The sequence below is a fragment of the Strongylocentrotus purpuratus genome, unplaced genomic scaffold (assembly GCF_000002235.5).
Source record: "Strongylocentrotus purpuratus isolate Spur 01 unplaced genomic scaffold, Spur_5.0 spur5_scaffold_15, whole genome shotgun sequence".
NCBI classification, from domain to species: domain Eukaryota; kingdom Metazoa; phylum Echinodermata; class Echinoidea; order Camarodonta; family Strongylocentrotidae; genus Strongylocentrotus; species Strongylocentrotus purpuratus.
The window spans coordinates 33,368,433-33,440,521 of NW_022145600.1; the positions used below are offsets into that span (position 1 = coordinate 33,368,433).

Here is a 72,089-nt window from a genome sequence, read left to right on the forward strand (position 1 = left end):
ACAACCTAGTAATAGATCATGATCGGTGGATTTGCAAGTACTGCAGGGAAAGTCGAGGCTTGTTTGTAAATTGGAGAGAGGGCTAGAGACAGAATAGGGGCGGTGACTGGTGAAATGAGGATGGCCAAAGATACCCAAATTAAATGTGGTTGTTCTCATATTCACATTGCCTGCAGGTTGTAGCCTAAAAGGAGATAATATAGTGTATACCGAATGCTTAATTAGTTGTAATAATATTAAACCGCAAATATAATAAATTGAAGAAAATGATATCGTTAATAATAATATGATTCAGTACGTGAATCAATATTAGACATCCCCTGAGAAACCTTAAAGTTTCGAAATAAACTTTTAAACACAAAATAATTTCTCTACCTTACACAAAGATGAGGTCTTTATTGATTAATATGGAATAAGACTGCAGGTTGCGGCGTATCCGGAAATTGATAAACAGAGGGCGGATTACTCTCCAGACGGGGGGGGGGGGGGGCTTCCTGCATTCCCTCAAACCCCTTTGTTGTACATTAATTTCAAGTGGAATTAATCCGAAGCTATTCGGGAGCTCATGAGATTTTGATAGATATTTAATATCCATTATTTATGGTTATATATATATTCAAAAACTGAGTTTTACTATAGATAATTAATACCCTCTTTCCTGGGCTTTCGAATGGGGGCGTGCTAATATGCCTCTGCTCAGGTGTGTTCCGTACTGCTATAAAATCTACGTCGCTCTTGAGTGATGTTTATTCAGGTTTCTTTAAAAATGTCATCACTGACCTGAATGGAATTGATTTTTCCAGTGATGATTTCATAAGCTCTGCGTTTCAAATCGACATGGAGGAAGAGGGTAACCTTTGAATGGGTTGCTAATGGTTCCTAATCAAGAATTTATGCACAGATGAACGGTGATGAAGGGTTTATCGATTGGACGGAAAGGCATGTGCCAAGCAGAAGGTCGTTAGCGCAGATATTCCTTAGTTTTGAGGCTACTATGGACTCCATACATTTTGAGAACATTTGCCAGTTGGTTCATTTAAACTTAAATTCATCTCAATTCGTTCACACACCATTATGATGTTTATACTTTTAAATTTTGTTAAACTGAAGACCAAATTGATAAAATATCCCAATCATCTGTGATTTCTCATTTTCATTTCCCCCCGTATATTTCGTTCTGCTCCTGAAATGATGTAAGGTTTGCTTAAGCACATTGTTTCTGTCTAGAGCCAGAAGGCCGTTAACTCTGTATAAAATGTTATAAAGCTAAGGACCTTCCGGCTCCAAACAGACGATTGCACCTCCTGCACAACCAAAGAAGAGTATTAACCACTGAATAGAATGATATTTTAGGTTTGAAGAATTATGGAACACTTTTAATTACACTATAAATAATTTGCAGCTCTCAGACGTTTCTTTTTCCTGCAAATATACATTACTTTATTTATTTTAAAATCTTCTGTAATGCTTTTTTTTTTAACGAAAACAATTTGCTTTCTCGCAATTTTTTCAATTACAAAAAATAGCCTGAGCCTTGTACCCTGGTGTACCTTTTAAATAAGGATTAAGTGTGCAGTAAAAACAAGATGAAATCTAGAATTTGCCATTTACCTGCCAGATTATGAAAGTTATATTAAATATAACATGTCTTTGCATATAACTATTGTTATTTCCTGATCGGTATTGTGTTGAAAGGACCGTTCCTTGTGTACACAGTATGTATTTTGCGACATGCCATGATCTCTGTTGATGTTTAAGACAGATTTTGCTATAATAGTAAATCATATTCAACAAAAGAAGAATAAGGAAGGGATGATATAGACAAAAAAAAAACAATGGGGAGAAGAGAAAAGGAAAAGAAAAAGGAAAATGTAAGATATGGGTTGGGTTATTGACAGAAAACGAACAATGGATGACACAAAGAGAAAAATCAACAGACAAATGAAAGTACTATTATATTATTGGCAGAGAGTTCACGTAATGATGAATGATATAAAGTCGAAAACTATCTCGAACTAAATTGGGAAAGGAATGAAGAGAGTGGAGTCTTATGTCTGTAATTGCACGCAAATGCGCCCAGTTTGGGGCTTGATGAATATGATTTATTACCTGAACAATGGGCTAGACGAAGATGGAAAATTAATCGCCAAATTCGTCTTCGTAGAGAATAGAATTGCTCCCTGAAGAACGTGGATTTAAAATTATCTTCAGTATTATGGAAAGATTACTGAAACGGATATTGAACGAAATGTAAATGAGCAACAATACAGAAGAGTTTGAAGAAAGGCAAAATGAAACGGAATTGGTAATAATCGTTTTTGTGACATTTTTTGTGATGCAAACATTTCTGAAAGCATTTCATATGAACGTCTGAATAATTGGCAAGAGTTTTCCTCATCAAAATAAATGCTTTTAGAATTAGGCCTATTGGGATTTTGTTCCCCTTTGATCTCAAACTTTTCTTTTCGAATCCGTTAATTCTATTATTCAAGTGATAGTATTTGCGTGTTGATATTTCAAAAATTCATGTTTAAAAGATAAAATTCTTTACATGAAGTTAAAGAAAAAATAAAGTAAAGGATTTGATTGAACTCGTTTGTAGATCTGTCAAACAAAAATAATTAACTTCAATTCAATTCATCACAGACAAATATTTTATGCGCATTGTATTTTATTCCTTATGATATTTAAAACATTCGGGATTTGGGGAAAATATGATGTCTCTTTCATTCTTTCTCTCGTTTCATATTCTTGCACATTTGCTTCTAGTCTAAATGTATTGATCCCTCTTTGCGCAATCTCCAAAACGTTTTATCTGTCAATAAATTTGAATTGTGCTCCATTTTGTCATTAGTTTCTTTCTTCCCATTTTGTCTTATTCCGTCTCCCCGCATATTCATTCTTATGTATTCCTTAGCATCACCCGATTGAGCAAAGCTCAAATTCGACTGGAGATCCTAAAGCACTATTACGAGGTGTTATCAATCTTTCTCGCTGGTACCTCTCTAGCCAGCTCATAAACAAATCAGTGTATAAATACACCCAAATGCACTTTTAAGAAAACATAAACATCAAAGAAAATGGGAATAAAGGGGAGTGTATAAGCGATGACTGAAGCTTGCGATTGATCTCCGATGCGATGGGATGGTACACCATATGGTCCACGACGGAGAGGGATGAACAAACCCTTGCAATTTCTTTATTGGATAACTAGAAACGCTACATCTTCTATTCCTGTCACTTTAGGCTTCCATTAATATCCATTAATCTCAAAAACCGGCTTGGTAAAAACACCGATTCATCTTCAAACAGAGTGCAAGCAAGTGGACCTGACTGATTTTTTGTGCGATGCGCCTGAAGATGGTGAGACGTCGATCTGTTTATTTGTTCTGATATTTCTAGGTTTTCGAAGAGGGGAGTGGTTGGTGGGTAGGTATTTTAAGATATATATTTGGAGTAAGATTAGATCGACACTATTTGTGTTGTCAATGCAATATAACACGAATGTTTGATTAACCATTTTTCAACCACGAAGAAGGGCTTCAAATTAATTCTTGTCAGGCAAAGAAAGAGGCGTGTTAAAAAATTCATTCACATTAGTTCATTCATTTTTAAAACGTTCCCCTTTTCTATCATAAAGTACATCTCAATCATCACCTTGAATTGAAAGGAGACTTTTTCTTATTTTTCGACTTTTCATCTAAAATTTATATTCATACATTGAATGGAGGATTCAATTGAACGATGTTTTTTTGTTTACACGAAATTTCCTGAGCATACTTCAACGAATCACTACTTCCTACGCATTTCATTCTTCCAAATGTCACCTTATACCTTCCTATCGTATTATAGGTCAACCCGACAAAACTAGTTGTAAGAAATAGCGACAAGTTCTAGATATGGCAGGGGAAATACAATAGGCGCTAATAATGCGTTTGACGAAACACATCCACCTCAAAATTCAAGTTTGTTTCGCATTCCTCCCCCGATACCAAAAATTCGACTCGACTCGCTTGCCACGGGAGAAATAATTGAGCGTGCCTCGGAGAGTTATCATTTTCCAAAGTTTGGCTTGAGTTTTCTTTCCTCAAGTTACCCATCAAAACATGTAATTATGACGATCACCAGGGTGATGTTTCCTACGGTGTAATTTCAAGTGACAAGCGCTCTTGTAACTTCATCTTTGGAAGAGGTTTTGTTTACAGAGCAAGCCTTCTGTTTGGTGAAGGAAACTAATCAAGACTACATGTCGCGAAACATCATGCAATTCGATTCGACAGCTTAGACATTTCAAGCTTTTTTAATTACAATAAAAAAAAATGTCTACTCGTCTGTTGCTGATCGTATTCTAATATCTTTGTTTAGCAATAAATCTGCTTTTGTTTGGTGCTCACATCACTCAATGCTTTTCTTCAGTCGAAATACAGGACCTGGTACACCTGGGTGGAGAGTGGCAAACAGACATTAGTTTCTTACGAAACAACAATAGTGCCATGACTATTACATTGCCAGTACAGCGTAAAAAACACTCGATTACGACATATCCACGTATTTTGTATTAGACGAGATATCATAATCGTCTACTGCTTTATGTTGAGTTCATGAGAAAAAAAACAAATCTTTCACAGTTCCTTTTAAAGGTTTAGTTTAGTTTTTAGTTTATACAATTTGGTGCAGGCTTTCCAATATTTAGGTTCTGCGAGTATTCTGTTAATTCAGACTCTCCTGATAAACATGAGCTATCGAGTTCGAATTAGATTATTTTGTCGAAATTTTTTCATTATGTACCACTTTTGTGTAAGCCTAAGATTTGTTAGGCTATGTGGTAATTTTATTTTCTGTAGTTTCCAGATCTGAAGATTACCTTTAAATGCAGGGCCAGCAGGCTGGTCTAGTCGCGGTTGGTCTACCCTAATTTGCAACCGATGAGCGCCTTTCTCGTCACCTCATTGATTACCCCTCTCAACCGTCATTCATCGTTGTGACCCCGCATCAGCCGGGCCGTGCGGGCCTCTCCCTTAGCCCTCCCCCCGTTCGACGGCCAAACCTCCCCAAACGGTATCAGTTTAAACCCCACAAGCTCACGTGCGCGAACAAAGTATCAACACAAAGAAAGAAACTATTTCTCTAATCTTTTATCTAAAGACTGTGTTCGATTATGTTATAGCGTAAACTATGTCAAATAATAAAGGGTGATGAGAGAAGCAAACGGAAAATAGAGTTGGAAGACTTGATTTCTTTTCAGGATGCTGTGTCACTGGAAGTTCAGTTTACAAATAAAAAGATATCGAGGTACTCCAGTCATTCCAGTTTCCTCTAGCGAAGACTAAAATGGGACGAACGCATAAAGATTATCAATTTCCCGAGGCGTCTGCTTTCATGATTACACATCTTGAAAAAGTTGGCAAAGTCATAGAAAGACATTACTAGGTGTTTTTTCATGTAAGATTAAATGTATTTGATCTTGGTTTTAAATAAAATTTCATTCTTATTCTTATCATGTCTTATTCAAAAGAAGTCCATGGTTAAAAGTCATTCTTCCTTCTTATCATTTTTATTCTTCTTCTTCTCAACTATTTTAAGCGATCCTGCTTTTATGAATAAAGGCCATATAGTTTTAACGTCCTCAATGACGAAATGCTACCAACACGCTCATACACACATACGCACACGCATAGTCACAGGCGCACCCGCACCCACAGAGCCACACTCGCACATCACAACCACGCACACTAGATGACAGTGCATGCTCTCCCAACGGTCTCACCGTGCCTAATGGTCCGTAGCAACTGTTTGTGATCTTAGTCAGATAGTAAAACATCGCGGGCCAGGATGGATCTTGGACAAGGCCAAGGTTTTATGGCGAAGTAGGTGAAAGTTCCTTTTACTCGAAGAGATCTGATATAATCTCAGTTAGAGGTGTTGATAGCGATGGGAGATAAGGGAGAGAATCGGACCACACATTTTCTACACCCATCTTTACTTAACACAGCATATTCGTATTGGGGACGCCTTAGACATTGTATTAATTTGTTAATATATTGAATGAGAATTGAGGATTCTATGACAAAGACAAAGTCCCTTAGAATATCACCCCCAAGACAATTGGTACATCCATAGGAAACTATTCGAAGGAAAATCTCCCCGGCTATATTATTAACCCCTAGGTAAACTACGCTCCATAGACAAAATATTCACGGATGGCTACTCCGCAATATATGGTAACACTCTACAGAGAACATTAAAAATTGATTGCAATGATTTCCCCCCAAACTTTGATGATAACATAAATACACCTCATTAAGTAAATAATATTTCTATGCAAAGGATAATGCATTTCCTCCGCTGTTTTACAAACCAAGGGTTAGACAGAAGAACATGGAGAGAATATTTAAAACACTGGCTCATGAACACTTACTATGAATGATTCAGAAGATCCACGTAAACAAGTTGGCAACATAATTTAGCACGTTCCCAATTCCCGTGTACCTCGTTTTTGTGTCATCCTGTTTATTTGCTCCGCCATCTGAATTGGATCAACTTAAACTAAATCGACAAGAAGTGACTCACTAAAAGAAAACGAGCTCTAACAAATTGATTACGATCGCAGCTTTTATTAAATACCGACTCTTTATAGCCTAAGCCTCGGATGATGAGTCAAACATCTTTATTAATGGGTGGGACTACACAGTGACGTGCGCCTCAATATGGCAGAAGGAAAATAAAAAGCCGCTAAAGTTAAAGGGAAAAGGGGGAGAAAGTCCTATTATTTATGCAATTTATCAATCTTTTTCGCACTTCCGATCGTTTCCTGATCGCTGGGGACGGTCACTTTATTATTTGGATGATTTTCGGCAAGTGAGAAAATGATTATCTTTGAGGTGTTATTGGGCGGTAAAACAGTGTTTGTTTGACGTAGTGAGGGACTTCGTAGGATACTGTCAACCCAAATTGGGCAGAGCGGAAGGAGCTTCAACAATTACTTATATTTTTGTTATCCAAGAGATTCGTATAAAGAGACATAATATGTCTCTTTATATCTATTCAATAAAGTAAATTATCATGGGTCCAAGTATAGGAGTAGCATAGCTTTACAACATCGAGCATTCAGACTGTAGAATGCTAACGAGAACCCCCGTGTAACATTTTCTAACCTTATGTTTTGTGTTCTATCATTTGATTACATTTTGATAGTATCATTACCGATATTCAAAGAATAAATAGAGTTAAATCTGTCGTACAGACCACCTCTCTGTGAAGGGCTTCTCTCTATTGTGGTCACCCATATTGACTCACTCTAAATGGAAGTTTGTAATGAGGAATCTGTCTAAAAAGGGAATATGCCTATATTGTCCACTTTTGCGTTTCCCTTGGTTGGCCTTAAAAGGCATGTTTGAATGTATTTATTTAAAAAAAAAAAAAAAATTGTAAAGTGAACTAGCAAAATAAATAATCCAATTTAGCCGGCAATACCAGACCACCAGTATCATTATCACTCAATGTCACCGTGACAAAAAAACTTGACTTCTACTTCTATATCTACTACTACTACTACTACTACTCCTAATACTACTACTACTACTACTACTACTACTACTACTACTACTACTACTTCTACTACTTCTACTACTACTACTACTACTACTACTACTACTACTACTAATAATAATAATAATAATACTTCTACTAATGATAGTTATAATACTGATACTATCATACTACTACTAATGTTAGTAATATCAATAATGATAATTATAATAATAATAATGATAACGATGATTTGTTATGCATGTTTCCATCTAAAACTAAATGCACACACATTCTCACCATCATGTTAGTTGATTGGACTGATGCTAGATCATTAAACTGCCACCTGACTATAAACAAAGACTATCAACAGGATTACAAATGTTTTTTGACACTTCAGTCGCAATCAAATCACAACTACAGATTTCAAAGGACTTCTGAAGACCCATCAATTCAAACGTTTAGAATTTACTTTCGGTTCCTCGCAATCATCATGTCCAGGGGTGAGGAGTATGTGTGTGTGTGTGTGGGGGGGGGGGGGGGCTCAAGACTTGTATTTTTGCCCTCAAGAATAACTCAGTCAACATGTTCTGCTAAATGATGTATCAATACTGTTTTCGATAGTATCGCATCACATTTAATGGGGGGGGGGGGTCTATAATTATCAATATACCGCCCCATTCCCCGGCCCATCCCTCACCCATTCCCCTTCCTTTCAATATTACTCGCATCTACGTTCAGAGGCGTAGCGTAAACCCAGCTATTGCGGGAGGGGGCTCGGTATCATGTAGGGCATTCATCTTAAGAGTGTATGTTGATATGAATTTACAAGCTCACCGATTATAGTGATGGTGTAAGAGGGGTCCTTTAATAGTCTTTTCAAAATGTATATTTCTTTTTTCCCTTTATTTTCGGTTCGATGGGACGGGGACACGTGCCCCTGTACCCCACGGAGCTACGCCACTGTTTGGCTTCCGTTGAAAGGTTAAGGGCAACCGACATCACCAGAGAGTACACGGCTCGACAAAAATTTACAGCCAGCACACCACTTTTCATCACCGGCCTCCAGTCGGACTATTATGCTCCGGTCATTAGGGATAACTTCAGCGCCTTGATCTTGTACGCCCCTTTGCACATTACCCTTTTAAAAGGATTACCTGTCCCACGTCCGTAACACACACTGTAAATTAAACGCCAGCTATTAATGTCAACTCTAAATAAAGTATTTGAGCAGATACATCAACGCTAGGGGTACGGGAGTCGAAGGAACTCGAGGCCGCTCCGCGCGGGTCGCTGGATCGCCTCCTGAGACCATTTCTGTAACTTTGCTGGTCCTCCAATATCGGACAGTGGTATGCGGGAGTAAAATTCTGCTATAGGTTTACTTTTCTTTAAATAAAGTTCCGTTCATCTTAATAATATAAATAGATATTGGTTCTCATGAAACTCTTGGTATATGACTGTAAGCAGCCATTATAAAATAAATTCCTTTTTCTTTGTGTTGCTCAAAATGTTTATCATCATTATGTTTCCTCATTATTTTCCTAATGATTGAAGTAAATTCTTTGTACATTTCTCTCAATAATGATTGCTTTCTATAATATGAAGAAGGCATAACAAATTGAACTATAATTTTATGAGAGTATTTATTCTACAGAAGAGAACACATTTTATATTCATGTTGTTTGTAAAGCTTCTTTTTTTTTAATGAGAAAACGAACAAAAACTGAAATGTTGACATAATTTAAGATTTCACTGGTTTGGGAGGCATGTTAAAACAAACTTTCTTTCATTCCCCGATTTTCTTATTACCATGACTCTTCTAAACATAATCATAAACATAAGTTTTCCATCGTTTGTAGTTTGCACAGCTTTGAAAACACTTAAAAGTATAGTAGTGAACAGAGACGTATTTAGAATAAAACAAAGTATGCTGTCTGAACGCATGTATTTTCTCAGAGACCCATCAAAATAATAGTCAACAAAAGAACTCGACACTTATTTAAAGAGATTTCCCCTTCTTTAAAATGTCTGTGATAAAAATAAAAAGGGTATGTTGTAGAATACCCAGCTCAAATAAATCACTTTAATAGTCCAATGTTCGACAAAGATCAACAAAAGTAAATTGCCTGAAAATATTGGTGTCTCATCTAAACACACTGTCCCAAACCAAACCCCATCCTCACATCACGAAACTCGACACAAGTTTGAAAGAGATTTCTGTCGCCACCACTCTATAATAGCAGTCATTTTCATTGTCATTCCCGGTGCTGTATGACGTGAGAACAAGACGCGTAGATGAGTGGATGGAACTACATGCCGATGATAATGCGACAGTTTTCCCCCATGGCATCCGAACCCAATACGTGGGGCTGAGTGAGAAGTGCCAACCGTTCAAGGGGACTATAGGTCGTCTTACAAGACAAGTTATTGCTCGGTATCACTTCCAGAACAAACTTTGTGTTTCTTGCGACTGGTTTATGATAACAGGATAATAGAAGATTAAGTAAGGCGAAGAGCAATGTTGTATCTTGAGAGTGAAACAAAACAATAGATTAAAATATTGCGAGGGGAAATCATTCATGATTTTGGTCCAACCAATAAAAACCAAATAAGAATTTTAGCTCATTGTTGTTTGTTTTCTTCTCTCTTTTTCTCTTTGTTTTTCTTGGTTTGGGGGTCATTTCGCATGACATGACATAAAATCAATCTCATATGGAATGAATTGATATGAATATCATGTTAAATATGAATGGTATCTGGAGCCATGATGGCCATCTATATACATGTACCATCAGTGACAGATTTCGGGGAAGATATTCTTTTTAAATCAGTGGTACCTCCTGAGACGGACATAATATGATTTTTGTTTTCTTACTGAGGATTCAGAGATACATTCTGAAGCACTTTTGTGCTGCATTATTTTGAGGATTCGGGAATAAAAGTTATATATTATAATGGCGCCTTGTAAAAAAAAGCTTTTCTAATGTTGTTGATTTCAACCGTGGAGAGTGCATGGCGTCAAAATCTATAACATTTTCATACACAATTATATGATACAGTTTACATGGCACACGACTGTGTATAATGTTAACTTATTTTTATTCTTCTCTATGGATAGCCAAAACGATGGCAACCTTATTTTCTTGTGACGTGGATGTGGTATTTTATAATTTTGATCAGTTATCATCAACAAAAAAGACTTTGACTGTAATTATCAATTATTTTTAGACCGAAATTTAAAGTTTGCTAAGATGATATGATGTGATTTTTGCAACATCACAAGATATAGGCTTTTATGACCACATAATCAGAGAAAATTTGGTTGTAATTGTTTGATAAATTTAAATAAAGTAGAAATTGTTGGAAAGGAAGCCTTCGGAGGGGGGGGGGGATTATGACACTTTTAAAATCTTTTACAGTAAATAATCATCTTTATCTTGAATTATGGTCGTGAAACATAGGCCTATAAAAATGTTTCTGAGAATAAGAATTCGTGGTTATAGTAAACAGAGGTCTGTTATTATGACATGAAATGAAAGGAAACAAACTATATACGATCCATAGTGACAAATGATTTTTAATAAATTGTTTTTATTCGGTTTTGGGTAATTAACTGTACTAGGAAATCCGTTTCTCTTTTCTTTTCCGTTTCTCTTTTCTTTTCCGTTTCTTTTGAAGAAAAAAAGACCAGCCTATTTAGACAATTCTGTCTCGTTTGTGAAAAAAGGAAGGCATATCAATTTCTCTCAGGAAAAAATGCAACGGATAACCAAAGTTGCATTCCACGACAGTGTGCTAATGTTGATTACACACAGCGGCGCTGAGTCGGAACGCCAGACGTGACTTAGCGATGACATACGCCAGAGACCCGGCGTGGACGCAAGGCAGAGTATCGATGACTGCCCGACTAGCTACTCGTAGCATTTGATGACATAGGCTCATGCATAAGAATGGACATAAGAGTCATTTGGGGTCGAAAGGTTGAAAAGCTGGAAGTATCGAATATTTATTATCGTCATTACTTATCTCTTTATCCATCTTTTTGCGGCTCTACAGAATACTGTTTTCTAGATGTGTATTTTATACTACGACTTGCAGCTGCAGCAAAACCAAAGTATCATTGATGCCCTTAATAATCAAAAGTTTATGTCGCCCAAAAAGGCCTGATCGGTGTTTTAGAGTTTGTCCATTTGATGTTTAGGCCTACAAGAATCAATATATTCTTCAATGAAATAACGAAAAACCCTACTAGTAACTGCAAGGCTATAAAAATCATTTAAGGGAAGAAATACAGTGACATGCATAAGCCTTAATGACCATTTTTTATTGACGAAGTTAGTCAAAACAGTTGATCGCATTAATGTTCCAGGACTTGATTTATCCGGGTAATAATGGGCGTCGATTAGTTTCTTTTGTTTTGTATAGAAATTGTAAGTATTTAAATACAAGTCACAAAAGTCGGTTCCCCCTGAAGTACAAGAATGGGCCTAGTTTATACTCTATAAACTGTATATCTGTTTACAAAGACATAATAAAAGTAGGTAATTATCATGATGATTCAAATAGATCCGATGATATTGCCTATATAATTTATAGCCCAATCATAATACATTTCAATACATCATGTTCATTGCATTTTTGTAATAGCACAAATCTTATACATGCCTCAAGAAATAAGGATCTGCCTCTTGTGGGAAAAAAAAATCTATGATTAACAATTTTGTAGAGCTGGTATTGAATTGTGAACACTCACCACTATTCAATTCTGATCGATCATACTAAAATCCATGAAAATAACTAGGCGGGGACGGGAACGGGGCTGGGGGTTATAGACCTCGGGATATTTTTATATTTCTAATTTCGAGCAGCCGCCGCCTCATGTTCGGGCAGCGACGTTGGTCTTTTTGTAGTTTTCATATTTTGTATAACGATTACGAAATTAGAGGTTGCCACTACATGACTGATTAAAGTAAGTGTCAAAAGTTTGCTCGTTCGTTTCGTTCACCCGCTCACAAAATACACATGTATATTCTAGAAAGATGATCTTTAGGCAAGAAACGTCAGTTCTTGCTAAAAAAAAGTGCCCTTTTCTGGAGGGGGTGGGGCTTATGTATACTGGAAGTATGCATAATATGTGTCCCATATCATGAAAATTCGATCGCAACGAATGACATTAAAAAGAGAACTATTATGAGTATAAAAGGGGGTACCTTGACCTTACCCTTCTATCAAGTGTTGCTGCGGCGTTGCTGCGGGTCGCATTCTAGATGGCGCTCTTCAATGTGTTAGGATGAGCTCTGAGAGGTTATTTCTCAGTTACAAAAAAGACTCTTGCTGATAGTGATACAGTCGAAGAGGTATTTATGTCCCCGTCAATCCCCCCCCCCCCCCTTCAATGTTTTTTTCTTGAGGGTTAAGGTCATCTTACTTCTGTGGCATAGCTGATTTTTTTTTATTATTTATTAGGCCAAACAATGATAGGTTCTATTTGCAGCACGGACAAATACAAAAGGATAGCACTAGTAATTTAGGAAAGCACCTGGAAAATCCTGTAAATATCTCACTCTCACTCTCTCTCTCTCTCTCTCTCTCTCTCTCTCTCTCTCACCTCTCTCTCGCTCTCCCTCCCCCCTTCCCTCCGACAAAAAAAATCCTATATTTAGAGGATCCTACCTTATTTCATATTTTTGCGAAATGGATATGGCGCTTTACAAAATAATATTTTAATTTCATACGTCCGATGCAGCCAATTGATGAATTTCTGCAGTTCTTGTTTGTCGCCCTCTGATGATAAGTTTAGCCCTCCATTTCGGTAAGCAGTAGCTGTAGTCAGTAGAGGCATATTCAATCCAAATTTTAGAGAAAATCCCTAAACCTTACCCTACCTGATGCATAGAGTGTGTTTGCAAATTAAACAAATTAGCTACCGTAGCTAAATACGTTGTTGCTATTTTTAGAAATATGCCTCTATTACAGATCAAAATAATGACTACTCAATATTTCTGCCATAATTATGATCGAGCACCAATATTGTACACCACTTCACTAATTGTATGTATATAAACAATTAATGTTGGAGATATCGAGACAGATTCCTCTATGAATCATATTTAAAGCAAAAAGCAAGTACATGTACACAAACTACACATGGTTCCAAATGACAGACACATCAAAAAAAAATTGAATTAATTAATATCTGTATTCTTTCATGATTATAAAATTCTCAATATAACATGATCGCATAAACTTGAAAACAAAAAAGACTTTTGTTTGCTTCTTTCATAACTTCATAAGTTTATCAAAAGTAATGGCAATTTCACATTGTGGTATATACATGGACAGTACCAATATAAAATTAGTGAAATGTTAAACATTAAATATACATATTTTAATTATCATATAAACAGTTCTTTAAATGAAATATACTACATGATATATATGCATTTAGTGATTCTGTTTACCATAATAATTTATTCATACATGAATTGGAATAATATCTCATCATAATTATACATTCATAAATATATGTATTTTTCTAAAGATTAATAAATATCTAAGTTGGAAGCACACAATAAATTGTTTTTCATTAGAAGTGTACAAGAAAATAATTCATCTCTACACAATTACCAAGCTTAGTTTTGTGCAAGTTGTGACTTTGGTCTTCAAAATTACATGATTCTTTTCAAGCTATTCCTGTTTTAGGAGTATTTCTTTTAAAAATTTCACATTCATCTAAGTTAAGTTGTAAGAAGCATTTCTCAAATTGCTTTGCAACATCATACATTTAAATGTACATATCTGTACATGTATAAAACTATGCAATTACAGGTCCATAGGTTTGAACACTTGACTTGACTGGAATGGATAAAACTGTGGTTTCAAACCTTGTCAAGGTAACACTGTCCTTTAGAAAGACTTTTATCTCGACCCATTAAAGTAAATGTATAAAGGTACTGGTGGGGGAAATAATTGTTGAATTCTAAAGCACCCTAATAACAGCCATGCTAAAACTATGGTAATACTGGAGCATTGCAAGTGCTCAGAACTACATTTTGTACAGAAACCTCCTATTATCACCACTAGAATCACAACCTACTATTAAAATATATTTATTTTCTTTAAAAATAATTAAAAAACAACCCTTCCTATTTTTTCCAAAACATGCCTGTTTCGTACCTCTGGAAGACATCACATTAAAATATATAGACTATACACATTTTTTTCTTTCAAATTCTTCATGTCATGATCATGCCAATGTACTAAAAAGTCTAGTTTTCTGAGTCCCCAATTCACGATTTTTTATTTTCATTTTATAAGACAGGTTCTAGAATCTAAGCAATCCGGTTGGTCAATTGACATCACATGGGCGTGCATTTATTTTCCCACCATACAAAACATCTTCCATCAAAAATTGATAACGGATGCTCAATATCTGCTAATATCACTTTCAAGTTTGCATAATTCAGCCAAATTTAATTTGTGCCTAATTTTCAACTGTTAGCCTACGTCTTTGTGCACATATGAAGTGTTCAGCAAGTTTAAATTTAACAGCCTAACATTAGAACTAACTTGGAAGGATAAAGGATTACTGTAATTGGTCGAAATGGTGAGTAAAAATCATCTGTATAATGTCCAACTTCTCCATCTTTCTAATATTCAATCAGTCCTACTCTTTCTCTTCTTTTTTCCTTTGGTTGGTTAACTTTGATGAGATTCTATTTTTTTAAATATTAATCATTGTTTACAGAGTCACTGAATATGGCAGTCTTACAAACAAAGGCATATTCATAATCAAATAGTATTATTATAACACATAATAAACAATGATAATATTAACGATTCACCTAGCACATAAATGTTATCGTGATGCATACATTCAAGAGGTATATTGATTTGGTTAGCAAGGCACTTAGAATACGTCCACCAAAATCAAAATAAAAATCTGAGGTATTTCTGTAGAAATCATGTAAAAGCCAATGCTTTACAAAAATCTTTCAAAAATGCTGTTATTTCAACTCCCTACATCTCTGATTACATATCATTACATCTGTTTGATATCAAAGGCAACCCATCTCTAGTCAGTAGCACCATGTCTATAATGGCCACATGTCATGTCTTCCCGGCATAAGAGGGCTGTAAATGCAGGTTTGGCAGTAGACATCATGGCCAATGCCATTTCACATAAATATGAATATAATAAGTGTAATGGATTCTCTGGTTCTTGGAAGGTCTGGGGTACCGAATGACAGACCCTGCATTTTCTTTACTCCAACGATCCTTCACAGACCTTTGATGTATGCCACTGCTGGTTGTCTGCACACTTCAGACAACTCTAGAATATTTGAGGGGTATCAGTCAGACATTCTGAAGATATTCTCTCACACACCTTTGTTTGGTATGCCACTGTTGGTTCTTTGCAAACTTCATGGAACTCTGGAATGTTTTGAGGGTATAAATATAGACTGTATAGATCCATCGTATGACAGACTTCTTTCTAGGAACATCTCTCGCAGAACTCTTTGGTATATCATTGTCGGTTCGTATCAAACTTCATAAAATCTCTGGAATGTTTGAGGGTAAGGACAGACTTCCTTCTAAATTGACCTCTCACAGACCTTTGTTGTATGTCACGGTCGCTTCCTTGCAAAGTTCCTGTATCTCAGGCTCAAGTTTAGAGGTAGATATCTGTTTGAAAATGACATAGGAAAAAAATATTACATAAATAGTCCTTGCAAAAGGTTCACCATACAATATCAACAGTGCACGCACCGACAAGTTCTGGATTTCTCAAATAAGTTTCCTGAATCGATATGCATTTGAAGATGAATACAAATTTCAAGATAACTTGTAGGCCTTCCCATTTAATGTATTATCAAGCAAATGTCATTTGAAAATAGCAAGTTTTCAAGTGACCATTACAAAATGGATAAAACATTACAAAATCTGGAATAAATATTATAAATTATAAAAGAAATAGACACTACTTTACTCTCATTTTTACTCTATATTTATTCTACTTTTTAAAATCTATTTCTATATACAAATTATTGGTATAACAATTGGCAATAAAAAGTTTAATTTTCTCTTTTTTATTAGAAAACAGTAATGCCAATTTGATGATGAAGAGGTGATTCAGTAGCCTTCCAAATTCCCTGCAAGCTACATGTTGTTTGACTTACATGGCTGGTCTGAGGGAAGATGCTGATGGCGAGTGGTAAGGCAAAGGCAAAGGCAGCGGTTGCAACAAAGGCCTGGACGGGAAGATTCAGACGGGGGTAGCGCTTCAGAAGGGAAGTCCTAGAAGAAAGCAGAGAGAAGAATAAACAGATGCAAGAGTGTGAAAATCAGACCGGAGATAGGCATCCTGACAGCTGTTCACATTCATGAAAAAGGAAAAATGAAGAGGTTGGCTGTCACTTCTGGGCCCCATTCCATAGAGTTTGTAAGGAGTAACAACTGCAAGACTTATGATACAACCTATTTCATTCTCAAACAATTTGTATTTAATGTTTCACATATTCAAGTTCATTTTTATATGTACATTGTAAATGTTATAACCTGTTTTTGTTTTTACTGAATTTGAAATAAAATCAATCAATCAATCAATCAATCAATCAAAAAACAATATGCTCACAGCCAATCAAATGCTAGGATATGATCGTGTTTTGTTATTATCAATACAAGTTTTATGAAATAGGGCCCATGGTCCCATCTTATAATGAGTAATGACTGATTTAAACTGATCTGAACTTGAAATCGATGCAACTGTGCATTTATAATACATGAGATTGTACATTTAGTTTGATTGTAGGACTTATGATTATCAATTCAGATCAATCGCAACTCTTTATAAGACAGGGACTGGAATGACAAGTGAAAAGATTAAGGTCAGCTTCGAGAGAGAGAAATACTGAAGGGAGATTCTTCCTTAAACAGGTTATAGATTGAGTAGGTAATATATATCATATCAACTTGCCAAAATATGCTGGTTCTCTAATAAACCAACACCCCCTCTTGCCCCCAAAATTGGCAAATAGATTAACACAAACAGAATCAACAAAACTGGTGCTTTTTCCATTCAAAGTGTTTTTTACAAGCATTTAATTTTTGTGAATTTAAAGAAATATAAAGCAGAAAAGTTATTGGGGTACTTACTTGTTTTCAATGAGCGTCATCACAATGGGAGGTATTAACAGCAGTGGAGCAGGAAGAAAAGCTCTTGTCATCGCTGTCTCTAAAAGTGCCTGAGAAGTTGAAAGAAAAGTGCATGAAAACTAATAGTTTGCCTCGTATTCATGTTGTGGACTTCACTGAGTTCTTTGAAGAAATTGGCAAAACAACCAGCAAATAGGCTATGACTACATTTATTTAAAAAAAAACACATCTGAAATATTTAACTATTCATTGAAGGGTATTTTTTCAGCTGAGAGAACATATCTCTAGAGGGTGTATACATGTTACAATTTAGAATGATCCTTGCCGCCCCTTTTGTAGTTTTATGATATGATTGGTCTGTGTTCTTAATCTATTGCGCCAGATTTCGCAGCAAGTCCATTTGCGATTGGATCAAAGAATTATATAATAATTGAGTGTCTCAATATCTACAAACGGACAAATTCGTTTCAACATTGCCAAACCGGCAAACACTTTTTTGCATATTTGTATTGGTCGATAACTTCTCCAACTTTAGAGGGGCTTTAACACATAGCCAAAGCCCTTCCAGCCCTGAACGGATGACATGATCTTACCTTTTTGGCAGCCACCTTGGATGTTCCAACGACCTGATTGTTATGATCCATGACCTCTATACCAGTCCGAAGCTCACTGAATCTCATGAGAGTCACGTTACATACACTAGCTGTGGCTGTATCAAAACAGAAATAAAAGGGATGCCATCACCTGAAAGATTCACAGTTACAATAACCCATAAATGTAGAACAAATCAGATCATCGGGGCTCTGTCTTATTAAGAATTGGGCTCAATCTGGACCAATGGCAATTCTTCTAATCGATTGTAAAAATCAAAACTCCAATCTCTTTAGTGCAGAATAGCAATTGATATCAAGTTGGTTTGACAATGTCAACTGACCAAGAAATGAATCAAATTATTAGTATGATTATCACATGTTCTCTACAGGAAACATTGATCAGAGATTGCACAAAATGAGAAAATCTTCCTTATCCATCCCAGGCTATTATTCTTCCCATGTTCTACATTTATACTTCCACTTGTATTTCCTAATCCCAAAACTGTTCTACATTTGAATGTTGTCATTCATTATTCATACTTTGCTACCACTTCTTAATGGATTCTTAAGACCTGGTGGAACCAACTGGACGATAAAAATGTATTCCACAGGAAGAGATGAACTATTAGTTTTTGTCACTGACAGGTGGTTATCTCATCAAATCAGCTCTTAATTAATTAATTAATTAATTAAGTAGCTACACGTTGTGCAGTCCCGCTTTGAGTCATAGATGAGTATTACCTACCAACAGCAGGAAAGGCACAAATCTTTGGATGATCATCCGTTTCGCTGGACTGACGTTTGCGCCCCTCTTGACAAGCAAATTTAACCAACCTTTGATGAAAGAGTAAAATAAAAACAGTTACATGATTTGATAATCCACTTAAAAACAAAGCAACAGCTAAATAAAATGACTTATGCATAGTGCACCTCAGGGGTGGATCTAGGAGTTTGTAGAAAAACAGGGTGCACATTATTTCCAATATTTTCTGATGTGCAAAAAATAAGGTCATGAGGATTTTCAGCACCTCTTTACTAAACTCTCTGACAAACAAAAAGAAAAATGCTATCCCTTCAAATAGAGAGGAAAACAAATTATTTGTGGACTGCAGTGTACTACAGGTATTTGGGTTTCAAAAGGGGGACAAGGGACGGTTGACTGAAATTCATAATGTTTTTTTTTAACATTTTTTTCTTGGTGGTTTACCATGCAATATGAAATGAGGTTTTACAAACTTAGACTGTTTCCAGTCAGTTTCTTTTCAAAATTTAATCACGGGACCATTTGTTTACTTTATATTTAAACTTACTGCTATTGAACAAGCACTTGTTACAGCTCCTACATATCCCATGACGAAACTTGACACAGGTGTCTCCTGGAATATTATTTTTAGATAGATGAGGGAGAGACAAACAATTAGATCACATTTACTGCAGAGGTTACAACACATAGGTTACAACAATTGTCCGGCAATGATTCGTCCACAATATCCAACACTAATCAAATTCCTCACTTCACAGTTAACACAGACTTATTTAAGGCTTTGGAAGTCCCTTTATCACTTAAGATATCACAAAGTCTACATACGAGTCCATACACCACAGAAGAATTTTTAAATTAAAAAAAAAAATTCAAGTGCTTGGTTTCATTGTGTAATTTAACACACTAGTAAATTATATGAAGGTGTAACCTCAACATTCATGAATCTCTTTCGAGCTTCAGCAAAAAAGAAAAACTTTTCTGTCTTAAAATATGCAATCGGAGTGAAGGTCAGGTACAACCATGTTTACCTGTTGAGAGTAGGCTTAAGGCTCTGGATAAATTCCAATAGAAATACATATATATGAGTATGACATTTCGTTAATGGAATAGTTCAATGAAAATCAAAAGGAAAGCACTAACTTACCTTCGTAGCATTTCTGTTCGCATAGTTCACTCCAGCATTATGACTTTGGTTTATCCACTGTAAAGGAGAGAATTGGGGAGAGAGCGTGAGAGAGAGAGAGAGAGAAAGAAAGAGAGGGAGAGAGAAAAAAAAGGGAGAGAGAAATAGATAGACAGAGAGAGAGAGAGAGAGAGATGGACAGAAACAGAGAGAAGAGAGAGAGAGAGAGGGAAAGAAAGAGAGGGAGAGAGAATAGATGGAGAGAGAGAGAGAGAGAGAGAGAGAGAAAGAGAGATAGAAAAAGATACAGATACAGCAATAGGATTTAAGGAGAAGAAAAACAAGATAGATATTACATACTCTTTGACATTGACTTGCATATTCAAATGGTTTATAACAGTCCTTGTTCAATAGTTTACATAATAAAGTTAATTCTCAGAGAAAATGATAACAAATAAGGAGAATAAAAAGTATATACAGACTGTTGAACAGGAACTGAATCAGATAATTCAGGAATATTACATATCATTCACTATTTCAATTTAAAAACATACCAGTACTAGTCTATTGGTCAAATACATGTCAACATTTTCATGAAAATTAAGCAATTTAAAAATAGGGTCATATTTGTACATTGTTTATGGAAAAATCAAGAGAACATATTAAAGAAGAGAATTAACTATCCATAAAGTCTTGCTTGAAATGTTGAACTGTACATTATATACATTCAGAAATGGGTTCACTTCTTGCAGAAGATATGGGCAATAAATTTAATAAACATCACATACTTGCCAAAATACAGATGATACAATGGTTTGATTTGGAAGAAGAAGACCAACAACAATGGGAGATCCAAACGGAACAAAGCCTGATGAGAAAGATCAATTGATGATGAGTGATATTTACTATGTAAAAGGTTAAAAACATTACAAATTATAATGCATTAAAGACAATAGTAGGAAAGGAATGACTGTATGATTACCATATACCCCCCTCCCACCTCTTGGTATAAATTTCAAAATCTAACAGCAATTGCCATTACCATATAATTACACGTAACTGTTTTAAAGAGGTTATTTCTACCTACAAACTGATAGGGCAAAAACAACAAAAAGACGACTTGAGACTTGTACAAAGACTACTTGTCCTTTGACCAACTTCAGTTGTCAAATGAGACATATATCCTCAATCCAAGGAACAAAGTCCTTTACAAAAACCATCTTTGACAGCGACACATGTCCACTAAGTACACAAGAACAATGAATGGGCAGGAAATACTGCTCCATCAGCACAATAGTTAGGTACACATAGTGTAATAAAAAATCTTTACAATGCACAAAGAAAGTATATGTGTACATAAAAAAATTATTAAACTTTTTTTTTTAATATGGACAATACTGAGAAGAAAATTCCTACCTGACATTCTGAAGGGCATGAACACCTTTTCTCCTGTGTCAGGGTGAACTATTGCCTGAAATCAAAGAACATACATAAAACTTAACTTTCACCATGGTACACATGGTTGCAATACATAGATTTTTTTTATTTGTAAATTTATTTTAGTTACTGGAAGCACAAGTCATCTCTACTCTCAGAGATCTAACAGGAAGTTCATTTTCGATCAATTCAATATATAGTGTCCTTTTGAATCATTCAAAAAGCTTGCTTATTAGCATCAATACATTACAAGTTTACATTACTGATTGATGACCCACTTTGGGTAACCAATCAAAAATGCTCCATATTTGGTTTTAACCCATTGCTTCCATTCTGTGCAATCAAATATCATCTTTGATTAACAAACTTCACTTTCTGATTCAATAACTCATCATAGTTTTTAAAGGTTCATTTAGTTGGTTAAAAGTCTCATTTACCTACTGTAGAAAAGAAAAACCCAAAGCCTCAGTTGTGGTGCACATTTCATAAGATGGTGTGAACAAGATTTTCAAATATATAATACAACCTGCACTCCTGATCAAAATGTAGTCTTTTGAGAGCCATTAACTTGATTATAAAAATTCCCTTCTGACTCGCTGCAGGCAACAAGATGCCTAATAGTATTGATAGACAAGAAGATGTGAGGTAAAAACCTGTGGACTACCAAATTTCCATCTCCCCATAGTCTTAATACAGGAACCAACCGGTTCCAGTAAGCAATGGGTTAGCAGGATGTTTCTTCTTAGCTTTGTCTGAAATATTACCTGTTTGATTTTCTGTGCCTCCCATAGCTGTTTGTTTGTGACCCCGTCGGGCAGGCTTCCTTTCTGATAGGCATCTAGGAGCTCTACAGCCCAGTTAATTTTTTCTAGTCGGATATAATCAAACAATGTATTAGCATTGAAATATCAATTATGAAACAAAATTTATAAGTGTTCACAAGGAGCAAATATTTGTTTATAAGCATTGCATTAATAGTAAATTCTTTTTGTTGTTGTTACGTTTTCTAAACTGATTTGTACCAAAATCCTTTGTTTAGCTGTTTAAGGGGTTAGACTCGACTAGGACATGTGCTATTTTCTTGCCCTTTTTTACCAACCAATAGTTTCTCTTCTTGTATATGTAAACACATTGTATGAAATGTATAACTGTATTGCTGTTGGTAATTGCAATCAAATCAAATTAAGGGTACTAGTTGATTTCACCTAATGAACAAGAACACTTGAACAGAGATTCCAACATGTTGGAGTCCCATATGTGCTATGCAATATAAAGCCTGAAATTGGGAGGTATCGAGGCGTGACATAATAATATAATAATAATGATAATAAATTTGTTTATCCAGGGAAGCCCTTTCCATAGGACAAGAGGGCTAATCAACCAAGTATACCAAGTAAGTAAGTAAGTTTCAATACTATTCTTCCTAAATGCCATTATATTTTGCTGTTGCAATTTTTGTAAATATATTTTTATGTTTACAAGTAGTCTTTTCTAGGCAGTTTACTACATGATATTGGAATGAGATCTATCTTAATTTCGTTTTTGAAATACAAAGGTTGAGGCACATTGTAGGCTGATCGAAGTGAACACCTCGCCCCTCTGCTCTAGAATGTGAAATTTCAACAATATTCTGACATATCCAAGAGCAACCTTAGCAGAAGCTTTTGACATATCCTGTTCACAAAATGACTAGGATAGATCAAGACAAACCATCATAACCATTATCATCATCACCATCATCATCATCATCATCATCATCATCATCATCATCATCATCATCATCATCATCATCATCATCATCATCATCATCATCATCATCATCATCATCATCATCATCATCATCATCATCATCATCATCTATACAGGAGTGTAGGATATCCTGTAGGTCTCCCGGTCAGATCACTTGGTACATTAGTAAAAGTCTATAAACCAGTGCATGGTTGCGTGGATGTCAGACTATGCTATTAAAAAGTGTCTGACCAAAAAGAATCCAAGCTGTGTTTAAATGAATTGATGACGGTAGCAAACAAACAACAGCTAAATTGATGCAATCCATTGATATTCTAAATATTAATGATGTCTTGCTAGGCAATGTTTTGCAAAACCGTCATACATGTAGGTACAAGTTTGCTCACATCCCATTGTTATGTGTTTTAATTTAAATGCACACGTTTCAATGGGATGTCGGCAAAAGTTGTCCATGACCTTATGTTTCCGTGAAGCGACATGCTGCGCCTGGTGCAACAATATTTATATAGTGCATTCTACATGTGGTTTTTACCTGGGAAACAAAGAGAGTCCTTGGGTCTATAATGTCCAAGAAGTGACGATATCGCCCTAGGAACGTGCTCTGTGAAAGAGAAAGGAAAATAATGAGCATTATACATTTAAAGAATAACTGGTTTCCAGTAATTTAGCTGTACCCATATTTTTGTCTTCTTCTTCAATTTAGACGGCTGTTGCAAAAGGAAGTCTGTTGATGTTGTTGCAGTAGGGGGTGTTGATTTTTAAAAAAAAGATGCTCCATACCCCCCCCCCCCCCCCCCCCCCCCGCTTATTCGTCGGCTAATTCACCGCTGAATATTTTCTCTCAAACAAAAAACTAAGTGCCGATTACCCCCCCTTGCACTGTCTCACTCTCACCTCAGGCTCAAAGTTGGCAACCCTAAGAACCCCCCCCCCCCCTTGAAAAAAGCTTGTACGGGCTTGTATATTCATGTATATGTCGGCCTGGGGCCCATTCCTACAAACCGTCATAAGTCTAACTTCTTGACTAAATCAGCGTTAGTGAGCAACTTGTCCACTACGTGTTTCACCAAGCCCTCTTTGCCAAGATCAACGACAACATCCTGACTAAGGAGTTATGACGCCTCTGACACCGTCGTATCTCTGTCATAACTATTTAGTCGATGGGCAGCGCCATCACATGTCATTTATTGGGTAGACTTTGGTGGTATTGCGGTGGTATTGCGACTAAGGCTAAGTTTTGGCTCCTCTTCTCGCCGATAGTATCGATCTCACGAGATACTAGCTAGTAAGCTCTTCGTGAAACGGTTTAGGAAGATCAGAGACATCTCCGTAGTTGGCGGATAAAGTTATGACTGTCTTGTCGTTGGTTTCTAGGAACGAGCCCCAGAATCTCTACATCGCTATATGACGGACTAGTACTACCAGGTCCGTCATCACCAGGCCAGGCCAGGCCAGGCCAGGCCAGGCCCGGCCGCGCCACACCCCTGCGCATATGGGGTGCCAAGCAGTGCAGTGGCTACCATAATTAGGAGTCAGTAGCGTTGGAATCGGACCGATCTGTAAATCGTTTTCTCAACATATCAAGCAATGACACTAGTAACAGACTCTAGAATATCTTCGATAATTACCTGGTCGAACCTTGGCTTGCTCAGCTGAAAGGTAGGAAAACCATCTTGGTCCATTTTTGCCTCGATTTGGTCCATATTTCGCAGCTCGTTCGTCGACGTCTATCGGTCCGCAATCAGCTGGAACAACAGGTTGTAGATAGTCTTCTTCGAAGGACGTATTTGTTTACAATAAATGGGGCATAATCGTAGTCTTTCTTTCAGTTTACACCTGGGCTATAGGCCTACAAATATGAGTGCTACGCAACATGACCCAGCACCACATTAATACTATCATTATCATCATAATCATCATCGTTATTATCTTCACAATCACCACACCACCACCACCACCACCATCATCATAATCATCATCATAATCATCATCACTAGTATCATCACAATCACCACCACCATCATCACCATCATCACCACTAGTATCATCACAATCACCACCACCATCACCATCATCATTACTATTATCATCACAATCCCCACCACCATCACCACCATCATCATCATCATAATCATCATCACCAGTATCATCACAATCACCACCACCACCACCACCATCATCATCATAATCATCATCACCAGTATCACAATCACCACCACTATCACCATCATCAGCACCACCATCACCACCATCATCATCATCATAATCATCATCACCAGTATCATCACAATCACCACCACCACCACCATCATCATATCACCCTCAATTTTGTAAGCTCCAAAGGACCTCACACAGACTGGAAGGCTAATTCCTGCGCAACCTAATTTTCATACCCTTTACAAAAGTGAGCAGTGCTCACCCATGCAAGCATGAATTATTTTCAGACTTTTTGGTGTCATATGAAAGTTGAGTTTATGAGCTTTCCATACATTTAAAACTTTTTCCCCAGAATCATATATTTTTTTATTCGGCAGCCATTTCAAAAGTGTATAGTTTTTTTTTTTTTTTTTTGGGGGGGGGGGGGGCGCACGGTATAGGGACTGGAGGCTATAATGGTTCTGATGTTTGGGGCCTTTCTGTCGTACGTATAATGCTGCATTGTGTACAGATTTATCTTTATAATGATAATAACACAAATAATTTTGTAAAGGGGGCTGCTCGGTATGTAAGCAACAGAGGACAGACGGCTTTAGGTCCTCTCTCTCCATCTCTCTCTCTCTCTCTCTCTCACACACACACACACACACACACACACTCATGTTCTCCCTCTCTCTCTCTCTCTTTTCTCTCTCTCTCTCTCTCACTCACTCACCATTTTATTCATTTGCAATATATTATAAAAAGTGAAGGAACGTACAAGATGATATATCTCCCGCACCATCGATCGTCCAATTGTTGAAAACGATGAAGACACATATCATCGCAAATTACGTTCGAGAGATGAGGATCGGCCGACGAACTGTTGTTTTGTTATCTTGTCGTTCTTGACAACATGATTATGCGAAAGATAATTTGTCTTCATATTGTTAAAGCTTTTCATCATGAGGTCCTAAAATATCGAAAGTGATACCTTCATTAATTAATCATGATGCGTGACGTGACAGTATTAGGACTATTTTCATTTTCATTTGGATGTTCAGATCCACAGTCTAGTAATTGTCCAACAGAAGTTACTACAACTGAATACAGACAAACCCAAAGAACAAGGGGAAATCGATTTTTTATTTTTATTTTTTATTTTTTTGTTGTTGTGGTTATCACCATGGCGAAAGAAGTTATAAGTAATGCTTCTCGATACAGCAGTACACTATTCCCTCAAGTGCTTAACATCAAGCATTGGTTTCTGCTTCGCCTTTTTGCAATTTCACTAAGCATTATGAAGGTGGTCCTATATAAGGGGACACCCCTTCTCGATTACTTGTAAGCTGTAAATCACCTTAATCAATAATTTATAATGAAGTTGGCTCTATCTTACAAATATACACTGTCTTGGGAGGTTGTGGTTGAAACTATGGACAAGAGATGACTCCGATAGTACGTTTTGCTGAAGGACTCAGCCCCGAAGCAAATTAATAGTACTATTGGAGTCACAGAGGGACCATAGTTTTAATCATATATTTGTAATATAAATCATTTACAATTTTATATTGATTGATCATTGGTTGGTTAAAAGATGTTGATGTAAAAATCGAAGAATTCAAACTTACTCGCTGTAGCCATTCCTGTCGCCTTTTCATTTCCTGATTACACAGTCAAAAAATAGGAATTTTTGCTATATAGTCGTAAATAGTACTTTTTGCAAAATAATGTGCTTATTTTGTAATCATGTGACACAATTTTAACAAATCAATGAACAAGAATATATGAATGACGTACATAAACGGGGATCAGGGGCGTACGCAGGATTTTTTCAAGGGGGGGGTTTTAAAATATTTTGCTCCCTAAAATTTGAAAATCGCGCCGGCCGAAAAGTCGCTCAGTGGGGGGGGGGGGGGGGGGGGGGGGGGGGGGGGGGTAAGCGGAACTTTTTTTTTTTTTTTTTTGGAGGCCAAAAAAATCGCCAAGACTCAGCCGGCAGAAAAGTCGCTCAGTGGGGGGGGGGGGGGGGGGGGGGGGGGGGGGGGGGGTAAGCGGACACTTTTTTTTTTTTTTTTGGTCTCAAAATTTCAAAATTTGACATTTTTTACGTTTGGGGGGGGGGGTAAGGTCACCTTATGTAGGTAGCCGTGGGTATAATTTTTTTTTTTTTTTTTTTTTTTTTTTTTTTTTTTTTTTTAATAAAAAAAAAAAAAAAAAAAAAAACCAAAGGGGGGGGGGGGGGGGGGTTTTATGTTTTTTTAGGGGGGTTTACATACATTAAAATACAAAGGGGGGGGGTTTGAACCCCAAAACACCCCCCTGCGTACGCCCCTGACGTGGATGACCCCCGTCCCCCCTCCCATTTATTTTTAAATCACTATAAAGCCATATACCCGTGGACCTGCGGTAACAACTGTTGTTCTGTTCTCATGTCGTACTTGGAAACATGATTATGCGAAAGATATTTGTCTTAATATAAATATCAAAAGTGATACCTTCATTAATTAATCATGATGCGTGACAGTAAAAGGACTGGTATACTTTTCTTTATCATTTGGATGTTCAGATCCACAACCTAATAGTTGTCATCAGAAGTTTAGTGTATAACTTGCTATAACCGAATACAGACAAACCCCCAAACAAGAGGAAAGCGATTTCTTGTTATCTTTAATCATCATCATGGCTGAAGAAGTTATAAGTAATGCTAGTCGATACAGCAGTGCACTATTCCTTTGCTTAACATCAAGCATTGGTTTCTGCTTGGCCTTTTTGCCAATTCTACCACAAAACCCCAATTTCCACCGTCTGCATTCACATCAAAGGATGTCATGCTTGGCAGTTTGACCGTAGCCATGATCCGTGCTCGTTGATCTCACTATGGATTCTCTTTCGTAGACGGGCGTACCACCGTGATCAAATTCTGTTTTGGCCGATGCAATGTTACCACTGCGCCAGGGCATTTGGAATCTCTTATCTTACTCCAGAAACGCTTAGTCTGATACAGAGACATGTAATTCCCCTGGGCCAGCATCTCTGCAGAGAGCTTCGACTTTGAATGACTTGGGAAGGGTGTCTCGAGCTCGCAACATCAAACAAGCCATTCTTCACGAGGTACTGTCCAGAAGAATCTTGGGCACCCAGGAAGTTCTCGAGGATTGAACTCTGTATCTGGGGCATCAGGAATGGCCAGTAACCCACCGAAGGTCATAAAGAGTATCCCGTTAAAACCAGATTGTATTGGTCTTAGAAGAGGATGATCCTCGTGAGCTAGTACCTGTTTGCTCGCCATCAGGTTCATCATACCACAGACCTTCGGAAGATGGAGTGGTTCTTATGTTCTGAAAGTGATGAGACTTCAAGAGATCAGACATCATGCGAGTCAAGGATCTTGGAGGACTCATATATAATTGTAGCAAGTGGGACCCAATTCGACATCTAGGGAAGATCAATCACCCAATCTGAAATCGAGTCATAACAAGGAGCATCTCAACATCCAGGGGTTGGTGTACACGAAACCACATAAATCGATGATAAACATATTTCAATTCTTTACTGCTTTAACCGTGCTTGGTATATTGGTGAAACTATCCATTCTGTGAGATGCATTTTGAGAGATGACCAAAGCACAAGCTCAAATTCATTCCATGTCTTCGAGAATATTTTATATTTGATTACATATCATAGCTCTGCTTTTTTTCAGAACATTCTATGGCGCTGTTTTCGTTGACAAAACCTCTTTATCCTATACCTTGGCATTCTTCTTTGAATGTTTTTCTTTGTGTCAATGAAGGTATTGCTCACCCCATAAGTGAATTTGGGCATAACCAAAACAAACTCATTCCTGTATGCCAATGGTAATTCTTCTGGCGGACTCTTGCTGACCCGTTTTACGAAGAATGTGCCATCACTGGTGCTGCAATATGCCTACAGATGTGGACTTCTATCCTCCCGTTGTCAACCCTTAAAGTAAGGGACCAGACAGCAGAGTATGAGGAAAATCAAAGAGACGAATAAGTGTCAGATGGTTGCAAGAAGCCTGACAGGAGTCTTTCTACACGATTCCATCTTGTATTTCATTTGCAGCTTCGGTTGCCTACTTCGCTTGCAGTAGAGTTCTACTCTCTGGAAAGGGTACTTGCAGTACAAGCATGCATGTTTGAAAGATGTCTCCAGGTTAGTGTTCTTCGCACCACCCCTCATCCTGTGCGTCTGGCACCTCTTTGTTACTCGTAGCTTCCCTAGATTCAGAGCCACGACCAACATTCCGAACATTCGCAACCTCATAGGTGTCCACGATGTCATGCTTCTGCTTTGTGGAAGTGGGGTTTTCACACTCCATATCTTTAGGTCATCTCTGCAGCCATAGGGCTGTCTCAGAAGCCGGTAGCAACCATGACTTTGTTATATCTGACAAAGACATCTTGTTATGGTTACGTTCGTCATCTCTTGCTACGACATCATGAGGGTGGTTCTGACGACCCTTGTTCTTCTTGTAGCACAAACGTCAGCAGCTGCAGGGAGCTCGAGAAAGGAAGTGGTCAAGGATCTGCCTGATGTATCTGTTGCTGCAAACATCACGCAATGGCTTGAGGAGAGTACCAAGAAACCTTCGTGGCTTGTGCTTTCATCAGGGTTGGACTCTTTAAAGGAGAGATTTTGGAATGTTGCTCAACCTTTCATTACGATATATAGTTTACATTCTGCAACAGTGGCGTATGAAATCTTCAAGTCAATTTAATAAATCTGAAATATATGTTCATTTTCATAACCAAAGACGTATGAGAATATGATTGTTGATTGAAATGACTTAAAATGATGATAAATACATTTGTGTGATGTCACACCAGAAGCATTCTTGTTTTAACAATTTAAAAAAAAATACAATGACATATACCTGTAGTTTGAAATCTTGGAAACATAACATGTATGTAGAAATGCTTCTTTATGCATTCGACAGAAATGGTACGATCAAGTAACTCTAAAAACTTCCATATTCACCTTTTCTTACTTGTGTGCAAACAGTACCAGGAAGAAAGTCTGGGGTTTTAGCCCAGCTAAATAGATACAATAGATCTACAAGATTCCTCTATAAGTAATTAGGATTAAAGTATTCATAATAAGCTGGCACATCAAATAAATCTAAGTATGAAGGGATACTCCTAGGTTTGTAACAAAGGATAAAATTGTGAAGTAAATAAATATCAAATTAATGCTAAAAGAATAAGGTGAGAGATTCATTAATTTTCATGCAAAAGATAATCTTTATTAAGAAAAAAATCATTGTTATTATGGTTATTTCAGTAAGATCTTCTAGGAAATAACATGAGATGCATTCTTTAATCAAAGAGACACAAGTTGTATCATTTAACAAAGAAACATACCTGTAGCAAACAAAACATATTTGGACATGTACATATATTTTTTTGAAAACAAAAAATATATATGGCCACTAATTTGTTGCTTCCAGCAGTTAATGTCCCTGGTTAATGTTTAAAATACAAATGTATTATAAAAAGTTTCAAAACATCATTTTGTGCTTTCTTGGTGAATGCTTATAATATGAACACACCCCTTTGCTATATAAACATTTATTCCCAGTGTTTACCTGATATAAAAAATCCAGGTCAAATCAAAATAACATTCATCAGCAATTAAAAGAGAGATATAGCCTTTGTCCCACTCAGCATTGTACTCAGGTAAATGGCAGGTCGAATCAAATATCAGTAGAGTAAAAAAAACAATATGGTCTGAGGATGATAACTAGTTACATACAAAACAATTAATCACAGAGTTGAACAGGTCTGAAGTCACTCTGACTAAAGGTACAGAATAACAATACAAAATAATCATTAACTATTTTTTTGTAAAACTGGTATTATCTGAGATGGTAAAAATTAGAAATTTGCATTCATAGCTTGTCCTTTCGTTCTTTGTTTAAAATTATAGATGTTTTAAATAAATTGTCTACTGCGAATTAGAAGAGTGTTAGCTTCTATACATTCACACAAAGTTATCTAGACTTTCTTACTCTCATTTGACAATATAAAGTGTACTTTGTAATTTGTAAAAACATGTAAGGTGATAATGTATATTTCTGTAACACTGAAGAACACCATGTGATTTGAAAAACTTGTTTTCGTTCATAACTGTTATTACATGTAACTCAGTTATGGGAACAAACAATCTTGAAATGATACATACATTGTATTTCACTTGGTAAGTTAAGACATGACATGGACAGTGACCTAAATAGAATGAAATGAGATGTTTTCCTTCCAGAATAATGATTTCAACAAGAAATACTAGATTTGACTTAAAAATACAACAAGTACGTTTTGAAACAGTTTTGTACAGAATGAATCGTGTCATATTAAAGGGAGATTTCATTATACAGATACAGGTATGGACAAAAAGTAGATTAAAAATTAAAAATTAAAAAAATAGAAAAATAAAATTCAGATTGGAAGACATTAGTATTCGACAACATAGGGCTCATCCCTTTTAAAACAGTGAAGCTTGAATTCAGTCAGATCATTCAAACTTAACTATGGTCTTTATCACTAACTGACAATGGGCTGTCAAAACTAGGCAAAGCGAGCACAAGTAAACATAAAGATCTGTTGTTTGTTTTTGAGAGATTTAGAAAAATTACATTTTTCTAGCTTCTGTTTGCTTGTATTTTGATTACCCTTTTACTATTTACGTTTACAAGTTTTGCTGCCCATAGTGAACAAATTGAATAGTCCATAGTATGTTTAAATCATCTTTGAATTCAGGTATAAAAACATTATGTCAATAACTTTTCGGCCATTGGTCTGAGCTTTAATGCGGTTCTTTACATGATTACGGTAACAGAAAAGCGCATGTTTTACAGATCTTGGTCATTTTCAATTACTTCGCTGATTAGAAAAATATAAAAATGAAAATTAGCCTTTTATAAAGCTGGTTAACGAGAAGGAATGTTTGCAAGTCAGATGAAAATGCGATCAAAATATTGACTTTCTCTTCTTTAAAAATCTATAACATACATGTATTTGAAAGAAAGGGGAATATCTGTGCTAAAGACTCATTAGAGAAAGAATTTGTAATAGGCACTTTCGAAGGTCATAAAAACACCACTTTGATGTACATACAAATTGCTGAATACATTTTAAATCTAAAAACCCTTCTTCCCAAATAATATATTGAATCAATTCCCTAATCCATTTTCATTTTCAAAATTTGACTATTTCAAAGAGACCTACATTTTCAACTTCCCCTTTTTATCTGTAATTACTTTCTAATTGTTTGTCCAATTTGTAGAAATCTTAGGTATTTCCTTTCTCCTCTCTCTCTCTCTCTCTCTCTGTCTTTTCTTTTTACAACATGATTATTAACAAAGTAACCAACTCTCCTTTTTCAGGTACTCAATTCCTGAAAAATCACAATTATAAGGGGAATCACCTTTTTGCATGAACCTTTTCTTTTTCACGTTTGATTCCAAGATTGATATATACAGCACATGACATCCAATTCCTAGAAATGTACAAAATAGTTCACATATCCTTACATATAATTTCAGACAGGTTTCAGGGCCCTTACCAACACATTGTAATACTTTGAATACATGCAAAATAATTAATTATTTACATTCATACTCTGATTTATCACACCTATCATGATTCGGTTATCACATAACTTTTGAAATTTATTTAATGAATTGGGAAGAAATTTAATATTAAGAATTTCTTTGCATAATTTTCTGCTATCTTCTAATTATGTACAATGTAACTGTAGACATTTTATGTTCTAAATCAAAATCAGAACATTATGCATTATGGTTTACATCTGTTAGTGAAGGCAAGAAAATAGCAATACACAGCAATTAGGTAATTGGAAACATAAGGCAGACTACTTTGCCTGATTGTCATATGATTTAAAGACAAAATATTAAGGTTAGCTATCAAAAGTAATTGGAGAAGAAAAAAATAGAAAATAGAGGGATTGTTTTCGTTTTGCAGCATTTCAGTATGTCATGAAAGAGAGGTTATAGAGTTTCAAAAATGAGGTCATTTTTCTTTTGTCACATACAATACTGGGTATGATGAAGAAATGGATGTAATTGTCACTACAGTAAATTATCATTATTTGGTCTTGTCCGAGCTTTTGCAATACTATCAACCTTCTACAAACATAAGGCTAAGAAAAGAAAAATTATGTAGTTGGTAACATCTGGAAGAATGACTGTACCTAGGAAATTCCCAATACATCTACTGACTGAACTGGAATGAAGAATATCCAAAATGACTTTTGACAAGAATTGGTCAAATTGTTTCTCTAAAGAATTACAGAGCAACTGCAATTTGCTTCCTAGGATAAATGAGTGTATATTTCTTGTCGCTTCCACATTTCCTCTTTCCATCCTCCCCTTTTCTCTTCGCAGCATCTTTGGTCCTCGTGTGAGCGACGGAGCCCTGAAAAAATTGCCTGTCTAAAAGTCCCAGAATATATACAGAGTTATTATCAAAAATTACAAAGGCAAGAATGATGACTAAACAGGTGTGGTGAGATTTCTTGGGTCTTTAATATGTCCCTTGAGATACTTCATCATACTGAATGTTCGAATCCTCCTCTGACCTGTATGTCGGGGGAGGGGGAGGGGAGAGGCAGAAGGAAAACAACAATTATAAAATGTCATTAAACTGAAGGTTCTGTAACAGTAACCTATGCAATGTAGGAATAGGTTTTTAAAAGGTGCTTATTGTTAAAGTTGAAGATCCTTTATTCAATGAATGAATAAATAAAATAAAATGAACAATACCAATATTAATAATAACAACAATAACAGTACTACAGTCAAACCTGTCTATAGCGACTGCCCAAGGAAAACACCAAAAGTGGTCTTTAAAGACAGGTTGTCTTTTTTGACAGGTTCCTTTAGTACATGTTTCAATGAGAAAACCATTTTCACGGGAAACAGAAAATGTGGTCTCTGTAGACAGGTGGTCACTAAAGCAGGTTTGACTGTACCACTACCACTACTACTTATACTCCTACTAATAATAATGAGGATAATGATGATGAAACTGATAACAATGTGTCATTGATGTTCTTTAAAGGGAACAAGTAGTTGACCCTGAAATTGGTTTGTGTATATGAGTGAAATAGAAACAACATTGATAACATGGCACTTCCTGTATCGTACAGAGCCAATAATAATAAAAGTGGATATAATGAAGATGTTTTGAAGCAGAATAAATTCATAACGGCAAAATAGCCACAAGGAAGTGATTTTGTTAACGGTACATTGTATGTACATGTATACATGTGTCATTTATGAATAAACTACCGGTATGTCATATTTTCTTCATATATTACTACTTTTAGTAGAATGTCAAATATTAGTTTTAAATCTAATCATACGATTCTATTATATAATGATGCACTGGGTACTCAAATGTAATTTATAATGTGTTTTCTTTTTCTGTGCCTGATCGGCATGTCCTTCCTTTCCCACAGTTCTATCTTACTCACCAAATACTCTGAGTAGTTCATCATCACATATGTGGTACTGCTTATTCTTTGGATCCTGTACGTGTTACAAAAAGATAATAATAATAATAATAATAATAATATTAAAGGTAATACAAAGTTTTGGTATGGGGTCATGAATTTGTTCAAATGAACATTTTAGAAGCATATGCGATTTTACTGTATATTCAATGATCGTTGTCATGGGTTGAAATTGAGTCTAAAGTGATGAAATTATAAATAATAAACTCTTTATGTTATCCACTAAAAGACTGATATTTCTTTAGCTTCAAAACAATGTCTTTTACTACAATCGACCGATTTGCTATTCCCATTTGGAAATTATATATCAGAACTGCATATTCTGAGATTTCCATGGTTGCAGCTATCATGGAATGGTCGTAGGCGATATTTGAATATTTGAAATTTACCGGGAGCACCAGTAAATTTTTTATTATTCAATTTCTCGAAAGCAGAAGTGTTTTAGGGGCTAAATTTTCTAGTGCTTATAATGCATCCACAGAGGCATCCAAATATATCAACATTTTAAAGAATTACTATCAATCCAATTTTCTAAATTTCCCAAAACTTTGCATTACCTTTAATAATAATAATAATAATGAAAATGTTTATTAAGCTTATTCAGCTCTAAGGCTGCTAAAGATGCCAAACAAAATCATTTCAATTTAAAAGCTATAAAGTAACTCAATAACAAATATATGAAGTCAACAAACTAAAAGTTGAACTATAAGAAGGGAAACTTGATTGTAACCATGGCTTTAAAAGTTTGAAGGGTATTTGGTGTTTGCGGAGAAAAGGGTAACCTATTCCACAGAGAAGGAGCTGCTGATGAAAAGTTCTACCCCCCCCCCTTTTTCCTTAAGCTTAGTATTACTAGATGAACAGAACAACAGAATGATAAAACATTTATGCAAATGCTATTTCACTTTTCCCTTTCAAGCTGTACCATTATAATTGTGAAATGACCTTGTGGTTTATGAAATTCCAGGAAGTGAATTCAAGGTTTACTATAACAGGCATCATCCTTTATGACAATGAGCTTTTATCGTTCAAATTTGACGGTAAAGAATAACTTCTACTCTGTTAATACAACTGACTTTTAAAATATATTTTTAGTAAGAAATTAATAACTTGGCTCAGAGTATTTAGTAGGCCTAATACAGAATTATATGTTTAGATCATTTCACAGTAAAGTTATAACAAAGAATTAACACAGAATCCATTGTCCTACGCAAATTAGACTACAATACATATGAATGGATAAGGCAGTGGGAAGCTTTATGAAGAGTTCAAATGGCTACGCGAGTGAAACTAAGCATTATGAAAAATGAAACAGAAATGTATAATTAAGGATGCAAATATGACACATGTATGATTGATAACTATTAACTTGATCTTCAAATTGTGATAAGTAATAATTGATGAATGTTAGCAGATTTATAACACCCATGTAAGGAAGTAAGATATGCATAAAAAAATATCAAATTTATAGAAGAACAAAAGCTGTTTGGATGGATAAAGAGGATTTGCTTTGCTTTAACCAACAGACTGACAATCTGCTGTTGGTTAAGTGTTACTTGTATTTCAAACAGTTCTCTTCTTAAATACATAGTCTTTTCAACTCTGGAACATTTAGTCTGATCACTTTTAAGAAAAAAGGATTTTTTTTCAACATATAGAACCAATATTTTGCTGATGTCAAGTCTTGTGAACTTTATAATAAAAACACTTGCGTTATATCAAGATGTATCTTTCTTCGTTAAGCTTTTGATGCATTTCTATTCATGCCTTGATCTTTCCCTTCCCCTTTTTTCTTCTTCTTGTCTCCCTATTTTATTTTATTAGTCTGTTGATTTTGTATAGATATTGTAATCAAACTCTATATCAAAGTTGTTAAAATGATATAAGTAATAAAATGCCTCGTACGAGGAAAAGAGAGAAAGAAAAAAAACGCTTACCATAAGATTCCTCTCTTTGACAATTGCCCACATTCTCTTCACAACTTCATGTCTTGACATCTGGAGAAAACAAAATACATTCAAATGTTGATGAAATAAATACATTCAAATGTTGATAAAATAAAATACATTTAAATGTTGATAAAATAAAATACATTTAAAGGTAAAGACCAGTATTGGAAACGCCCCAATTTCAAAAAATGAAATGGAAGCTCTCATTACCAATCATGTGAAAGAATATGTTTTGACTAATACATGATGATAAAAAATTTGCCGGGAAACCGCCTACTAATTCATATATTTGGTAAATTTGTTTCTCTCATGGTCTGTGAGAGATATAGGGTAGTCAAATATACATTTGTCTGTGTATAGTGCTTGTAACTTTACGAAGAATGGGCCAAATTTCTTATCATTTTGATGATTCCAGAACCTTGCAGATGCTAGATGCTAGATGATCAACCTTTTCTGATCGATTCCACAACGTTTCTTTCACAATGCAATCGCATGACCATAACTGGTCTTTACCTTTAAATGTTGATAAAATAAAATACATTTAAATGTTGATAAAATAAAATAAATTTAAATGTTGATAAAATAAAATACATTCAAATGTTGATCAAATAAAAACACATTCAAATGTTGATAAAATAAAATACATTCAAATGTTGATAAATAAAATACATTCAAATGTTGATCAAATAAAATACATTCAAATGTTGATAAAATAAAATACATTCAAATGTTGATAAATAAAACACATTCAAATGTTGATAAAATAAAATACATTCAAATGTTGATAAATAAAACACATTCAAATGTTGATAAAATAAAATAAATTCAAATGTTGATAAATAAAACAGATTCAAATGTTGATAAAATAAAATACATTTAAATGTTGATAAAATAAAATACATTCAAATGTTGATAAATAAAATACATTCAAATGTTGATAAAATAAAATACATTTAAATGTTGATAAAATAAAATACATTTAAATGTTGATAAAATAAAATACATTTAAATGTTGATAAAATAAAATACATTCAAATGTTGATAAATAAAACACATTGAAATGTTGATAAAAAAAATACATTCAAATGTGATAAAATAAAATACATTCAAATGTTGATAAATAAAACAGATTCAAATGTTGATAAAATAAAATACATTCAAATGTTGATAAAATAAAATACATTCAAATGTTGATAAAATAAAATACATTCAAATGTTGATAAAATAAAATACATTCAAATGTTGATAAATAAAACACATTCAAATGTTGATAAATAAAACAGATTCAAATGTTGATAAAATAAAATACATTCAAATGTTGATAAAATAAAATACATTCAAATGTTGATAAAATAAAATACATTCAAATGTTGCTGAAAGAATAAATTTTGAACATGCTGAGCATCAGGACCTAATAGATACTGGGGGGGGGTGTTTCATAAAGCTGTACTGTGCGTAAAGTTACGAATGACTTTATAAATGTTTTGAATATTAAGAACCAAATGGGATGCCCAAAGTTTTTCCTGACATTTCAACAAAGTGTGACTGTATTTCCCATAATCTCAATTAAATTGTAGCAAAAATACACTTTGAAATAGAATTATTTGTTATTATATAACGCCTACTAAGATTCTTACAACCTCATTGGTCAATTCTTGATCACATGACATGCGCTAAAAGTACCATTGAACGGCATCATTCTCTAGCCGTGCAACTCCAGTTGACCCTTTCGCACCATTGCACTCTGACGTCACTATTAACGATGTACAAAGTATATTGTGAGCTAAGTGAAGTCACCGTGCAATGGTGCGAATGGATCAACATAAATTGCACTCCGCGTAACAATAAACATAAAGCATGGTACGCCCATGGTGCGCGCATGGTTTGCTGTCTGCTTCAATAGTGCGCGCTCACTATCGGCAATTTCATCAAAAATTTTTTTTTTTTAAATTGCTGAGATTTAGGCTTAGAAAAACTGTTCTTAAACAAAAATTGTTTAAATCTCGTTAACGTCCGAGGTGTTGTATAAAACAAATAGTGAATGGTCTTTATTCGTGCAATGGAACAATATTTAGCATTCGGTGAAAGATGAGGCGCTCCATTCAACTCTGCTGCGCCTCGTTGAATAGACCGTCTCTTATCTTTCACATAATGATAAGGTTGATCTACATCTGCATATTTCAACTTTACCTTATAAATGCAAGTAAAAGGATTTGAGAATCCCATTTAGCTCTTCATATTCAAGTCATTCGTAACTTTACGCACAGCTTTATGAAACACCCTCCTGGTCAGTGATTTTTTCATGCCCATATTGCATTTCTAATCAACTAAAGGAATTCTTATCTTTCTCACATAATAGCTAATTCATCTATTTTCATTTAATTTGACTGTTTGATTGATTAAAATGCCCTTCAAACCAATGTTTGCGATGTATCATATTATTTTACCCTTCCATTGTCTTTTAGAGCTTCTTTAATAATGAGGCCTTAATTGTACCAGCTACCTATAAACAAAATTGAGTTAACTAAAAATGTGTGAACTCAACCTCAAAAAAATTTACCAGACATTCTAAGGGCAAACAGACAAGGAGTATGAAGAAAATAAATAACATAAAACACGAGTACGGAACCCAGGTTAGACTTCTGTTCCATGCGGGCCTCATTTTATGTAAGCGGGTATGGATGCATCGAGTATTCCACTAACCAATCACTTTTGTGTTAATTGAGAGTCTTTAAACTTGCACTTTAACATTTTTACAAAAGTAAATTTTATGTTTATATTTTTAATATGGAATAATGACATGAAACCCCTAGCAAAATAGATTGGTACACTGTAAAGCAACATTGGATTGGGCTGGAGATCAAAATACCTTTAGTGGGTGTGGCTGGATATCTTTTCTTCACATGAGCAAATGTCACCCAAGCAAATAATGGGTCACAAATAATGTTATTTTCCTGGCTTTAACAAGCTTCCAGGTACCATAGAAGAAGAAAGAAAAAAAAGAAGAAACTATCAACTTACTCTTTCTGCTCCTATAATATTGGCAAGTTCTGGTGACAAGATCATATCCGCTACATAACCTGAGAAAGAGATTGAATCTTATCAGAAACATTTGCTATTCCATAATGACACCTGTTACTAGAGAATAGATATGAGCAAACCAAAATCACTTACAAACTCTAATTGATTTTTGTTTATCCATCAACAAATTAAATATCTGCTATTCCATTGACAGATAAATAAAAAGTAACCTTCCATCTCTCTATATATATATATATATATATATATTATTATTATTATTATTATTTTTTTTTGGGGGGGGGGGTGTTAAGATTTTTGTTATTTGAGGAGGGAGCTATGAAACTATTTCAGATTTCAGTAGTATCATATAGATATCATCTAAGCTCAATTCAGATGTGATTACTAATTGGATATTCACATAAGTCCTTAATATCTGATGAAAAAAATTACTTCAATTTAATAACAACAAAAGCAACTCTATTGAAACAATATATTCTTATAACTGAATAGTGTCATGAAAAGAAATTCAAAATCAAGAAATTAGTATAATATTTTTTCAATATATTATTATAGTTGAATGTACCTGTCTTTCCCTTATCCTTGGAGGCCCCGTTGGCTTTCTTGGAGGTTGATTTACTCTTGACTGCAGCTGCTTTCCTTGTGGGATTTCTTGTTCTCCTGCTCTCCTCCTGGTGTAGTTTCCACGCCAACTCTTCATCGTTTATTGTCTGTCACACAAAACATTCAACGAAATTAAATGTGAACACTAGTGCTGCACAATAACATAAGGTTTTTCACACGAAACACACAATATTAAATGTGAACACAAAAATTGAATCACAAATTCAAAATGATGCCACTAGTGTAGTTTCCATGCCAACTCTTCATCGTTTATTGTCTGTCACACTAAACAAATAATGAAATCAAATGTGCACACTGCTGATGCATTACAATACATCATCTGTCACAAAAAGAAAACAATTAATTGTGAACACTACTGCTGCACAATAACACATCATCTGTCGAACAAAACACACAATGAAATTAAATGTGAAGACAAGTGCTGCAATATAACACATTTTCAGTCACTGCAAGTCATTATATCATAACTTAACTTCCAATTGGATGTTAAGCGCTTTGAGCATGTTTATGTAAAGGTGCTTTATAAATATCAATATGTATGTATGTATGTATGTATGTTCTCCGAATCAACAGGGCTTAATTTTCATAACTTCATTGGCAATCTATTTTTCTGCTCCAACGCTAGCCAACTTTATATGAGGATTTGAATCCCCTTTAACAGATTCTGACTCAACCCAACACAACAACTTACCAGTTCGTCATCTGAATCCTCTACGTTAGCTTGGCTCTTGGGTGCCTCCCTCTTCTGTATATGTTATAAAAATAACATTAAATCATCATCATCATGAACCATTAAACATCATAAACTACTAAAAGACTGAATCTATATTACTAATACGCAAAATCGCCGCGGGGGGTCCAACACGGGCCAAAACGGTTCCTCAAAAACGCCTTTCCCCGACCCGCTCGTAACCCGCGTGCCACCTCGACCCCGCGATCGACGTCCATGCCGTTAAATGCGGTTTCGGGGTGCCGGGGAGGACGGGCGGACGAGAGCACGGCGGGCGTCGTGGATTGCGAGGAGGCGACGAACCCGCGAGAGCGAGTTGACAAGGCGTGCACCCGCCCTCTGTCTAATTATCAAAGAGAGACGAAGAGACACACGATAGACGAGAATCCACTCGCATTAACGGGTGTAGCAAGTCTCATTGTAAAGGCTGCGGCGTATCTTGAGTAAGGCCTCTTGCTATAGGATTCGCTTTGTAGCGTGTAAGAGAAATACACATCAACAGATGACTCACGCGGGTGAGGGGGTGTAAGAAATGCACGCTCTCACGGGTTGGGCTTACCCGTGTTATGCGTCTTTCTATAGGATATGCTTTGTAGGCCAGGCGCCATAGTATACGTGTATTTCACGCTCACCGTCACACACGTACACACACTCGATTCGAGTCGTGGCGATTGCGACAATTGGCGCAAACCATGGACCTATTTTCGCGTAAAATCTTTACTCTGAAAATAATTATACAAATTCTGTGATCTATGCCAACATATTCATAGTCCAAGCTTCTGTTTTATTGGTCTTTTCATGAAAACTACCTCGAAATAACAACAATAATAACGCAAATAGATCTGTGATAGTACGCCTGACCAATCTGCGATTTATGCACACACACAGAGCAAACAGGATTTCAAATGCCTTCCAGCCCCCAACTCAGGCGGGTCATCACGGCGCTCAAGCCATCGTTTTACGCTGCGCCGCAGTTACTGCACTACACTGTATAGATTTGATTTCCGTATGTTTGATTTCGTTTAGCGTTGGTTATTTGAAACTTTTGAACTCCGAAAGACTGTAAATATGTTAAATAGACTCTTGATGTTGGATTTCTTTTCTACTGACCTGTTAATGAAAGCATGAGGGATAAACAAAAAAATAAGGACTGCTCTGTAATTGGATGGTGGTGGAAATTATCACTCCCTCGATTTCGTTCAAATACTGGCCCTTCTATTACCCCCTCGGCTTTGCTTCGGGTGATAGAAGGACCGGTATGAACTCCACCTTGGAAATGATAATTTCATCCTCATGAGCAGTCAATATTTGTATATTTTCACTGAGACCTCTGGGACCTCTCTGAAGTTCTTTGTATCATCCATGCAAAATATCATTTTGTTGATAATTTTGTTTAATAGAACATTTAGTTTTAATAATGTATGTTAAGCCAAGTTAAACAATTATTGTTACTCATGTTCTGATTTGGGACAAGTTCTAATTAGAGATGAGTGAAAATATGAAAAATGAGAATGGGAGGATTGAGAACAGTATTCGTAAGAAACTGGACGGGAAATGGATAATGAGAATAAGGATATATATGGGAATGAATGAAAAACAATAATCATAAATAATGAAAGTGAAAACGAAAGTTAAAGCGTAAAATAGTTTGCATCAGTTTGTTTACAAATTACTTATTTAATTTTTTCTTTCAATCTTCAAGTTTTATTATATGTTACAAATAAAAAAAAAACATTTCAAAATGATATATGAAACAGCAAACAAAAGGTTAATATTCTATCGAATTAATATTAATAACAAGAGTAGAAAAAGAATAAAATGATAAAAAGTAGGCCTATACCAAGAGGGAAAATGAAATTGAAAATAAAAGGGGGAACAAAAACAGAAAAACAAACATGAAAATTTAAAAAATCGATAGCACATCATTAACAACCACCCACCCCCTAGAATCCCGTGGATTTTCCACGGGTCCTCCTAGTTCTATACTACAGCCATTAGCAGCCCCTCTGAAAATGACTCTCCATTACATCATAATGATATCAACAAGTGTGTTTGCTTACATTTTGATAGACTTGATGGTAGTAAGCATCTTTTATAAACTTTTAATAATTGCAAGCAGATTAAGACTTTTTCAGCTATGACACAGCTGCAAAAAATAAGTATTGTATATGTAGTGGCAAAGTGCAACAATGATCCTACATGTATTCACTGAGCTCTGTGTTTTAAGATAAAGAAATGTGATACACTTTAAATTGTAAATCAGCAATTAAAAAGAAATGGCATCATTTTGTTTGCATATGCAATATGAAGAAAGTATTTGGTTATAACAGGTTTTACATACATTGTACTTGTTTTTTTTATAATTTTTTTGTTGATTTTTTTTTTGTTGATTTTTTTTTTTTTTTTTTTTTTTTTGGGGGGGGGGGGGGGTTATACAGGTAAATACAAATCAGGATAAAAATAGATTTTGACTCATGTTAGGTTTGAAACAATACATATATTCATTAACAACATACCTTTGCAGTTTTTGTTTCTTTCTTGCGAGAAGTCTTCTCCTTCTTTTCCTTTGGTTTGGCAGCTGGTTTGGAGCTTTCTTTCTTCTTCTTTTTCTTCCTCTTAACAGGTGGGCTTCCATCTCTAAGCTACTCATGATATCAATAATAGAGAGAGGGGGAGGAGAAAGGGGAGGGGGAAGAAATCAGAAACACTTGTCAAATGGCCCCCAAACGATTCAGAGACTTACAATTATTTTCCTTTAATTTGTTAAGCACAAAAAAAAACTTTTACCATATAAGAATTCTTTCTTTATCGACAATCATGCCACATATTTATATTTTAAATGGGCAAAATGAAATATGAATATTGTGTAAATATGTTTTCTTCTAATGTTTCAGGAATGTAGTATGAATCCAATTCGACATCACTAAACAGAAAGCAAAGCATTAGGATTACAAGATGAGGGGATATGTCAAAATGACAATTAGAGCAATTTAAAAAACCAACCTCCTTCAAATTTCCTGGAGAAAAAACAATCTACTCTACCAACTGTAAGACCAGAAACTTTAAATATAAAGTTAGTAATGATTATGACATAAAACTTTCACTAACTGTTAACAAAAGCCTTTTCAGAGCATGCAAATATCTTTTGCGTATTTCTACATGTTATTGTAAGTCTTGCAAATTTAGACCACCCAGAAATTGGTGGTGGTTGTTATTTTACCGGACTGCTAAGAAAGCATAAATGATTGTAAGTAAGCAACCAGGCGGTCGACGGCTTTCAAGCAACCTTCTAGCACATGAAAATTTCATTTTACTTGTTTTACCTTGTTTTCATATTCATTGGCTCAGCTAGTCTCCTCAAATGGTAAATTTTTGTTTAGATGGCCTAACTTTTGGAACAATGTGTACCACGCTTTGTAACTGAAAGAAAAAGATGTGTGAGATGTCATGTGGAAAGAATTGTATTGGATTTGAACTTATCAATTCCTAGAAGAGACCAAAGTATCCAGAGAAGAGTTTTCTTACCTCATCTGAAGAGGAATCAGAGCGATGAGCATCACCTTTCTCACTGACATGCTCTGCACTGGTTTGAGCGACCTCCTTGGTCTCTTCCTTCTCCTTAGCAGCTGCTGCAGCGGAATGACTTTCAGCGATAAGAGCCATCAAAATCTGATCAATCTGTTTCTTCCTGAAAGAGACATAAGAACTCTTTGGAAGTCTTAAACAACTTATTTTTATATGATAAGTGGTGAAAACGGTTGACTCTTGATACACCCAGACTTTCAAACTCTCTCTTTATAAAAAGCAATAAAGAAAATTTGAATATGACTTGCAGGTCATTAGACATGGTGGAATCGCATTCAATTACATTGTGTATGTAGCTCTCAACTCTAAGTGAAAAGAGCCTTTAAAATCTGATCCATTTTTTCTTCCTAAAATAGACATTAATAACTTTCTAAAACTGTCAAGTTGGCTAATTTGACAAGTGATGACGATGCAAAATCTTAACAAATGTATCTCTCATGTATTTACATGTAAGCTAGCAAATGTAAGTGATTTGAAACCTGCTTCCACTGATTGTGGTGTTCATTTTAAAGTAGGATATCATAGCAGCAAATTTGGGACACAACAGTCTCATGTGTGCATGAAATCATATCAAAAAGATAAAATAAAAACTACTGAAGGGTTAACACTAAACTCGGTGGAACACCTATTTCTTTGTTTGCAACAATATACTCTTTAGCATAACTGTAGACTCTACTAACCTATCAGCAAGGTCAACTGTGAAAATACCCTGGAGTTTGAGTCTCACTTTCTTGGATGACAACGTTGACAAATCAGCTCCTTGAAGTATTGCTGCACAAAGGATTAAAAAAACATGGGATGTTGTGAATTTTGTGATAAGAACATTCATCAATAGAGAACACTAATAAAATACAAAATATAAAATACAAAGGGAAATACAGTAAATGTTAGCAGCCAGCGATCACCACTTGCAGTGGCTTACATGATGTACTAGCTACGGGAGAGTGGAGGGAGGTGAGAGTGAGGGAAAAGAACAAGATGAAGGAAAATGAAAAAAAATGTGAGATAATTGATGTTAATAAGCACGAGTAGTCAAGGCCTAGTACTACTAGGCTAGTAGTAGTTTGCTAGAAATTACTCTTCAAAGATTAAACTATCATGTGAACGCACCTCTTAGAGTCTTACAAGAGATTATGATAAAGGAAAATCACAATTTGATTTCATATTGAGTATTAATCCTGTACTCTGTAGATCTAGACAGAAACTCACTCTTACTAAAGAAGTCTTACTCTAGTCTTAGTGTTTCTTGTTGATAGTCACTGTGACTGAGCTGTGCCTGTGGCTAGATGATAGATCTAATCTTAAATATTTACCAACCATTATATATTCATATTGTTTTGACAAAGTAAAACATCAGTATCAATAATTATGAAAGAAAATACGCTTGATCATTCGTTTTCTTTGATGGAGATAGGAGTGCAATCCTCGTAATTTCTCTGACGCGAGATGATTCATCATTCCTGCTCTACTCCCAGACAGCAAGCGACCAGCGGGTGGCCGCTAGGCCAGTGCAGCCGGGGCGCAGAACTTCGGGCAATGCCACTGCGGATTCGGCTGCACTGCTCTTCAAAGTTCAACTTAGCTTCACAACAAAAACAATGTCGGTGATCTCGGTAGATCAGTGGGAATTTAAGGATAGAATGGGAAAACTCACTCGAAATTTCTCGCCTAAGGTCGTCCTCAGTTGGAGGAGCCATTTTCAAGAGTTTCTGGATATCCTTACTACGAAATTTCGTGAGAAATTTAATGAGAAATCTAAAAAATATTTTTACAAATCGCAGGAGTTTGTCCGCCTTTCTGTCTGATTGAAAACAAAGTTGAGGGCGCCCTACGTCTGGCAGGTGATTGGGAGGCCATCGCCAAGGGCCACACTATGAATATGACTGACAAAGAAAGCGGACAAAATATACAGTTCCTCAGGTAGATAAAGGAACATCCCTTCACTGTTATTATGTAAAAAGTGAATATGCATGTGACACCTGTTCTACACTTTTTACATAATGGCAGTGAAGGGATGTTCCTTTGTCCACCTGAGGAACTGTAGTGCCAGGTGATTGGGAGGGGCAGCTCTGACCAGCGGCGTAGATACGGTGAACGGTGAACGGGGGGGGGGGGGGGGGCACTCCCCCTTAAAATCGAATGGCCAAAAAGGAGGTGGGAGCGAAGGGGAGATGAAGAAAAAGGGAAAAGAACGTGAGATATAAGGAGCAACTGTATGCTAATGATGCGAATTCACCTATTATGATAAAGAAAAATCACGATTTGATTTCTAAACCTGTAAACAGAAACTGACTTTTAACGGTTTTTTGTTTGTAAATATCCCTGCAGTGGCGGATCCAGGGGGGGGGGGGGGCCGGGGGACTGCACTGCTCTGCTCTGCTCTGCACTGCCCGCCCCCCCCCCTTGAGAAAAAAATCATGTAAAATCACGTGATTTTTACCTTTTTTGGGGGTGGGCCCCCCCCCCCTGGCGCTCAAGGGGGGGGGGGTGCAAATTGAATTTTTTTGAGGATAAAAAAAAAAAAAATGTGCTCACTACCCCCCCCCCCCCCCCCCCCCCCCCCCCCCCCCCCCCCCCCCCCCCCCCCCCCCCCCCCCCACTGAGCGACTTTTCGGCCGGCGCGATTTTCAAATTTTCGGGAGCAAAAAAAAAAAAAGTTGGGCCCCCTCCCCTCAGAAATCCTGGATCCGCGCCTGTATCCCTGATACAGTCACTGTGGCTACCATATTTATTCCAAGGTAAAAACATGATCAGTATTGCTAATTGTCGAAGAAAATACAATCGATTATTCTTCTTTTAAAGTATTAATGTTAAATAGGATCAGATCAGTACAATAGGCATAAAGATGAAAAGATTATCTCCATCGTGCCAATCTGCAAACAAATGCTTGCTGTCGTAAGTTTTTTTTTTTTATCCTCTATTTATAATTTAATTGATTACTATGGATATCAATATTCTCACGTAAGTCGTAAAAGACCATTCCATGGCAAATTTGAGGTCCTTGATTGAATGAATTAGTTTTCTTAAGAAACTGAGATGAGAAAGTAGTTTCAAACGTTTTGCTATATATACGATCTCAAAATTGATAGCAAGAGCAATAATGATAGCGATGATGATAGTAATAATAACTTCTGGATTGATGAAGTTACAGCCTTAAAACAATGTGTGTATTTTTTAAATCAAATGTATTTGGTAGTCAAGTTGTTAATTAAACAAGCAATGTTTTTGGTTTAATTGCCTGTAGATAATTTTATAGCTGGGGAAATAGCGTTGAGTATAGGGTTAATAAAAAAAGTTTCAAGATTGAAATCACATACAATGAATATACCGGTATATATATTTCTCACAGCGTATGACACTTTCTAAATCAATATGTACGAAAATGTATCGAGCTACATTCTCTAAAAGCCTCTAAATAATATGTTGGAGGGGCGTCATTAAATATATATTTGATCATTGCCTCTACATGTATTATATCATGACAAGTGGTTGACATAAAGTTCAAATCCAGTTGATTCGATGAGGACATGTGTCATGTAATATGTTAATATGTAACAGGTAGATGTTATATTATGGTTGTAAAACCCCACATTAATTTACCTGGTTATACCTGTTTTTTTGTCAAATCAACGAAAATATTTTGTTCGATCTGTTCCGCTCTCTCCCTCTACATCGCCCCCCCTCTCTCTCTCTCTCTCTCTCTCATTGGCGTCACTTCCTGGCAAAATTTAGGCCTAGACACTGACAGGTTTTTAATTTTTATTTATTTATTTTCAAAGCTTTTTTAAAACATTAAAAATCTGCTAATAATTAGCGGCATATAATGCTGTTTTAATACACATAAAAATCCATCAGTTGCTGTCATAAAATAGGGGCATATTAAATACCAAATTAAAAAACAAACACAATGCAACAAAAATGCAAATCAGAAGGGAAAATACTTACATAAAACAACCAAATAATGAAAAACAACATTGTATACAAACAAATTGTATACAAACATTCATTTCATTAAACCAGAAATTGATAGATGGGGCGGAATTTTTCCAGACAGGCATTTTTTTTAGCTTGGCAGCCCCGCGTGCTGTAACGAATCGCATGTCGTATTTCTTTCTTCTCAGCCAATTCACAGCTGGTGAATTGTGAATTATACTAAGAAGAGAATTTAACCATTTGGTACAAAAAGTCATTTTTGAAATGTAACCAAGTTTAATACATAAGTCTTTGTGAAGTGCCTCAATACACATTCTTTCATCTGATAAGAATAATAGTATTTCAATGGTCAGCATGCAAGTGTTGCTAGGTAGGGCAGCCATAATGATTGTCCTACCTGGCGACAACTAATGTATGCAGTACGGATTCTGTCTATTGAAATGATATTATTCTTTTTTTTATTTGTAACATAATGTAAGAAGTAGATGTTATACCTTGGCCGAAAAGTGTTCCGCTCTCTCCCTCCATATTGCCCCTGCCCCCCCCCCCCTCTCTTCTCTCTCCCTCTCTCCCATTGGCGTCGATTCCTGGCAAATTTAGGCCTAGGCACTAAAACTATATTTTTGTTATGCTATTATTATTATTTTTCACTGGGGCCTACAGCTTTACAAGCTTGCTTTCATGTATAGGTCCCCCGTACTAGGTCCCATCCATATCTATGGTCCCATCATATTTCTCTTAGTTAAATCAGTACTCCATATTGACCACTTATCTTTATGTTATTTATTATGTATCATTGAAAAAACAATTTGTACTTTATTTGAAATGTATATGTAACATGAGAAATATGAAAATAAATGAAATGAAAAATTCCTATCCGGTGAATGAAATAGTTTGTATCGAGGCACTTCATAAAGTGCCTCGAAAATAGCCTACGTGACGTAGGTGGCGCCACTTATTTCTTACGAAACTCTGAAATTTATTGCAGAAAAATGGCAGCCTCCTGTGTACATCATGTGCAGATAGCTGTGAGAAATGGGTCCCGATATGTGCATAAATTGACATCTAATGTAAATTTTCAGTTATTTGCTGAGAGAAAAGACGCCAATAGTACTGACTGGGTGCTCAAAAGTGGATCAGCTGTATTTGTGGTGAGCGAACACCGTGCTGAAATCCTCCCGATCCAGGATTCGCAAGTTCCCCGGAACTCCGGGCAGGATGATTCCTCCGATAACCCGCTTACGTCACCCCCACCAGTGTCGGATGAGAGACATTCATTGTCGTCTGCTCCAGCCAATTTTCACAGCAATGTTTCGGAAATTCATCAACTAGGATATGTATCACCACCTTTTTCAACTCACAATTTAGGCTTTAAATTACCACCTAATGCTCTAGGGAATATAGATTCGGTTTGCAATATTGCTTTTGAAGTGTGTGACGTTGTTGCAACAGTAGAACTTGCGCAGAAAGGTGGTGCACAAGTTTTAGTTGAACCAACTGTGATCAAAGATTCGAGTGGATATGTGACTATAGCTGCAATCAAGTCATGTGTTGGGAATGTAGTGCATACGATTCTAAACACAGAGCACTATGAGGGTGTATTTTTACCAGGATTTAGTGAAATATCAAACTCAAAGTCAGATTTGTGCAATAATTCCATTTCATCACACATCATTTGCAACGGATCTAAGAGATGTGTTGGCCAGTCAGACTCTGACTATGAGCTTACAAAGGAAACGGTGACACATTTCGATCATGTAACATTTGCCATTCCAACAGAAACTTCAAATGAAGTTCTAGATTGGTATGAAAGGTGTTTTGGGATGAGGAGATTTTGGTTGGATAGGTGAGAAGTATTTCCAAATTTGCCAAAGTAATCTAGCTGCTTAAACTACTTAAAGTCAACTTATCTTATGTCGTATTAATTGCTGTACTATGATGCCAGTTGCCACTAGATTTTACAATAAAAAGATTCATAATAATAATTCAGCCACAATTATGATTTCAGAAGATAATTAATGATTTTTGTTCATCATTGTATTTATTTCTGTTTTAATATGTAAATTAAATGTGTTCTTGGTATGCTTGTATTTAATACATAAAGATGTTTGTAAAAGTGTGGAATATATCAGATATGAAATAGAACACAAGGTTAGAATTCTGGCAGGATTTGCCATACCTAGTACTGATGAAACCATTTTTAAAATAAATAGTTCATCATCAAGTGTGACTTTTCAAGTTCATGTAATTTAAATACTTTTGTTCTCTTATTTATGTCAGGAGGTGATAGTTAGTTTCAACTTCTCAGAACTGAATTTATTTACAGTTTCATGATTATAGTGTGTACAATGAGTTGTACACGTAGACTAGATCATCTTATAGGAAAACTGAAAGGGGGAGATAAGTTGAAGTAAAAGAGTAGACTAAAGGCCTAACAAGATCATTTGTTTCTAATATCTTGACTGCTTTTGGTTTTTTTCTTGTAATCTTCTGAAGGAACGAGGACAAATTAGAAGGATTTCTGGTACGAGGGAGCAGTGTAGGGCTACGCATGAAGGCTATGGAATACTGGAGATGTGCAGAGACTGGGTTGGTCTTTTCTGAGGAGCGTGGCAAAGAGAGAAAGAGGTCAAAGAGAGGAACCAACATGATGTTTGTTGTGGCAGAAGCATTACCAGATCAAGGTACATCTAGAGGTGACACACTCCAGCAAAGCATAGAGAATCAATGCTAATGCGTATTGACCTCTAGCACTGCATGCTTGCTGTGAGGCAGGTATTATTAGACTGATACACAAATATACACACCACACAATATTGCATAGACTGCACACAATCATGCCGATGCAGCTGTAAGCAAAGTTTGACTCTAGACTTACAATTTGAATTTTTTAATTATTTTTTTTAACATCAGTTAGTTGAAAAAAATGTATTTTACTGCTATTTTGGTGTCATCAATTGTCACTAAAGTACTGATTTTTAGTGAAATCAGTTGAGTTTTGTACAGTGGTGTTTGAAATGTTGAGCTCCCCTCACTTTTTTGAAAAAGTATGTTTAACAGAACCTGCCAGTGTCACAAAATATGAGATATCAAAATATGCTCATCTGACCGTAATGAAATGCCTAAAACCCCTGAGCTTCCAACATTTTAAAAGCCTGTTATATGTCTTATTTTCATGGAAAATCAGTTGGAAAAATTCAAAAATGGTTGGGAGAATTTACTTTTGGAGGGTGTGACGCACAGTAGATTTTCCAGTTTTTTTTTTGCATGTTAGAGAGTTAGTATAATAGAAGGAATATAATAAGTAAAACATTTCGTACAAAAATAACACAAATTTGTCATCAACCTTCATAAATGTTACCGAGTAACTTTAAGCCAGATTGATATTGTTAAGTTGATCGATAAAATCACTCAGTTCGATTTGATTGGAGATATATCTCATTAAAAACAGTGTAAAGGCTATACAGTCTCAAACAAACCTACACCATTAAACTTCAAGCTCACTTACACATGATATATATTGCGACACTTTCAAGGCTACTTATTATTTCAAGTTATATACAAAGGGCAACAGTTTCAATGTATAATGTACATGTAAGTTCTTCTCACTTAAATCATTGGTCTGGAAACAATTCTTTGCCCATTGTTGTATATTGTATTACATTTTCACTGACAATGAATTCACATTGAAATGCAAGTTTTCCAGGCTTATTTAGGAGAGCAGAAGATTGATAAGTTAAGTTGTACGATAACATCACTCAGTTTGATTTGGTTGGAGATACATTAACAACAGTGTAAAGGCTATACTGTCTCAAACAAACCTACACCATTAAGCTTCAAGCTCACTTACACACTGGTCCGAATTTCTTAGCATTTTGATTATTCCAGAACCTTGCAGTACATACCAATACTTATATGCGAGATGATCAACCTTTTCTGATCAATTCAACACCGTTTCTTTCACGGTGCAATTGCATGACCGGAACTCAACTTTATCTTTAACCTTGTGCAGGACCCAATCAGGTGGAAACGTTCATTGAGCAGCACGGCGGACCTGGCATTCAACACATTGGTCTCTACACCCCTGACATAGAATATACAGTAGGCCTGTTGAAGGAGCGAGGTTTGGACTTCATGGTGCCTCCAAGCACGTACTACACCGAGGTGAGAATTCAGAATCAGATTCAACTATTTCATTGAACATTGGTTGATGATAATAATAATATTCCGTTTTTATATAGTGCTTAATACATCTACGATGTCATTGGATTCAATGCTTGCCTGCGCACACTGTGAGCACAATCTCCACTCCCTGGGGAGTATTCCAGCCAGGCGTTTGACCAACAATGACGGTCGCATCCTACCGGGTACCCATTCAACACCTGGGTGGAGAGTAGCAAGTGCAGGTTAATATCTTGCCAACGGATATTAGTGCCGTGTTGGGATTTGAACCCTTGACCTTGCATCTCCATTGATTTAATCGGATGCATATCTATATGTTGATATTGCAGCAGAAGAAAAAATCTATCAGACTGATCTCTAGATGAGTGTTCAGGCGAAAGATTCTGGTTTATACTGGTACTATGTACTTATAAAATGCTAAGACTACTACCCGGTACCTACTTCCTTGTAAACTTTAAAGTTCGTGCAGGCAGTATGCTTTAGGTTGAGAAGGGGTTCAGGAGAACAACAATGACCTCTTGTAACAATTCAACATACATGTAGATTGCAATGCATGATGGTTTCTGATCAATAGTCTTTTGAATGAATGTATTAACTTAGGTTGGTAAGCTGGATGAGATGAAACTGGTTGGTAAGGATCCAGCTATCCTCAAGGAACTTGGTATCTTGCTGGATGCAGAAGATTTCCAGGACAAGGTGGATGCAGATGAAAAGGACAGTCCTGATGGAACGGATCCCAATATCAGGTAATTACAGATGACTTTAATTACTTAAAAGTTGTTTTAAAGCCTGTCTGTACTAGTTTGGCCAGAGGGGATTAGACCTCCCTGCAAGGTCACTGGCAGGTGGTTATCTCATCAAATCAGCTCTCAATTAATATCAGAAAAAGGGGATCATGGGGGACCAACAGGCCCCGAGGCATTGTTTGCTACATAGAGGGCGCAATAAGCTATAAGTAGTGCAGTGGGGCTTTAAATCTGACATCAAGCTCTTTAGGCTATAGAATGATTTTATGTTGGGAGTTGATGTGAGTCATTATCATCTCTTGAGAGCCATAAGTGTATTAATAATAATAATAATAATAGGCATTTCTATAGCGCTGTCTATCTAGAAATTCTATTCCGAGGCGCATTTTAATATTACCCCGGCTTTAGCCTAGCTGTTATTACAGCGCTCCAGCATTTCCAAGAATTAATTCCTACCAGGTACCCATTTATATCACCTGGATTGAGTGTGGCAAATAAACTTCTGTAATTCTAAAAGGGATTTGATGCCCTGTTGACTGCCAGACTGGCCTTCTTGTTCTTCACTCAAATCTATTGCCTTGAACTGCTATCCTTTCTTGTTATCTTTTCTCTTTGCCATTTTCACAAATTATGATTTCTTTTCATTTCTATTTGGTACTCAATTTTTCTTTTAGTACAAAATGTTAAGTAATAATAATACATGTCAACATGTTGATAAATCTATCCCCAGGAGATACAATGAACTTAATATTGCAAATGTTGATATTAATGACTAATGGGGCGTTGCAAATGCCCCAAATCGAGCGTAAGTCTTGCGATTAATTGCAAATTTGCAATTGATCGTAACTCAACTTTCTTGCAATGCCCCCTTAGTAAGAGGGGGGGGGGGGAATAAAAGCCAGACCTAGTTAACTTAATTTAATTGTTAAAACTTTAATCCTAACAAAATCCTAGAAAATTTAGGAGACTAGTGGGGAGTTGCAAGAAAGTTGAGTTGCAATCGATTGCAAATATCAGCTGCAAATTTGCAACTTGCAATCAATCGCAACTTTCTTGCAATGCCCCATTAGACATTTAATGAACTAAAATGAATATGCACAAACCTTAAAACACTGGAGAATAGACAACTGTTAGACTGAAGTAAGAAGGTATAAGAAGGTGGAATAGAAATTGAATGGGATCAGTTTGAAACATAAACCAGTATTATAATCATAATCTGACATTGATAAACATCTCATCTGAACATCCCCTCAAGGTATCTCATGCAAGTGTTCACACGGCCCTTCTTTGATCGAGATACATTCTTCTTGGAGGTGATCCAGAGGCATGGAGCTTCTGGGTTTGGAGCAGGCAACATAAAAGCCCTCTGGAGATCTGTCGAGGCATACATGGTGCGGAAAGAGAGTTTGGAAAAGGAGACCCGTGGATCAAAAGAGGTCTTGAATTACTGAGCTTTAATACTTTTCTATTACATTTTCTAGTCTTTCTGAAGTTTCTATGGAATTTCTCATTATAACAAGAGCTTGAGATGTTCATCATTGTCTTGTCTAATATATTTTATCCTCTAAAGTGTCTCTAAAATGTATTTTGTAGGAAATTATATTTCAATGAGGATACATGTATGAAATTATTTAATTTAATTCAGATCAATTAATTTTGCATCACTGATTTGTTGAAACTAGAGCAAAGAACTTTTAATGAATTCTGTGTACATCTCCCCTGTCTCTTGGTTAGGTTAGATTTTCTTAACCTATTAAGACACTAAATCAATGTTTTGCCAAGCCGGAATCAGGCAAATAGTATCGTAATACTTTGAATATTTATGTAACTTCTGAGAGTTATGAAGAAGTTTTATAATTTGAAAATGAAATCTAATTTTGTTTATTTTTTAAAGCTGTAAATGGTGCTCTCTTTTCTTTCTATTTGAAATTTATCTTTAGTATGAGAGTGTTTTAGAGAGTTTTTCATGTGGACAATCAACTAGTCCTATGCTAAATAGTAGAATGCACATTCGTTTTTCTTGAATGTGAGTTAGGCTTAGATTTGAGGTCAGTGCATTTGAAAGGAGTGATATATCTTATAATCCCCATACAAGCTTGATATATAACTCTGTTGTATCATTTTAATGTTGATATTTTCCTTTTAAACTACCGGTAGTATTAGACCTTCCCCCGTTTATTTACATGTAAGTTCCATACTATATGTAAAGGGCTTATGGAGTGTACATAAAATGAATGTCTAGTATACAAATGTATTTCTTTGAGTAGTCTTAATCTAGGGACCATGTGGTTCCCATGTGCAATGAGTTACAATACATAAATCAGAGTGGGAACTAATTTTCAGCTTCTTGAATTCTTATATAAGGTAAATCTCTTTTGACTGAAACTAATTTATGTATTTTCAAATTAATCAGCTCTTTATTTTACTTTACTGGAAATTCTTTTCTAAAGTACTTAACGTCTCATTTTCGTTTTATGTCATTTATTTGTTAGCGGTGTGACAGAGTTTCATTGTAACCCACTCTGATATTTTTTAAAGGGTTTACTTTAAAGATTTGCAATATCAAACAAGGGGGTCCTACTTTTGTATCATTACATATATAGGAGCATCATTAAAACTTTGGTATTATCTCAACATTCATAATGGACCTCTTTGGTAGCAAGCCACAGCTATAAACATTTTGTCTGGCTTACTCTCAAGTACATACTATAAATATGCAATAAATCAATGATACTTTGACACAAAATACAGCTTTTGACATGCCGATTTATGGTACCTGTTCCACTTTATATGCAAGATAGGTTGCGACTGATATTGACTCCAGACTAAATTGAACTACAAAAAAACGAGACTTTGATTTACTCATTTGTCTTGGAACATGATTTAAGAGACTTGTTTGGGAAAGGAAGATGTTACTTTTTCTTTCCAAATTATATCATGTGACTCCCCCCCCCCCCCCCAAAAAAAAAAAAAAAAAAATTGCTTGATTTAGAGGCTTTATTTACGTTTGTGAATGAATATCAGGTTCTGTTTGGCAATATTTCAGTCATCTAAAGTATTTCACCTTGAACCATTAAAGTTGTGACCTGTGTAACATGTTTATCGTGAAATAGCAGAAGTACTCATCCATCAAAGAATATTTGAATATTCTATGTCTTCTCCTCCTTTAGCTGATGACTGATATTATTTTTGCTTGCATCTACCCTGGTTGTTTGTATTGACACGCTTATCAACAAGGTAGCAAAAGCCTAGTAAAAAGCAGTTCAGCCTTTCTAGTTTTATGTATTTACTCTATGCTGCTTCCCAAGAGGCATCATGTTTTGTGTGTAAACTCGTACCAAAGTTACACGTTTTCTGTCACTCAAGAACTAATACTCTATGACTGCTTATGTTTAATTTTACTCTCGTTTCAAAATGATTTGGGAAAAATTAAAAAGATTAAGCAATATGTTTTGCATATATACTTATGACTGAAATTACCTTTATGTGAAAGGTATTAATATTCAATGAAGAGCTATTGTATTTTACTGCATATTTCCTAAAAAATAAAAGTATTTATTTAGGTATATGTCATTGCTGTCTTTATAAGGATGGCCCGAATAAAAATTATAGAAAATCAAACTTTGGCTTTTATTGCGTATAGATTGTAAATGAGTAGTTCAAGATATTGTAGGTGAGGAAGATTATTTGCAACAATATCATGATATTGCCTTCTGTATTTTAATATGACTTGAAAACAAATAAGAAGATAATGGAAATGGTTGTTTTCTAGTAATTTATGAGGGAGGAGAGAGAAATAGAGAGCGAGAATGAGAGAGGGAGAGAGGGAAAAAAGAGGAAGTAGGGAGATGGGGGAGACAGGTCTAGAAAGAGAAGGTGAATGGGGGAGACAGGTCTAGAAAGAGAAGGTGAATGGGAGAAAGAAAAGGAGAAAGATAAAGCTAAAAAAACGTGGAATAGACAGATCAGTATACTTGTGGAGAAAGAAAGATGAAAAAGGAAAAGATACACACGGAAATCAATATACAAAAAGAATTAAATAACAATATTGTTCAACATGACCAACAACAAACACAATCTTGTAAAGGAGGTTAACAATTTGTGAGTTGTGCAGCTGCTTTTAATATTTCAAGAAAAATACTTATCACCAAAATGATACAGAAAAGCAAAGGAAAGAAAAATCACATACATGTATTACCATAAAGAATGAAACATGATGACGTGGTAATTGAAAGCCCCTCAGTTAGGGAGACCTCTAAGAAGTCTCTTTTGTAGCTGCAGAATTTTATACTTTCTACAATATTTAACTGTGCTTTTTCAATAAGTTATCTCTGATAACTGTGACATGTATCCTTTTGCCAAAAATCCAATATTTAGAATGGGTAATGAAAAGATGTAATCTGGAGTTCCAGTAATAGAAATTAATTTTGAGAGCAACAGGATTAAGGTTTTTCTGAATTGTTCACTAAGATGCAAGTTGTTATGCACAGAAAAGAAGAGAAACAAATTCAACAAAATCTTGATACTGAAATCGAATATTTTCCACTTCAGGAATGGGACCTCACGTCATGGTTAATACGATAACCATTAATGTGTATCTTTCTTTGCTGATTACCAACAGCATACCAACATATTTTCTACCTAAATTGTAAGGCAGATATCAGTTGTTTTTATTTTTTAACATACGTGACAGTACAAGGATTATCTTTTTTTAATTACAAAAATATTGAAGGTGACTTGTGCAGCTATGAAAATTTGTATTACACAAAAATTATGTACTTTTACAAACTTGTATTCAAAATTAATGTACTGAAAGTGATAGCCCTCTGAAGATTTCCATCATTTTTAGTATAATCTAATCTACATAAAAACTAATAGAATATGAAACAACCTTTTGGCATAAAAGACATACACAATGGCAACTTAGTAATTCTCAAACTCACAATTTTAAGTAAATAGTATTAAAAAACAAATCTTCTGACTGACATTTAGAAAAAATAGAATACAAGGGCTAGCATTAAAGATTGACAGAAATGGCAAAAGTATGACAGATTGTTGCAATTACACTGTATCTCCATGTTTTACGAATAATAGAGGTTCTTTTTAAAGTATTTCTAATGTTAGTAATGACTGGAACCATGCATTGGGCCAGAGATAGAATAGAACATGCAATAATAATCTTAGAGTTATAGCGATACAGAAATAATTTTACCAAAGACATGCATATGTACACAAACACAGAGATGAGCCATGCTGTTAAAGCCGGATAGGGCATGAATGACCTTTTAAAAGTTATAGAAACACCACAATTATATACACAGTAAACCATCATATATTGTGCAGCATAAAAAAAAAATCAGCCTTCTGTGTAATATTTAGCCATTAAAAATAGGTAAATTTATTTACAGCTACGAACATCACAACTCAGTATGGACACGTGAAAAAGCATGTACAGGTAGTTGTATTTAAATGCTGTAAAAAGGAAACATTTTGTACTACATACAATATCTACTGTTCAGTTTACGATGATATTGCAGTCAGAACCTATCTTTTGCCATGCAAGGACGGATGTGAACATGCAACAACTCTACCACTAGACTATAACCTGATCTATCATAATGAATTTGAAATAAATCCAGTCCTTTTCTTTCTGAAACATCCAGCCTCATTCCCACAATGCCATGGTCAGCTGCCTAAGGTATCAAAATGATAAACTGCAAAGTATAATGAGCTTCACAATTCTCTCTACATGCATGCTCTACAATATGAAGATAATTTGGTAGGCTCCAAGCCTTTCATACAAATAATAAATTTGAATAGTTATCTTTGAAAAAACAGTCTATATCGCCCAAAAGAAGAAACAGTGTTTTATGTCTACACAACAACTAATTACTAATAGTTCTGATCAATATATCAGAATCTCAAATGACGACCCTACAATAGAGTGTGTACAACCTAAGCATACAGAAAGAACAATATTTACAGAACCAAGGATTTAAAGTCTTAAAGAATAATTCATTCTATATCTATAGATTAAAATATGGCACAAAAGGGTTAATAAAAAAAAAAAAAATCACTGTGATTAAGTATTTACTACATCAATATTGCATTCGCAGTACATTCTACAACAGAATGATGTTTAAAAAATTGACAAATAAAATAACCACAGTAACCATTATTAGAAATTTGAATATTAAAGGGACACATAATATATATATATATTCAGTATATATTTTTTACTGTAACATCAATGGAAATCACACTTTGAATTACCATAAACTGAAAGACATTTATTCTATACTCTATGAGTACAGCCAAAGGTGAATTATTAAATGACAGCAAAACAAAACAAAAAAGAAAAGAAAGGAAAACAAAACGAAAAATCTAGAAATAGTACTGCGTGTATAAAAAGTGGTCTCCTACAGAGTGAAAGACAGAAAATAGTTTATGAAAGATTATATAAGTCTTATTGTTGAATCATTATTGTAAACACATTTTTACCATAATTGATTGAACCTTATGATATATCAATTTATCATTTCATCATCCTTCAAAAGGTGATATCTCTCATTCACACAATATATGTCACACAGATTTTGAATCACATATTTGCATTAGATTATCATTAACAATTACAATTAACAATACAAGAAAATAACCATCAGACCCCAATAAACTACAAATTAAGCATTTTATGTCCATAACTACAAAGCAAAAAAACATCTACCAATAGTAATTCCTATTCTTTAGAAATAAGGCAACCTCATATGTGAAGCATTGAATATAACAGAACGAAAGGCACAATCATACATATACAACAGACCTTCATTACATTTACCTTTGAAAAATGTTCAGCCATCAATCTACATTACCTTTTAAAGTAAATTTGCTACTCCCATTATTAAGTGGATTAAGCTTCCAAAGTAGGTTACTCAACTTCAGCCATCAATATTATAAACATTAGAGGGGAGGTCCACCCTAATTTTGAGTTGTTTTTAATTTTATAATAGGAGTAGAAAAATGAGAGAAACAGGTCAGTGAAAATGATCATCCAGCCCCCCCCCCCCCCCCCTCCATGAAGAAAAAGAAGGAATTCTAAGTTACAAATTTATGGCACATATGGCGAAAACAGAAGAAGATGAAATATAAAGATAAATTCACATTTTCAAAAGTACATGTACGGTACATGTATTTCTTTTTAAAAGTAAGGTATGCTTTTAATACAGACACCATAAATACCACGGATTTCAGCCCACGGATTTCAGCCCATAGACTCAGCCTTCATAAAAAGAGCACACTTAAACATTGAGAATATTCAACCTCTAAAGATAGACATGAAAGTAAACCTCATCAATCAATGATAAGCTTTATGCAACGGGACCAAAGTCTACATAGGCCAAGCTCGACGCTAACTAATTCACAGGGGGTCCGAACTAAATTTCTAAAAGGGTCTATGTGCATGGCCCCATTGTTAAAATTCCAAATTTTATGGAAAAGGAGTTTAAAAAAAATAAAATTGTGGGCCATGTGGGGTCAACTGGAGAACACCCCTTCACACAAGTAACCCTTAATGCTGATCCTGACCTTAAATATAAACATATCTCAGTGCAATCCTAACCCTAAAATAACATTATCCCTAATCCTAATCCTAAACCTATCACTCGATGTAACCCTATCCATAAACTTAACCCTCAACCTAACCCTTCCCTAACCTTTACCCTAACCCTAACTTAAAGCCCTACTGCACTACTTATAGCTACTTGCTACCTCTATTTAGCAAACAATGCCTAATTGGTGCCTGTTGGTCCCCCATGATCCCCTTTTTCTTATCTTAATTGAGAGCTGATTTGATGAGATAACCACCTGTCAATGATCTTGCAGGGAGGTCTAATCCCCCCTGGCCAAACTAGTGCAGATTGGCTTTAAGCTTAATATGCATGATATAGTATTCTGCAATTAAGCCCCCCCCCCTCTCCCATCCATTTGCATAAGGCCTCTGTATTAAAGTGTTGACCCCTAACCTATGACATGAACACCTCTTCGTTGACCTCGTCGGCACCCATGCGTTTGTAGTGGAAGTTATCAAAGGCCAGAAGCTCTCCAGGTCTAGCTACGGAACTACTCCGACGTCTGCAGATGATGACCGTCACGATGACACCCCCAAGGATGCCCACTACAAAGGCTCCTACTACTCCTCCGATGAGTATCTTGTTACTCTAAAAGGTATAAATGATATAAATGATATAGATATAGATCTTGGCTGTGATTTGTTCTATTTACATGTCATTGATTGTTGTCATGAACATTTTCTAGAATATATTTAAGTTAGTATTGTATGTTGGGAGCCAGGGGAGTACAAATAATACAAATAATTCCTCTGGAGATTAAATTACGTTACATTGTTATGTTATTTATGTTATTTATAGTGATTTGTTCATGATATATGTTAATGTATTAATTGTTATATTTTATACTAATGTAAGTCATAAAACAATTTTTATGCCTTCCTTTTATTTGTTTTATTTATTTATTTATTTTATTCGTGCATGACAATAAAGAAATGCAATTTAAAAACAGTAATTAAAACTAATACAGGTAACGAAGCAAACAATACATGGATAAAAATCTAATATTCATAATATACTAACTAATAATGAATACATAACGATTAATGTCCACTTACTGGCATAGTGTCAAGGAAATTGACCATACTTTTCTTTTAAATAGCTACCGGTATTGCTTTATTCAATAATTCTAATTGATATATATATATACAATTATATACTTAATATGAATAAACCATGAATTACTTCATTAACACAAGCCGAATAGAAGGAAGGTTGTTTGTTTCACATGATATACATGTAGTAAGCTATCTTTCTTTTACTCAATTTTGTTTGATAAAACTTGCTCTTGATATATAACAGGCAATTTACATAAATCTTAACAAATATTTCACAGTTAAAGTTAGAATTATTTTCACAATTTGATTTCAGTTGATCATATCTGAATCAATAGCAAAGTCAAAGTACTGTTGTTTGCAGTTTCATGAGAAATATCATTTATTGCATAAATTTGATTAGACTATCACCATGATACTAAAGAGAATCAACCTCTTAAACATACATTTTTATACAAAACCATTATCACAGAAAACTACTCCTACTTAAAAAACTGTGACAAGACATTCACTTACGTGTTTAGCTGTTGCTTTAGGAGCGGAAGACGTTTTGGGGGCGCCTGTGGATGGAGGGGTAGCCGTGTGTGGAGGGGTAGCAGTCGGTGGGGGCGTAGCCGTCGGTGGTGGCGTAGCCGTCGGTGGTGGGGTAGCTGCTGAGGAAGACATAGCTGCTGTGGACGAATTTGTCACTGCCGAGGAATTTGGAGTCATTGACGAAGGAGCTGGTGTGGATGGAGGGGCAGGTGTGTTGCAGTTTGTGGACCCACAGCAGCGCACAGTCATATTGGTACCCTGAGAGTTGACATAACAAAATGAATGAAAGAAAGAAAGAGTGGTGGTTAGTTTTACCCGAGTGCTAAGAAAGCATAAATGCTTGTTAGTAAGCAACCAGAGGACCGAGGGCTTTAGGTCCTCTCCGAGAGACCTGGTAATGAGGATTTATGCCTTTATACCAAAGGGCACTAGCGCATCGCCTTGGTTTCGAACCCGGGTCGCTGGATTACGAGACCACTACTCTACCAACTGACTAGAAAGAGTTAAGATCCATGACAAATGCATCTTTAGTCACAATATATACATGTAAATAATGTATACATACATATACATTTACAGAGTGCATATTTGTTCACTGACTTCTCTGTGAATATGAGGAACACATACACTATAACTAGAGTGTTAATATTGAGAAATAGTCAAAATCAGTGGATACTAATATATAAGTATCAAGTGCGTATTTGGAAAGATATCAATTCTACAATACATATTATTCCTTTTTTTTATATTTTTTATAAATGTAATGCTTCCTGGGAGATCTTATTTACTGGGTGTAAGCCACAAATATGTTTAAACTATATTATTCCTTGTGGAGCAAAAATCTTCCAAACTTCATCACAAAATAAGATTAAAGGTAATACAAAGTTTTGGGAAATTTTGAAAATTGGGTGGATAGTGATTCTTTACAGTTTTTATATATTTTGATGCCCCTGTGGATGTATTATAAGCACTAGAAAATTTAGCCCCTAAAACACTTCTGATTTCGAGAAAATTTGAATACAAAAATTTACCGGTGCTCCCGGTAAATTTTGATGAATTTCAAATAGCGCCTACGGCCGTACAATGGTAGCTGCGACCATGAAAATCGCAGAACATGTAGTTGTGATATATAATTTCCAAACGGGAATAGGCAATCAGTCGGTTTTAGTCAAGAAACATTGTTTTATAGCTTAATTAATATCTTGACCTGGAGAGGGAGCTATACAACATAAAGATTGTATTATTTACAATTTCATAACTTTAGACTCGATTTCAACCGCGACAACGATCACTGAATATTGTAGGATCGCATATGCTTCCAATATGTTCATTTGAACCAATTTCATGACCCCATATCAAAACTTTGTAATACCTTTAAGTAACCGGTAGTTTTCTATCAATTCATATCTTTACTTCGCGTTTAAGAATAAAAAAATTTCTCTACAATATATTTGTTACTTTACAATTCTAGACCAAATTTTGACTTTTAGATTTTATTTGTCAAAAAAATATTTGTGATGCGATACAAAAATTTGAATGGTAAATATTGCCTTCAACACTAAAATTATTACACCAAGGCCTTTTTTCTTTTTCTCTTTTTTTCTTCTTCATGTACCTTTTGCTCGAACGATCCTTCCCTCAATGCACCATCCTGATGACAGTAACTCTGCAGCGTCTCATTACCACAGTAGTATGCTGTGGCGTTATCACCTTCCATGGTATCAGTGATGGTCAGACACATATTAGACAAGTCTCCACACGGTGTCTCAATTGCGTCTGCGAAAGGGAATGGAAATTCATCACTATATTTTGAAATTCATTTATATTCACTCAATTTCTAGCTACTCTGGTATACAAGTATAATAATTGCATCTACATTCTAATAATGGCTGTAAACTGTCTAACGATTGAGCTCAACATTACACTCATGAGTTTTATGTAACACCTGCAGTGTCGATTAGTATCCAGAGATAAAATTCACAGATTCAACAGATAAATGTTAAATTTAGTGTTTAATTGACCTGCAGCAATTACAGATTCTAAAATATTAAAAGTAGAAGGCAGTTCAAATCGTATTTCAAGGTTTGGGAGTTTAATGTTCTAGACAGGTATCTGAACAACAATAAGTGAAGTGAAAACAAAACATGAAAAAAGTAATGTGGTAAGGGTACTTGTGTGTCCTGGAAATGATATTTTGTATCTTATATCAAGGTATCTATTATCTTCTCCTAGCTTAGAGGTTGATTCCAACATTATTCCACACATCTCTATTCTCTGCCACCCTATAGTACACTCTTGCAGTGTCATTCCATTCCATGTCTTAATGTCCCCCTCATACTAATAGTTCTTGGTTTCCCTTTTGGTCTGGTACCTTCAAATTTTCCTTCCAATAAATCTTTAAAGAGACTCTGATGTATTTCAATCGACCAAAGTTGTTTACCTTTCTTTCTTTAACCTTTCATATCAGGATATTTAGTTTAAGCCCTGTCATATGCAGTATTTCTCTGTTTAATAGTTTTCATATCTTTCCATGAGATTCTCATCATTTTCCTCTACACCCAATTTTCAAATGATGTAATTTTCTTTTACAAACTCTTTATTAATCTCCATGTTTCTGCTTCATGCAACAGAACAGACCAGACAGAACCATTTCCATATCATTTCATATCAATTCCTTTCATAGCAAAAGCGCTCCTCACAATTTCTGTAAATTTGGCAGTTTAACGCTACGCGTACCGCCTTGACCGGACTGTGCGGTATCTGTGCAGTTCTGTGTGTAGAGAGGTCGGGCTGTATTCATTATTTCTTGGGGGTGCATAAATTGCTCTAATTATACGTACGCGTGTAATGCGCAAGTTTATTGTGACGGCACTAAACCCATCCCACTCATTGTTCCCCTATTTTCATAATGGTACTGACCCAATGAAATGTAGTGCAGTGCGCTCGTACGCGCTGCGCTGCGTGTGTACATGTACTGTACTGCATGTTCAGTTATAAGTGTATGCATAGCATTACGTACATGCATACAGGGCTAGCTGGCACAAAACCCTGGGTCGGGCTTCTAAAATGGGACATGAAGCATGATTTGACATGAAAATTGACGGAGCTAAAAATGAATCAATCAAAATGAAATTTATATGTATGAAAAGCTTACGTATCATATGTCATTGTCTGTGATTGAGGATTTACAAATTTGACGCAAAACGCGTTGCTGCAAAGTTAAAGATTGGTTTATTGAAAGGCAATCGAGCACAGTGCGACCGATCCATTGACATTGTGTATGAGAGAGTAATTTTTTTTAAATGGATTGTAAAGTTCAACGTCAAAGTGACGGAGGTTTTTTTTCAAGTAAGGGCATGGTTTTACATGGAATGTAAAGGAAATGTTTCCTTCTTCTCGTATCTCGATTGAGGATATTATTCTCAATTTCGATTTTTAATGGTAAAGAAAAGTGTAAAAAGATGTCGAGAATTTTACCATATGTCATGTAATATAAAATGCGCGCGGGTCAGTTGATCTCCCAAAAGGAGCGCGAAGGAATTGATATGTAAGTTCAATTTTCACTTTTGGTGGTTAATAGCTCTCTCGGAAGCATGTTACAGGCATTAAAAATGAGTATAGTATGGCTGCTTCTATGTTACATTCTAGATAATCACTGCATTTCATATCAACTACGAAACATAGGAGTGTTATTAATGCTTTGACAGAGTTAATCCTGCAGTTCCTGCTCCCCCACTCTCTCTCTCTCTTTCTCTCTCTCTCTTTCTCCCTCCCACTCTCTCTCTCTCTCTCTCTCCCCCCTCTCCCCCCCTCTCTCTCTCCCCCCCTCTCTCTCTCTCTCTCTCTCTCTCTCTCTATGCAGACAAAACTATATGTACTCTTCAATGAGCCAAGGACTATATCCCTGAATGCTGATCATCCATACCTGTAGCAGTGCCAACAAAACAACTGTCCACTTTAGAGTAGTTTACATTTTCTCTCATGATAAATGAGTCTATTGTGTTACACAAACCACCAACACAGCATTGCCATTGCGTCTGCAAAGGTAAAACAAATAGGAAAGGAACCTTCATTTATAAGTAAATACTAGAGTATTGACTCTTCACTTATTCTTATACAAAGATTGTAATACTGGCATACATGTACGTTAAGGCCATTAAAAAAAATATACATGTTTAGCGTCCCCACCCGCTTCCTTTTTGGGGGGCCGCCTCCTATTTGTTTTGGGGTTTTTTGTTGAAATTTTTTGATTTTTTTTTTTTTTTTTTTTAAGAAAAAAAACTATGAAAAACACTGCTAAAATGGATCTATTTCTGATTTAAAAAAATAAAAATAAAAAATGTCGGCGGCCATCTTGAAAAATAGCCCAAATGACAGGAAAAATGTACTGAGCGGCCATTTTGAAAGAAAAAAAAAGGGGCCTCCTCCTTCCTGTTTTTCCAAAAAACAGGACGCTAAACATGTTTTTTTTTTAAATTTGGCCTAATGCATAAAGATAAAGTTTCATTTACTTCCCCAAAATGCATCGTCAACACTGACATCACTATGTTCTACTGACAATACCAAAGAGACCAATTAAATCCCCCTCCCCCTCTCCCTCTCCCCTTTAAATATCTACAATGTAGCTTTTATATTGTAAGTAAAATTGACTACTGCCCTTAAACTACATGAGACACTCAACTTACATTGCTTTTTGAGTGCACACTGACATTTTTGCCAGTCAGTTGACTATTATAGTCTCCTAACAAATAACTTTCTCATCTTTATCTAAGGCGAGAGTTTTTTATTTGAACTTGAGATATATCTCAAAATACATAAAGTAATCTTTCGATTATTTATATTTCTTTATTTCTTTATATTTCTATTTCTTATTTTTGATTTTGTCTGTTTTAAAAGTACTAATTTGTTATGTAAAGTGCATTGAGCAATATTTTATTGGCTAAATTGCGCTACAGTGGGTGTATATAAAAAAAAAAAAAATTATGTACATGTATTTATGTAACTACTTTATGTTAGTAATACAAGCCCAAAACAAAATAGAGAAATGGAAAAAACTGATCACCTTTAATTCTATTGAACCGAGGTATCCCCAAATACTGCTTTGTATAGTGTTAACCTAATGATTGTTGAATTCTCTACTTCCTGTTTGCTTAATACACGGGCCACTCTATTCCTATGAAGGCAATGGCTTAAAGGTATAGACCAGTTTTGGAAATACCCCCCTCTCAAAAAATGAAATGGAAGCTCTTATTACCAATCATGTGAAAGAATATGTTTTTACTAATACGTGAGGATACAAATTTTGCCGGGAAACCGCCTACTATTGTCGAATTGATATATTTGGTAAATTATCATATCATATCGATCTGGCCTGGATAGATATCGCATATGCACTTCAACATTGAACATTTGGGCATACATTTCTGTTTTTTGCAAATTTAGGTTGAACTATTGCCATCTAAACCTCTGAAGGCAATATTTAAACAATATTGAATGGATATTTTGCACCCAAACCCTTGAACCGCAATTTTACCACTACTGGTCTATATCTTTAACAGTGACGTTTGCAAGGATGAATTGAATACGTACCTGATTCTCTGTGCTGCCATTAAAGCCAACATCATTACAAGGCGAGTCTGGGACTGGACATGAGAAGGAAACAGTCATGTTGTCTCTGGAACCATTTTGGTAGGTCTTTGTGACAACACATCCGATCAGACTGCCATCTCCTGCAGAAGTGGTAGATGTGGTTGCTGGAGGTGCAGTTGTTGTTCCATTTGTTGCTCCATCTGTTGCCCCTGGAGTTCCTCCTGGAGTTGCTCGTGAAGTCGTGGCTGCTGATGATGGACCCGGGGTCATTGGAGCAGATACATTAGTCAATGGTGGAGGAGTTGTAGAGGTTTCATTGACACTTGAATTAGAATTTCCTGATGGTGCCTCAGGGCTTGCAGATGCAGATGTTGGCGAAGGAGTTGTGCTGTTGTCAGGAGTTGTTTCATTGCCAGGAGTGGTGCTTGATGAAGGAGTTGTACTGTTGCCAGAAGAAGAAGCGTTGTTGCCGGAAGGAGTTGTTACGTTATCAGCAGAAGCGGTGCTCGGTGGTGTTGTCTGGTTACTTGACTGAGATGTTGCTGGTTGCCCTGTGCCGTTGACGCCTGTTGCAGGAGATGGTGGCTGTTGAGTTGTTGGAGGTGAACATTGTTGTAAGACGATAGACTTGGTACTTGCCACACGCAGTTCTCCATTCACAATGTCTACACTGCCCTTGTAGCAAGAGAACTCACCTTCCACCAAGCTATTTGGAAACAAAAACCATACAAGACATGTAAACAGCATGAAATTAAACAAACAAATGTGACTATTAATACAAATGAAGAATATGCGAGTATATACTGATTTTGTTTTGTAAAGTTTTATTTTTCATCGGATAGGATCTTTAAAAAATTCAGCCCTTCAATTATGATTATTCTGAGATGTGGCAATACATGAGAAAAACATGGCAAAAGTGTCTACAAGTATTGAATCCAATGACCATGTAAAGCGCTTAGAGACATCGTAGATGTATTACCGGTAAGCCCTATATGAAAGTGGAATATTATGATTATTATTACAGAGAGAGTGAAACCAGGAACTACAAGTGTATTTTACAAATGTATTCGATTTCAAAAGGTGCTTATCCCACTTGATAAGGAAATGCTGATAATTTATCATGTCATTACTGTGAAACCTATACTGCATTCTCCAGGGTTTGGAGTGAGACAGGGAGTACAACATATTTAGTCTAGAAGGAACTCTGTAAGACTTTAACATACATGATACAATTGTTGTGTAATGTAATGTTATTCACCCTTTATAATTATAACATTCACCCTTTGTAATTGAATTGACTATGTCATCTCAAGCGACTGATCTATTCCGCTTTATATAACTTTGTTCACTATTTGGGTGTTTTTTTATAGTTTATTTAATTTGAAATCTTATTCTTCGTCGTCAATTTGAAAATCTTCATTATTATCTGGATTTCTTTTTTCCACTGTTCTTTGCAATTACGGTAAACAACTCCTTCATTTTATCAATTGAAAAAAGGTTTAGTATTTAGTAACACTGGAAAATTGTCAATGGCATACATGTACATGTACTCAACCAACAAATTATGACAAAGAAATGAAAATAGATTTATTGCAATAATCACAGTTCATATGTCTTTTTTGTATAGGGACATTACATGTTCTGTCTCACATGCACATAGATCATTTAATAATTCATGGTCAATTGGTAGAAAGTTATAGGATAAAACTGGCAGATTAGGCACAAAAAAAAACATGTTTAGGGTCCTCCCTTTTTTTCTTTTGTTTTTCTTCATATTAATGGCCGCTCGTCATATTTTTTAAGACGTCAGGCGAAGCTATTTTTCAAGATGGCTGCCAGCTAAGCTTTAATATTTTGTTTAATTTTGGTTCATGGCAGAAAAAGGATCATTTCATAATTCCTCAATTAAAAACAAAAACAAACAAAAAGCAGGCAGTCTCAAAAACAGAAGCGGGTTGGACGCTTAACATGATTTTTTTTAAATTTCGCATTATGAGACCTATTTTTCTCCTCAATAAATAGACATGATTCAGATTAATTATTACCGCGCCCTGAAGAGTAAATCCTGCACAACTGAATTACCATTTATTTTATCATCTCCATAATTACATGTAGGTCCGAAACATATCACACATCCAACAAAAAAAATTCATAAAACAGATTTAGAGTTTACTATAATTATGTGACATAAAATATTGCATTAAACTTTAGCTTTCACGTTATTTCAGTAAAAATAACAATGACCTGGGGGGTGTTTCAAAAAGCTGTTCATAAATTACGCATGACTTTACGAACGACTTGAATATGGAAAGCCAAATGGGATGCTCAATCCTTCTTAAATGCATCAACTAAAGTTGATGCAGCATTTCACATTCTCTCTCTCTCCCCCCCCCCCCCCTCTTCTCTTCTATTTTTCTTTTTCTTTACACCAAATACCATTTTCCCCTATATACATATAACTTTCTTCTTTCTCTGTTTTTCTCTGTTTTGTTGTTTTTCTCATTCCAGTTTGCTTTTTTCCTCTCGATCCCTTTGTATATATTTTCATCCTCTCCTTTTCAAATTTCAAGCTATCCCTTTTGTAAATATTTCCCCCATATTTAATCATGTGTAGTTTTGATAACTTTGAAACATTTTTAAAAGTGAAACATTGATGGATTATGTTATATGGGGACCTTGCTCTTACAAGCCCAGCTTTTCTAAGGTCTCCACTTTCTTTCATTTGGATTATATATGGACTTAAAATTGCACTTAAATTGTTTTTTCTTATGCTGTTTTTTGTTCTATTAATATTATATGTAAAAATGTTGCGAAAGAAAGAAATAAAATGAACCTTGAACCTTGAACATTCTTATTATAACAAACATTTTTTAATCCAAAGTATATATTTTGCCATCATTTAATTGAGGTTATTGGAAATATAGTCACACTTTGTTAAAACATCTGGAAAAACTTTGGGCATCCTATCTAGCACTTGATATATAAGTCGTTCGTAAAGTCATGCATAACTTACGAACAGCTTTATGAAACACCCCCCATCTATTTGATTACAGTTTACTACAGTTTACTATACTTACAATGGCCGATTCATTATCATCCAGCAAAAGAGAACGAAAGTACACAAACTTGTGACTCTCCATTGTTGAGCTGACGGCATATTGATATATGAAGTTCAACTCAAAAGTGAAACAATCCACGATTTTTCCAACCAAAATTTAGAAACATACACATACAGGTTACAGTGCATAAAATATCTTGCCCCTTCTCAGACTCAGAATTGGCAAAATGGCAGTGCTCCAAGTCTATGCTCTTTTGCTTCCGAATAATACAAGTTGCAGATCCGGATCCAGGAAGCTAACTTCGACAAAAATCCTATCGTTTAAATCTAAATAATCTTGCCCCTTCTCGATCTCAGGCTCAGTTGTCAGTGCTCCAACTCCAAGTCTATGCAGTATGA

General features: G+C 35.5%; 5 protein-coding genes across 5 annotated transcripts in view; 1 reads left to right on the plus strand and 4 right to left on the minus strand.

Moving 5' to 3' along the window:
- Positions 1–13,710: 13,710 nt before the first annotated feature.
- Positions 13,711–25,120, minus strand: LOC577642 (sideroflexin-5). The gene is made up of 12 exons (XM_030986251.1): positions 24,979–25,120; positions 23,884–23,951; positions 22,366–22,471; positions 21,581–21,635; positions 20,953–21,032; positions 20,186–20,242; positions 19,585–19,654; positions 19,020–19,112; positions 18,279–18,394; positions 17,686–17,774; positions 16,710–16,827; positions 13,711–16,215 (listed from the first exon to the last, which is right to left on the minus strand). The coding sequence occupies exons 1-12, from the start codon at positions 25,051–25,053 to the stop codon at positions 16,138–16,140; spliced, it is 1,005 nt and encodes a 334-aa protein (XP_030842111.1). The 5' UTR covers positions 25,054–25,120; the 3' UTR covers positions 13,711–16,137.
- Positions 25,121–30,730: 5,610 nt separating this feature from the next.
- Positions 30,731–46,784, minus strand: LOC764515 (upstream activation factor subunit spp27). Its single transcript, XM_030986252.1, has 10 exons — positions 46,623–46,784; positions 45,649–45,739; positions 44,909–45,071; positions 43,900–44,025; positions 41,345–41,398; positions 40,595–40,739; positions 40,012–40,070; positions 36,979–37,038; positions 35,003–35,057; positions 30,731–34,105 (listed from the first exon to the last, which is right to left on the minus strand). The coding sequence occupies exons 1-10, from the start codon at positions 46,663–46,665 to the stop codon at positions 34,020–34,022; spliced, it is 882 nt and encodes a 293-aa protein (XP_030842112.1). The 5' UTR covers positions 46,666–46,784; the 3' UTR covers positions 30,731–34,019.
- Positions 46,785–49,872: 3,088 nt separating this feature from the next.
- On the plus strand, positions 49,873–57,452 carry LOC576414 (4-hydroxyphenylpyruvate dioxygenase-like protein). Its single transcript, XM_030986253.1, has 5 exons — positions 49,873–50,747; positions 51,398–51,585; positions 52,914–53,065; positions 53,684–53,829; positions 55,085–57,452. The coding sequence occupies exons 1-5, from the start codon at positions 49,894–49,896 to the stop codon at positions 55,278–55,280; spliced, it is 1,536 nt and encodes a 511-aa protein (XP_030842113.1). The 5' UTR covers positions 49,873–49,893; the 3' UTR covers positions 55,281–57,452.
- A 4,205-nt stretch (positions 57,453–61,657) lies between these two features.
- Positions 61,658–68,637, minus strand: LOC100889628 (proline-rich receptor-like protein kinase PERK2). Its single transcript, XM_003728694.3, has 5 exons — positions 68,633–68,637; positions 66,969–67,080; positions 64,659–64,819; positions 63,026–63,301; positions 61,658–62,045 (listed from the first exon to the last, which is right to left on the minus strand). The coding sequence occupies exons 2-5, from the start codon at positions 67,024–67,026 to the stop codon at positions 61,851–61,853; spliced, it is 690 nt and encodes a 229-aa protein (XP_003728742.1). The 5' UTR covers positions 67,027–67,080; positions 68,633–68,637; the 3' UTR covers positions 61,658–61,850.
- Positions 68,579–72,089, minus strand: part of LOC100889871 (putative protein TPRXL) — a 3,933-nt gene continuing 422 nt past the window's right edge. The window contains exons 1-2 of the mRNA XM_030986081.1: positions 71,710–72,089; positions 68,579–69,338 (exon numbers count right to left, since the gene is read on the minus strand). The exon at positions 71,710–72,089 is cut by the window's right edge and continues 422 nt beyond it. Coding sequence (XP_030841941.1) covers positions 68,579–69,338; positions 71,710–71,789 — 840 coding nt within the window. The 5' untranslated portion in view covers positions 71,790–72,089. The remainder of the gene's footprint in view (positions 69,339–71,709) is intronic.

What these genes read in the sequence shown, in the direction of transcription:
- LOC764515 (XM_030986252.1), bottom strand. Translation starts at nt 46,665, where the DNA reads ATGGCTCCTCCAACTGAGGACGACCTTAGGCGAGAAATTTCGA. An exon ending in AGGATTCAGATGACGAACTG is followed by an intron (nt 40,740 to 41,344) that starts GTAAGTTGTTGT and finishes TTTGTGTGACAG; the next exon opens with ACAATAAACGATGAAGAGTT. An exon ending in CAAGGATAAGGGAAAGACAG is followed by an intron (nt 40,071 to 40,594) that starts GTACATTCAACT and finishes TCTCTTTCTCAG; the next exon opens with GTTATGTAGCGGATATGATC.
- LOC576414 (XM_030986253.1), top strand. Translation starts at nt 49,894, where the DNA reads ATGGCAGCCTCCTGTGTACATCATGTGCAGATAGCTGTGAGAAATGGG. An exon ending in AGAAGCATTACCAGATCAAG is followed by an intron (nt 51,586 to 52,913) that starts GTACATCTAGAG and finishes AACCTTGTGCAG; the next exon opens with GACCCAATCAGGTGGAAACG. An exon ending in GGAACGGATCCCAATATCAG is followed by an intron (nt 53,830 to 55,084) that starts GTAATTACAGAT and finishes CATCCCCTCAAG; the next exon opens with GTATCTCATGCAAGTGTTCA.
- LOC100889628 (XM_003728694.3), bottom strand. Translation starts at nt 67,026, where the DNA reads ATGAGAGAAAATGTAAACTACTCTAAAGTGGACAGTTGTTTTGTTGGC. An exon ending in TTTTGTTGGCACTGCTACAG is followed by an intron (nt 64,820 to 66,968) that starts GTATGGATGATC and finishes TCCCTTTCGCAG; the next exon opens with ACGCAATTGAGACACCGTGT. An exon ending in AAGGATCGTTCGAGCAAAAG is followed by an intron (nt 63,302 to 64,658) that starts GTACATGAAGAA and finishes GTCAACTCTCAG; the next exon opens with GGTACCAATATGACTGTGCG.
- LOC577642 (XM_030986251.1), bottom strand. Translation starts at nt 25,053, where the DNA reads ATGGACCAAATCGAGGCAAAAATGGACCAAGATGGTTTTCCTACCTTT. An exon ending in TGCTTGTTCAATAGCAGTAA is followed by an intron (nt 19,113 to 19,584) that starts GTTTAAATATAA and finishes CTTTCATCAAAG; the next exon opens with GTTGGTTAAATTTGCTTGTC. An exon ending in TCTTCCCTCAGACCAGCCAT is followed by an intron (nt 16,216 to 16,709) that starts GTAAGTCAAACA and finishes ATTTTCAAACAG; the next exon opens with ATATCTACCTCTAAACTTGA.